Raw genomic sequence first — 61958 nt, 5'->3', positions numbered from 1 at the left:
TTTGTCCTCAGAGTGCTATGGTTCCTGATGCACACTGGCATTCCATCCACTCCATCTGGCTTTTACATGGATTTGAACTCAGGTCCTCATGCTTGCATGTCAAACACTTTACATACCAAGCCATCTCCCCAGTCCCTTTGTCTTGTCTTGATAATAGCAGCCAGAGTGTCTAATTCATCTCAATATACTTAATTACGTACTAATAATCAAGACATGAGACTAAGCAAGTATTTGAAATGGCTTAGAAACCAGCTTGTTGCTATGTAGAAAACATGCCCAAGTAATGCTTTTGTATTTTGAAATAATAGGAATAATAAATGTTTGCTGTAGAATATTACAGATACAAACCAGCTCATCTCCAGCTCCCCTGTGGCTTTGGATTCTGCTTCTGGACCCAGTCTTGCTGTGAGGAGTCCGTTTGTACTTCCAAACCCATCTCACCTCCTGTGGAGCCCACTGATGATAGCTCCTACACGGCCTCCCATGATCAGCTCATGTCACCATCAGGTGACAGCCTAGTCTTTCACCTCCTAATGGCCTAGGTCCCTGGAGCACACTTCTTGTCTTCTTGAAGAACAGATCTTGTCCTGATCTCTTGGGGGTATAGTTTCTTCCAGCACCCACTCCTTAAGAAGCATCGGGAAAAACAGGCTTCCTTTACCACGACCACCCTGTCAGAGAGATGTCAAGGTCAGAGTCTGCTTTTCAGGTCTGACCCATCTACTGCACCAGGGGTTTCTTGAAGGAGGCCTTGCTGAATTTTCACAGTTCCAAGTTCATGTCCTACTGACAATTCTCCTTCCTCATTTGCATAGACCTTGTCACCAGGGAGGGATGTGCGCCTATAAGGAGCTTCCTCTCACAATGCAACTATCCCTAGAGAGCCACACCCTTGACTCTGTAGAGTTACTGTATTCAAGCTCACACTCTCCAGGGACCAGCTCTGATGAGGCAGAAGGGAAACCTCTTGTAAAGCACAGATTCTTAAACTGTAGGTCATGACCTCATATGGGGTCATGAAAGTAGACATGAGATCATGTAAGATGTGGCTAGCAAAAAGGTTTCTAAATATCCGGTGACCAAACATTAAATCACACTCCAACAGGAGTCCATGGGGAACTAGATGGAAGGTGAGTGCAACCTCCTTGGCCACACCCTGTTTCAGAGTTTCTGTGGGTATTGTATTGACAATAGATCATCATCATCATTAGAACAACCTGGAAAAAAGTCACTGTGATATGCCCCTTTGAACAGGGCTTAGGCTCAAAGCGTGTCTGCTGAGAGCCCCTCACTGTGCCAGGAGTCCTTAGTGTCTGCCTCTGCCTCCCTCTATCTCTATCTCTGTGTCTCCATCATCTCTTTCCCTTGGGTGAGTCTTTGTGAGTCTGTCTTCCCTCCATGAATCTGCCTTCGTGTCTCTATTTTTGTCTCTATCCTGTTTCCTCTTTCTGTGTGTCTCTGTCTCTGGGACTCTCTTTCTCCCTTTATAGCATTTTTAGGAGCTGGAGAGATGGCTCAGCAGTTAAGAGCACTTGCTGCTCTTCCAGAGGTCCCGACTTTGATTCCCAGCAACCATATGGCAGCTCAGAGTGGTCTATATCTCCAGTTCCAGGGGATAGGATAACCTCTTCTGGCCTCTGTGGGCACCGAGCCCACAGGGTACACAGACATGCACATACAAACAGACAAAACATTCATATATATTATATATGTTTATTTGAGGGGGAGAGAGGGTCACACATGTCTTGGATCACAAGAGGAAATCAAAGTACCGGAGACTGTGTTGGTTCTCTCCTTCTACTGTGTAGGGTCAGGGAAACGAACTGAGGTCATCAGGCTTGGAGGGCAATAGCCTATAGCTTCTGAGTCACCTTGCCAACCCTGTCTCTGACTCTTTGTTTCCCTCTCCCTTCTCTCTGTCTCTGCTCCTGCTCTTCCATCCCTCCCCATACACAGGCTCAGCGTCTCCTTTCCTGGCTGCTGACCAGAACATCACTCAGAGGCTGCATGCTGTCCAAAGGGGAGGAAGTTCTTTACCAGGCTCCCTGTTGCCAGGACAACTGTTTCCTTGCTAGCCAAAACATTCACTTAGCACTCTCCCTTGCATGGATTTGCTGGTCAGATTTTTTTCCTGCAGTGACATCTAGTGTCCAAACACTATAGAAAAAAAATTCAATGACTTCATGGCTGGCCTAGAGGACACTGTCACAGCAGGTGTGTGCAACCCCAACTATGAGCTCACTGTTCCATTTATAGACCCTGCACAGCCCCTCTGAGCCCTTAGGGACCCCATCAGCTATGCTTAAAGGTGTTCAGTGTCAGCTTCAGACACTTGCTTCCCATCACCACTCTTGTAACGGCCCTACTCCCAAATCCTTGATGGTTGCTTCTTCATTGTCTGTGCTTACAGGACTCTGTCACTTGTCCCAGGTGAGAGGTCGCCTCTTCCTGACATCAGCAGTAATCCTAACCTCCTCTTGCCTGTCACACATTCTTATAGGGGTGATGCTGATGGATCCAAAGGTGCCCTTGAGGGCGCTGCACAAACTCTATTTCCTCTATTTCTGTGTTTCTACATGTCTCCTTTCTCTCTCTCTCTCTCGCTGCACAAACTCTATTTCCTCTATTTCTGTGTTTCTACATGTCTCCTTTCTCTCTCTCTCTCTCTCTCTCTCTCTCTCTCTCTCCCCCTCCCCGTGGTGTGTGTGTGTGTGTGTGTGTGTGTGTGTGTGTGTGTGTGTGTGTGTGTGCATGTTTGTGTATGTACTGGACTGGTGATATTAGGGTAGTAAATGTGTTTCCTCCCTTGGGAAGAAGCTTTGCCGTGGGAAGCCTCCCACAGCTGAGTCTGATTGGCTTAGGACACCCAGGCATCAGGCAGGGACACGGAGCACCCAGAGTGTGAGCTTCATGTCCTGCAGAAGCTGAGGGAGGCTTGTTCCTCATGAGGCTTCCCAGGGAGCTCTGCCGAACACACAGGACCGTGGACTCAATTTTGGCTATTGCTAAATTTGCAAATTGCACTAAATGAGACTCAAATTGTTTGCTTGCTGTAACCCAGAGCTGGATTTGGATGTTAAAGCAGCAGCCAGGCATCTCTGGGCTCTTGAATCAGAAGTTTAACTAGAAGTGGTCATGACACGCACAGCCACTTTAGGATGGACTCAGCAGCTCCTCCTCAGTCAGGGAATGCTTATCATGACCTCACACGTGCTCAGCCCCATGATTAGGGATACCGGCATTGTTTCTTCTTGCAAATGGCAGAGGAGTCGCTGTACCCCAGAGACTTGAAAACAGATTGTCTGTACATTGGAATCCTTGGTTCACTGGTGGGACACACTCAGTGCATGCATTTCCGTGAGCCATTCATTCTGGAACACTCCAGAGGACTCCGGAACCTGAGGCTCCCCAGGAGCTGAGCAGAATTAAAGTATGGGTTTGGGGCATCATGAAGAGAATTTGATACTCAGTCCCCTCAGTACAAGGAAATAGAGGACCTGCCTGATGTGAAGTTCCACCTGCCTAAACCCCTGGCTTTGGCTCACCACAGAGAGCCCAGTCAGGGGTGTCTGACATGCTACAGTGCACACGGACTTGTTCTATTTTTAGGAATTTTCCCACAATGCTTTCTTTATAAACACAACCACTGTTAAATACTATTACGTATACACTCAGAAATAAAGTCTGTAAAAACAAAAAAGAGTAATAAATACCAAACCACACCACTTCCTGCTGGTTCTTCTATTTCCAATGCTCTCTAGGCTGTTTCCACCCACGGTGCCTGTGGAGTCCTCTCACTGTGGACACTGGCTTTCCCTCAGAGCCCTCCCCTCAACAAGATTACAGTGACTTCTTGGAAGTCGGGTAGGAGCCATAGAGACAGAGACGGGCAGATGTTGATCAGAAACACTCCAGCGCACACACACACACAAGATGTTGATTCATTTACATTTGTTTGCCAGCAAACTGGTTTTGACTGCACAAAAGGAAATGGGAAAGACAAATGAAATAGCTGGCTGCTGCAACCCAGGCAGGCAAGAAGATGCAGAAGACAGAAGCAGCAGCAGTGTGTGCAGCAGCGCGTGGGAGCGCACACACACACACACACACACACACACACACACACACACACACACGCATGCACACATGCAAGCACACACTCACACAGGCACACACTTTACTTTCGATGGGGACTGCTCTTAAGTGGCTGCTGGCACAGGCTACCTCTTCTGTTTTTTTTTCACATGCACCCACAAGCAACTAGCTCCACACCTGCCATTCCTGGCCACAGAGAATAGGCATAGGGACAGCTGATGAGAAGTAGTCATCACAGAAGGTTCTTCCTTCCCCAAATTCTCAACCCATCTGCAAGGAGCTGGGACTGGAAGATGCTCCACCTGGCACTAGGGATTTAGGTTTGCAGTATCAAAAGCCCAGAAGGTGGCAGGAGCTTCTTCAGGATGGAGATACATCCCCGTCTGCCCCAGGGAAGGTGAGACTTGGGTCTGGAGACAAGCCTGAACACTGAGCAAGAGCCAATTTTAGCAGCTAATGGCAGCAAGTTATTCTGGAAAGAAAGTAGCAGCAGACGCTCTCTTTGGGAGTGAAAGCAGGCCAGGCTTTGAGCTTGTGGTATGAATCCAACCCTGAGTTCTCACATCTCAGCAGACCAGGGTAGAGACACCAGCAGGCCTTCTTCACACGGAGTCTGTAGGATGCACTCAAATGAAGGCTGTGAGCTACTTCTGACTTCTAGGGCCTGCAGGTCCCCACTCATGGGCCCTGTCTTCCAAGCCAGCCCTGACTCCTAACTCTAACCCCGAGTCTTTTTTGCACCTTTAGTCTCCCCTGTATTTTCTTTCTTAACTGCCCTGTTCTTACACTAAGCCCATCTGGATTGCCCAGAATAATTTCCTATCCGGAATCTTAAGCATCTCTTTGGCCATGCAAAGTAGCACATTGGCAGGCTATGGGGATTGGAGCCTGAATGTCTTGGGTTGGGGGGCGGGAGTCATTGCTTAGCCCACCCCCAATTCCAGATAAGGCCCTCTGAATGCAATGGGCAATTGAGGGGGGAGAGACTAAGTGGAGTTAGCGGCTGGTAGCCAGCAATGGAACTTATTTCAGCCCTCACAGGCTTCACCCATGATGAATACCATGTGAAGAATGAGGGGTGTTAAGAAAAACCTTCCCCATGATGGTGCCTGGGAAGGTTCTGTTTGGAAAGGGAAGCTCTTCAGAAATATAATTTTTCCAGCTTGGAAATTATGCATAAATTTAGCTGCAAATTAAAAAATTTTCAACAGCAGCATTCCAGTCTTAGCTATTATTCATTAACATAGCAAAGTTAGCCACGCAAGAGGGCAAATAAACAAACATAAGCAATTAAACATTAGGCTCATTATTCTTTCAAACTCGGGCGTGAATGGGTTCATGTGCTTCACCCCCATGTACAGTTACAAGCACAGGCAGAGCCGGCACGGGAAATACTAGAAGATTCGAACAGAAAATGGGCACACACTGAAAGGAAAAGTTATTGGCTCGGGACCCCCAAGGCCAAGTTCTTGGCACAAAAGAGATTATTTGCCCCAGAGGGACAGAGGACAGGGAATAAGAGACAAAGACAGGAGATCTATCTTCTCCTGGGAGGACAAGGGAGAAGGGGACGGGAACAAGGGAGAGGGGCAGGGATATTTGTCCCAGGAGGACAGAGAAGCTGCGTCTGGATAGAGGAGGGGCCGAGGTGGCACTTAGGAAAATGGCAACTTATGAAGGCTTAAGGGGAAACCCTGTGCTGGGATGAGGTGTTCAATCTTAATTGGGCATGTTAATTAGTGAGCCAAAGGGGCCTTTGATTGCTGGACTTCAACACTGGCATAGCTTGACCCTGGTAGTCAGCCTCAGGAGGTGGACGCGCCAAATAAGGGAATAGACCTTAGGGACTGGCTATAGGAATGCCATCTAATGGTTTTTAGAGGGAATTGGGGAGAAGGGCAAGAATTGGGGAGCAGAGCCACACGCTTGAGGGGGCTAATGTCCTTTCACATAAGTGTTAAGGTGGAGGTTCCACCCAAGCCCCCCCCCAGCTCTCTCCAAACCTTGCTGCATCTCAGAAAGCCCACCAAATGACAGCCCCTCCCGTAGAGATGCTCAAGACCACTCCCACGGAGTATTTAAACTGCCCCCCAGAGAACAGACTCGTGATTTTTCCTGTCTCCCTTTCCTGTCTCCTGTCTGGGGGGAGGGGTGCTGGAAGGCCATCTAGGAGAGTTGTATCCATTAAACGTGGGCTTTTTGTAATTCGGTTTCATTTGGTCTGATTTGGATTGCTGTATCAGTGGAGAGGCTTATCGGGGTATAGAAACACTGAGGGTGCTAAGGAGACGGCTCAGGGGAGAAACATGCTTGCTGTGCAGTGTGGAGACCTGACAGAGTTCGAATCCCTAGCACCCATGTAAAAAAGTCAGGTATAGTTGCATACACCTGTAACCCAAATACTGGGGAGTAGGGACAGGCAGTTCTGAGAACTCTCTGGACAGCCAGGCTAGCCAAAGCAGAAAGCCTCCAGTTTAGTGAGAGACCCTGCGTCAAGACAATGAGGCAGAGAGTGCCAGAGGAAAATGCCCAGTGTTCTACTCTGTATTTGTGATTCCAGGGAGGATAAGAGTCTATCGTGCCAGGCAATCATGGTGGCTGGCAGCAGGAACAGGAAGCTGAGAGCTCACATCTTGAACCTCAAGCATGAAACAGAGAGAGTGAACTAAAAGTTGGCAAGGGTTTTGTAGGGAGACACTGTAGCCCCGCCTCCTAGTAGCTCGGACAGGTGTGCCGGGACATGCCAGGACATGCCAGGACATGCCCGTGAGGGCGTGGTGAGGGGAATTCTAAGGTACTGGGCCCCTACCTCTGTCCCAGGGCATTAGGAAGTTGGGAGTCTCTAGGGTTCATGACACTCACGGGTGAGTTGCAGGACTCTAATGCCCTCCCTGAGGATAGAGGGGCAGCAAGTGATGGGTGGCAGCAAGTGATGGGTGGCAGAAGAGACTTTTCTGTGGAGCTGCCTACAACTTGTGCAGGGAGCTCCTGTGATGCAGCTCTCGTGTGTTTCCACCTGTGCTGGGGTGGCCTTTTCAGTCGAGCAGCTGTGTCTGAAACCCCCATAATCCTGTGAGCGACTCCAATAAATTCACTGGTCTACCAGGTGAGGGTCTTCTGTCTGTCTTCAGTGCCCTATCTGGGGTGACCAGACCTTTTCCCATGTCTCTCCAGAAGTCACACAACAGTCCCCAACACAAACATGCCCGCATATCTCCACTGAGAACTCTGACCACCCATCCTGAGACTCTTACCCCTTTATTGACCTACCTCAGGCTTCCACCAAACAGAAAGAGAAAGCAAGATGGCACAGAAGAGGAAGAATCATTCTGTTAGAATCACCATGAAAGCAATAAGGAGCTCTTTTTACTTGGGGCTATTGAAGAAGTAGACAATAGATGAGGAAATATTGTTGGGTGTATGGAATCTCATTTCCAAAGCACGCAGCACCCCCCCCCCCCCCGAGCCCGTGGTATTCAGGTCCCCACCATGTTTGCAGGAGTTGGTTGCAGCCCTCACTTCTTTCCCTGGAACAGAAAAGCAAAGGGTGCATCCTCTCTAGCCGCTATGCCTGGCAAACAATGGTGTCCTTCAGCTGTATTTGGTTCTATTCCGAGCCAGTTGATGACCTCATTAAGGCATCTGAGTCTTCCTTGACATAAAAGATTAATGGCAAAGCCCACAAGGAGCAGTATTGTCTTGCCAGCTTTGTTCAAACTGGTGGTTCAAACCCGGTCCTTCACAACATTGCCCCAGAGGTAACAAAGACCCCTTGTGAGGTGACATGCCTTCCTTTCCTAAGAGAGGCTCCACACCAGGACTGCGAGCTTGCCCTGTCAATGTCCCTGGTTGTGCTAGCTCCAGGTTCCTCCTCACTAGCCCCAGGGCCACATGTGGTAAAGCCAAGGGGAGACAAACACATCTGAGCCCTGGCAGAGGATATGCAATGTGTCAAATCCTAGGAGGTTTGCTGAGAGAGCCAAAGCTGCTGGATCTTGGATCAGCGATGACTGGCCACCGAGCAGCACTCTGTCATGGGCCTCCTGGTCTCTGCTCTAAGTGGAAGGAGAAGAGTCCATGTGGGATGATGCAGAGATGTCACACTCCAAGACTGGTTCTAATCAGTCAGTTATGTTTCCTGGAACAGCCCCCTCTCCCCATCCTATGGAGTCCATGGGTCTTGAGGCTGTCATCAGCAATTGTTTGAAGTCTGGAGAGCTGAGGGCCTCTGTGGTAGCTTCTCCATATGACAGCTAGCCAGATTCTCTGAGTGAGCAATGACTTCTACAGGCCATCAGACTCTCTGGCCCTCGATCTGCATCCATGTTCATCTTGTTAAGCTAATTCAGGAGGGCATGGTGCCTCTTGGGGATAAATTTGGCAATGAAGAAGTCTCTTTGTTGTGAAACTCAGGTTTTCACACCCCAGGCTGTCCAACAGAATACTCTAGACTCTAGATTCTAGAGTGATGGGAAAACTCTGAAGCATTAATCTAATTAATCATAATCAATAAAAAACCAGGAGTCAGATATTAGGGTAAAAGCCTGGAAGACCAGAGAACTGGGAGCAACTGTCAGTTGTTTCTTACCTGTCTCCTTTCTCTGGCCAAAAAGGGCTGAGATCCTCTCTCCACCCAGTCTTATCACTTCCTGTCTCTCTGTCTACAGTCCTCCAAACCTCTATGGTTAACTAGTGGCTAGCTCTGCCCTCTGACTCCAAGCAAGCTTTATTTGTCAGAACACAAACAAAATAGCACACCACAAAACTCTGTATCTCATACTCAGTAGCCACCAGCCCCATGAGGCCCTAGAACACAGGAAATGTGACCATTAAAATAGAAAAACTGAAATTTAATTTTTCTTTAATTTTGATTGGTTTAAAAATGAACTATCCCATTAGTGGTTTTCTCTGAAGTTTAACTGGAACTTGCCACAGGGCCCAGTAATCCTATTCCTGGTATTTATCCATGAGAAATTGGGATGTTGAGACACAGAGAAATGTTCTTGGCAACTTTATTCCAACAGCCAGCAAAGGAACATCACAGCATCGTGTGTCTACTGGAGTACACAGAAAAAAGGTTGGTCTAGCCACAGAGCCCATGAACATTTCCCAGAGGAGAAAAAAAAAATGTGCTGGGGATACCCACAGCATCGTACTGAGAATGGAGCTCAGCCTCATAACTGTAAACTTCCATTTTTCTAGAAAATACAAAATGGCAGTGATAGAAAGTGGATCAATAGTTGGTAAAAGTAGACTGTGGAGACAGCTAACTCAAAAATACCAGGGGCTATCAGAACAGTGGAATAATCTTCTTCTTCTTCTTCTTCTTCTTCTTCTTCTTCTTCTTCTTCTTCTTCTTCTTCTTCTTCTTCTCCTTCTCCTTCTCCTCCTCCTCCTCCTCCTCCTCCTCCTCCTCCTCCTCCTCCCCCTCCTCCTCCTCCTCCTCCTCCTCCTTTCCTTCCTCTTCCTTCTTCATCTTCTTTTAGATAGCCTCTTGTAGCCCAGGCTGACCTTGATCTTTCTGCCTCCACCTTCCAGATGCTGGAATTAGAGGTTCTAGTCACCACACCCATTGAAATACTCTGGGTACAGAAGGTGTTGATGGGCATGGGACTGAGGGCTGCTGTCACAAAGATCTGTAGACTGCACACTCAAAGTCAGGGATGCTCATTCTATGTTAAGTTATAGTCTTATAAAGAAGGTACAGAAGCTTTCTTTCCATGGCTTTGTACAGGAACAGTATATGATCTATTAGATTCTGACTTCTTTCTTTACCAACTTGGGTGACACAGGAAACAATAATAGCTATGTTATAAGAGGCACCACCACCCTGACTGGAGAACTGAGCCTCCAGGCTGGTGGGTCCATGATTTTAAAGACTACAGACTGTTTTCCAACCAACAACTCAATACTTAGAGTTGTAGCTCTGTATCTTTCGATGATGTCCAAGTAGAGACCAAACATCAGCTGCTTCCATTTTTAATTCCTGCCCACACAGACCCTACACTGGGCACAGATGAAAGCTCTATGGGAATTAGTCAGCCTCTAACTAGCCACGGAGCAGAGCTGGTGCCATCTTAGTTGAATGTATCAAGGTTCCCAGCAACATCCTGAGGTCAGACATCTCTCATTAACTGGAGAAGCCTCACTTTGAGAGGGAGCACCGAGTCTCTACACAGCCAGGAAAGTATACTATTAGGGGGAGGGACAATGAGAACATGGGATGTTGACTTTGTGATGGCTGGAGCCCCAGCACTTCCGTCAGAAGTCTATGGCTCCACTCTCCCAGTTCAGGTCACCAGGCCTGTGTGGCATTTCACATCACCAAATGTGAGTCCCACTCTCAGACACTATCAGATAGAATCCAATGGGAGAAGGAGAAGTCTTCATGTCTGCAGTTATTTCCTCCTCTGAAGCCTTTTCCTGACAAGAAGGGTATCTGATGGGGAATGTCCTTCTGTGTAGATGTTTATCTTATTGGTTGTTGAATAAAGCACTGTTGGCCAATAGGAGAACAAGATAGGTGGGACTAGAAGTCAAGGAGAATTCTGGGAAATGTAGGAAAGAGAAGTCTGGTGATCCAGGCAGGAAGTGACATAGCAGGCAGATTCAGAATTTAAGCAAGGATAAGCAGGAAGTCGTTCTCTTGCTCTCTTTCTCTCTTCTCTACGGAGCTGCCATGTGATCCCAGGAAAAGGACACCAGTGGAAGGCATCCTCAATGAGTCTTATAAAATATATAGATTTATGATAATTAAGACTGAGCTAGCATATAAGAAATCCTAGTCAATTGGCCAGCAGCACTGTAAACTAATATAAGACTCTGTGTGTTATTTCAGGCTCCCACGTGGCAGTGGGCAGAACTTGGGTGGCTGGCAGAAAGATTTATCATCACAGGTATCCATGTCAAAGTTACCCCAGCCAGCATGAAGGACTGTTGTAGAATATTAGTTTAAAATCTTTATGCTGTGGAACATTTGTTTAATGATGCAAAGATGTGTTGCATTCTTTTATGTTGAATTTGTTTGACCTATGAAGCTGTGTAACTTTGCCTGTCTAAACATGCAATTGGTCTATTAAAGAGCTGAACAGCCAATAACAAGGCATGAGAAAGGATAATGAAGCTGACAGGCAGAGAGAATAAATGGGAGGAGAAATCTGGGAAGAGGCTGAAGACTGGAGAAAAGGAGGAGGGAGCCGCACAGCAAGCCAGGGCCTAAGAAGAAAATAAAGGCATATAGAATAGAGAAAGATAAGCGCCCAGAGGCAAAAGGTAGACAGAATAATCTAACTTAAGAAAACTTGACTACAAATAAGCCAAGCTAAGGCTGGGCACTCATAAGAAAGAATAAGACTCCATGCGATTTATTTAAGAGCTGGGTGACGGGCCCCCAAAGAGTAAAGAGAAGAAACCTACAGCAAATGAACTCATGGAACCAAGGGCTGCTGAAATGTGTGGAAAGTCACAGAATCAAACACACGCATTTGAGGCTGTTCCTTCCCACTAAAATATAGTATAGGGTTTTGTGAGAACCAAAGTAAGTCCCAGAGGCTATTGTTTATGTTTTGCTCCCCTAAACAAGTTTGTTTGACCCATCGGGTGTGCTTGATCACGTGTGTGTTAGCAGGAGGTACGTGAGCAGGAAATACACCAGGATGTATGCTTGGGAAATGCAGTGAATCGTAGGTTTTGCTTTTTTAAGCTGCTGCAAAATGTGGTTTGTGGCCTTCTCCTAGGAACCCAGAGATGGACCTGTATTTAATCAAAGCTTGTTTCAAATGTGGCTTTAAATTGTGGTAATGGTCTTATTCTTGACTGGTGGGATTAACATTTGGCTTTCACTTTTCTTTTAGTCACTCTTTGCTTATAAATCTCCAGAGCAAACAGAATAGAAGATAAGACAATATTTTTTTTAAGGTGTGCAAGCTGAAGAGTAACTGGACAGATACGCAGATGCATGTGAACCAGCCAAAAAGGCAACAGACTCATGAATGCAAGAAAAATAGAGTGTCTTTGGAATTTGATCAGACAGCCAGGGGGCCACTGAAACCCACTATGTAGCCAGGCCAACCCCAGACTTGCAATCCTCCTGCCTCGGCTTCTTAACTGCTGGATTATAGGCATGTGCTACCACACCTAGCTTTTACATTCAGTCTTACTTTATGTTTCAGTTTTAGTCATCCTATTTTAAGTTTTAAAACAGCTTCAAATCATCTCTAAAGATCTGCACACAGCCCAAATAAAAACAACAAACCAGTTTACCGCCAATGAATAAGTGTAGCACAGTCCCATGTGATAAATTTCCCTAATAACCGGCAGACGTGAGCTACATACTGAATTTGCAATTTTAAGCATAAATTGGAACAAATTGTAATAATTTAGAAGGCAGAGAGAAGAGCAGCTAAACTTTTATTTTTAAAAATTGTTTTTCAACAAGCATGATAAAAAGCCAAACTCTAGTCACTTCAGAGACCCATCAACCCACGGTGGCAATGTAATTATCAAGAAAGTATCTATAAGCGGGATGTGGTGGCACATGCCTTTAATCCCAGAATTCGGGAGGCAGAGGCAGGCCAATCACTGAGTTTGAGGCCAGCCTGGTCTACAGAGTGAGTTCCAGGACAAGCTGGGATACACAGAGAAACCTGTCTCCTAAAGAAAACATCTATTAAATTCTGAGAGAGTAGAACTTTCACTGGACCTCACAGCCTGGGGTCATATGAGGCTCAAGACTAACATCCTGCTGTGTATTCAGTATGTTTAAGTCATAACAACAAACCTTACCTGCCTTGCATTTCCCAAGTAGTCAGCTCTTACAACAACCTACCTTAATGCGTAGCTTTAACCTTAAAATGTGACCCATGAATAATGCATGTCTATGTATGTTATGGTAACAAATGCTGAAAACAGCAAATACAGAGCAGCCTTACATAATAAGTACCTACCATAAATGCTGGAAGCATAAAATGCTTGTTTTTTGATAAGTGAATTTTGCTTTTCTTAGTGCTTCTGGGTCAGTTGGAATCAGTCAAGTTCAATCCTTTGTAAAGCTCTGCTAAAGATGTCTGTAAAGTGTCCCCCTTCTTTCCTCATGTGCTATGTTCTGTGGCATTCAACAAAAGAGAGGGCAAAGCCCTTTGTAGAGACAGACAGATTCACATGCCAGCATTCAGGCAGACATGGATTCAGACTCATATAATTGTCAGATGAAATACAGATAGGACAGAAACTATAAGCTACAGAGAGATGGAAGACATATGCATTATTCTTGGTTAAGGATTGACGTGAGAGGGGCTAGCTTACTCTGGCTGGTGCCACCAGTGGGGAAGTGGTCCTGGGTTGTATAAGAAAAGAGACTGAACAAATGGTGAAGAGCAAGTCAGCAGTAATCAGTGCTCCTCTGTGGTCACTGCTTCATTTCCTGCTTCTAAGTTCCTGCCATGACTTCCCTCAGTGATGAAGAGTGATGAGATATGTAAGCCAAATAATTCCTTTGCTTCCTATGTTGGTTAGTTTTTGTCAACTTGATACAGTTCCAGACATAACTTGGAAGGGGAATGTCGGTTGAAGAGCTGCCCTTATCACCTTGGTCTGTGGGTGTGTCCACGGGGGTATTTTATTGTTTGATGATTGATGTGGGGGTGCCCAGCCCACTAGAGACATGGTCAGGTGATCATTGCTTGTATACAAAGCAAACTGAGCAAGCCAGGAAGCAGCCATACTCCATGTTCTCTTCTTCAGTTCCTGCTTCACTTGTGGACGATGCTCCTTAGTCAGATTCAGGCCTCAGAGGAAGATAGCAAATAACATCCTTCTTATAGCAAAAAGGGACCCAGTCTCTTGAGACACAGGATGTGCTGAGAGCAGGTGGTGACCTGTGGCCCCATAATATAGTATACTGTCACCCTAGTCTTCCCTTATCTTCCAATGAACTGGACTACACACATAATTGCTCCATGGAAAACTATTGTCTTGGAGGGGAAGGAGATAAAATTGAAGAATACGGCTTGTGTGGGCTCTGAGGGAAGTGAAGGAGACTGTGACGGTCCCTGGTGTTTTGTTCAGGACTTCCTGGGGGCACGAATGTGCTTTGAGTAATTCATGACTTTAATATAGAAAGTGGTTACTAAGCCTCATTTTTAGGCCTAAAAAAAAAAAAAAAAAAAAAACAGCTTTATTACCAATAACCAATCACCAACCAGATATACAAACTTTACATATTAGGAAGTAGATGAGCTGTGAATTATCATAACCCCACACACACACACACACACACAGAGCCCTGGCTAAGCAAGAATCCAGGAAGCAGTTAGAGGTGTAGCTTTTACAGAACAATCTTGACAATATCATGGACATTCACACTCAGACACACATACACACACTATTCATTCACACACACACACACTCACACTCTTACACACGCTCATATACTCACACACACACTATACATTTATACATGTACATTCACACACTAGCACATACATAAACTCATATGCAGTTATACACACTCACTCACATGTACACTCATACACACATGTACACACACACACACACACACTCTCTCTCTCTCTCTCTCTCTCTCTCTCTCTCTCTCTCTCTCTCACCAAACAACCCTTGAACATTAATCGGGCTTCTCCAGAGAAACAGAGTGGATAGAACGACTACTCCTATAGAGTAACAGAAAGCGAACAGTGGCCTGGTTCTGCTAAAATCTGTATCTCATGTTTGAATGTGTTCTAAAGAGAGAGAGGAGGGACTTCTGGACAGGCCCACACTTCAGCTTGCATCAGGACCAAGTACAAGTGCTTCAATGCAGACAGCGTGTGAGTTATCACTGCTTTTGGCTTTCAAGTCTCCTTTTTCCCAGAGTAGCTCATTTCCTTTTATTAAAAAAAAAATCCTTTTTGATCACAAGACTGAAACAAACTTACCACAAAAACTCATCAAACAGACACAGACTGCAAGAAGATATCATTATCTTGAATCTTTCCCCTGACCCTGGGCCACTGTGGACACCACAGATTCCTCCCACCAGGCTGTTCTGTGAACACACATATTCAAGCCTGTGTAGTAGAGTGTCTCTTCTTGAAATGTTTAAGATGATTGACTGAATGGTTATTAAAAATACTAAAAATGAGAAAACACTTTTAAAAACTACATAAACATATAAAACACATTTTGATGTAAACCCTGTATTAAATTAAAATATGTGTGTTTCAATATGGTGTCCTGCCTAGAATTCTGAGTCATTTTCCCCTAGTACCTGAACCAGATGTGGGATGTGGGATGCAGGATGCAGGATAGGGGATGCAGGGTGTGGGATGCAGGATGAAAAATGTGAGATGCAGGGTGTGGGATGCAGGGTGTGGGATGCAGGGTGTGGGATGCAGGGTGTGGGATGCAGGGTGTGGGATGCAGGGTGTGGGATGCAGGGTGTGGGATGCAGGGTGTGGGATGCAGGGTGTGGGATGCAGGGTGTGGGATGCAGGATGAAAAATGTGAGATGCAGGGTGTGGGATGCAGGGTATGGGATGCAGGGTGTGGGATGCAGGGTGTGGGATGCAGGATGAAGGATGTGAGATGCAGGGTGTGGGATGCAGGATGAAGGATGTGAGATGCAGGGTGTGGGATGCAGGATGAAGGATGTGAGATGCAGGGTGTGGGATGAAGGATGTGAGATGCAGGGTGTGGGATGCAGGGTGTGGGGTGCAGGATGCAGTTTTCCCGAGACATTGTCTCATTTTCTGTAAAGCCAGACAAGGCCTTAAGGCCACCTCTAAATACCTACATGCAGAATCTTCTCTGTTGCATGCTTTCCTTCCCATTTGTTTAGTGACCTTGCAACCCTTCATCAATAACCATTCTGGGCCTCTGAAGAGCCAATCTCTAAGCCTCGGCCATCTGCATATGGTCATACACACCGTCCCAGATTCATGTGTAACATCAGCCTGCACTGTGAGCTGGCTTTAGATACAGCTTTGGGTGTGACATGAGGGTGTTTCAAGAGGATACAAGGAGGGCTGGAGAGATGGCTCAGAGGTTGAGAGCACTGACTGCTCTTCCAGAGGTCCTGAGTTCAATTCCCAGCAACCACATGGTAGCTCACAACCATCCGTTATAAGATCTGGTGCCCTCTTCTGGTGTGCAAGCATGCATGCAGATAACTGTATACATAATAAATAAATAAAATCTTAAAAAAAAAAAAAAAGAGGATCCAAGGAAGTGGAGAGACCCATCCTGAATGGGCTGAGGTCCTCAACTGAATAAGTGCATTCTGCTTCCTGACTGAACACAGTGTCACCTGCCACTTCATGCTCCTGCTGCCACAAGAGTCACTGTTGTCATTATACCTTCACCAACACTGGACCCTCGAACCATGAGCCAAAATATACACCCTTCCTTAAGTTGCCTTTATCAGGTGTCTGTCACAGCATGAAGGTCACTAACCACTACACTACCCCCCCTTGCTTTACACTCTCATTTGTCACTATGTCCTGATGTGATTCCCACCCAGGTCCACGTGAACACGGTGAAGGATGTTCCTCCTGGTACTAGAGTAGCTAGAGGTACCAAGCACCCGTCACAAGAGGCACAGGTAAGCAAAGGATGACAACAGCCTGACTGATGCCTGCCTGAGAGAGGAGAAGTGCCCTGGCATCCACAGTGTCATAGAGAGATCTCCAATGAATCGATGCAAAGTCATATAATATGAGGCAAATAAAGCACACAGTTTATGTGGATTGCACCTGCCCACACAAACCCTCACAAACATATTTTCTAAGGATACATCAAGCCTTGTATAGAGCTCCATCTAAGGACAGAAGGGTCACGTGATGGACATGGGACAGGGAAGTAACAGGATGGATGCCAACAGCCCAGGGGGAGTCACCTGGGAATCTTGGCCACAGTGCCTCCCCAGGCCAGGAAAAGGCTAACTCAGACTTCAGCACCCAAAGTCCAAAGCAAAACAGTATCAACGTTATTTCTAGTGTATGACACCTGTATTTTTAATGAAGAATGGATCTTCATTTTCTAAACAAAACAGATCTTACATTCTGACTTTCCTCTCCTACCCTCCTGTTGGCTAACAGCTTTTCGATTTTGACTGCTTTATGGGCTCTCGGGCAGCCACACTTAAACACGGAGCCTGCCCCTTTCACACACCACTGCTGGTGATTTTACAAGGTTAGTGTTTTAATTTTGCCATGTTTGGCTGGTGGCAGGGAGGAAGAACATTTAAATTCCTCGATGGCTAGCATTTTGTGATTCAAACTGGCTATGAATTCCAGCTTGCCTGAACTAGGTTTGTAGTATCTGGACTGTATGAGCCTTGCTTACTGAACAGAAGTTTTCTGCTTTATAAGAGATGCAAACAGAGTTGGAAAGCAAAGGATCAGGGTGTCATCTGAGTGGACCAGCTATAAGGCCTGGCTGTAATTTTACAGCTTTGTAATTGACGTCTAGTGAATCCTCATGGCTACTGCAAAGAGAGCACTATACAGGGTCAGCCCTTCCGGAGTCCCCATGCTCCCTCCCCCAGTCAACACCTCCTCCTCCTCAGCGCAATCACTCCTGTGGTATCTAAGCATCAAAGATACATTTGGCGCTTTTCAACCAAGAAGTGACTGACTTCTGCCACTCATCACATAGTTGGTGGAGTCATCTGTGTTGTGTGTATGTCACAAAATGCTCATTTGTGTCTCTGCGGTACATTTCACCACACGAATGGCTTCACCACACGAATGGCACCATTTAGATAGCCATCATTCTACTCCTGTAGGACATTAGCATTGTTTGGGGTTTGGGAATTTATGTCTGACCAGGATGCTTTGAACCATCAATCACCTCTGGAGTGTGGCTTTCCTGTGCACGAAGCAGCAGGTGTGGGACATGTACAGTGTTAACAGAGCTCAGGTGTTTACTCAAACTTCCTTACACCTACCTTCCTGGTGTGTGCAAATTTGCTCCTCCAAGCCTCATCAAATTAGTTGAATTAGTTTTTCAATTTTAGCTAATTTAGAATAAGTCTAAGAACTCAGGGCTGGCAAGACGGCTGGTGAGTGGGTAAAGGCACCTGCCAAGAAGCCCAGTGACCTGAATTTCTACCCCAGGACGTAGATGGTGGAAGGGGAGAAATGACTCATGCAGGTCTCCTCTGATGGCTACACACATGCCCACATGCACACTCCTGAAAACATAAATAAATTAATAGATATTTTTTTCATGGGAAGACTTAGCAAGAAGGTAGACCATGGTCTTGTTCCTATAATTTGCATTTCCTTTATTGACTACTGATATTAATGTTTTCTTAGGTACTTTTGGAAAATTTGTGGTCACATTTCTGACCCATCTTTTTTCTGTTTACCTCAGATACTAACCTTTGGTTGATCACATGCTTTACAGACAGATGTTGCTGATGCAGAGATTTTCATCTCTTGGAGTTATATTCGGAGGTGGAGAGATAATGTCAGTTACCAGTTTATATGTAATCCATCAGCTGCATTGCTTGTGTTGAGTGCCACTTTTACTTGTTTGGGAAATCGGTCTTCACACCAAAGTCATGGAGATCCCTGCCCATCTTCAGTGTTTTTTTGTGTGTACCCACTTTTCAGCTTTCATGTGTGTGAAATTCCTTACTGTGTCTTTATTTTTAGTGTGTATAGAACTATGAGCTACTGATACTCAGCCCATTGAAGATGCCATTTCAGTGTTACTTGGTCCCATAGTTCATGTCATGAGGTCAGTGGCCTTGCCCAGTCTTGCTTCTTTGAAAGGAATGTGGCTTCCCTGGGCCTACTTAAAAAGATTTTTTTTCATTTCTTTTCATCTTTGGTTTGGTGAAGTTTGACTATGATGTGTTTCTTTGGTCATGCTATTTGGGATTTACTTAGAATCTTGAATCATCTGTAAGTTGATAGTTCTACTTTGTTAAATATATATATATATATATATATATATATATATATATATCCTTAACCATTATCTTTTATTTTTTATTTCTATGTTTTTGTATTGGGGGGAGGGAGTAGAAAAGAAAGCAGCCCCTATACTGGGCCCTATTCAGTGGCAGCTTCTTGTTCCATAGGTTGAGGAAGACTTTGGGGAAATAAAAGTTGTTTGGGAAAATCCAGGTGTGGTTGCTTTGCTTGCTGTGATGGGTGGGAGAGATGAAGTGAAGTGTGAAGCCCCTCACACCCTCCATCTCGTCTCGACTATGTCCTGGAACCCTGGTGTGGAGAGAGCGCTACTTTCATTCCTGCTTCTTGGGATTGTTGACTGCCACATAGTGATAGAGAACCACAAGCAAGAAAAGCGACACGCCCAGCATGTTGGCGAAGATGGGGAGCTGCCCATCCGTGATCATCCTGGCCAGCTCCACTCGGCTCTGACACCACCGCTGTACAAGCTGCAGGTCGCCATTATCTTTTAAAATGTTGTTTGTTTTATTCCCTCTCCTGTCACAGACACTAATTATATTTATCTTACTGTTCTGTCAGCATCATGCTTTCCCTTCTTTGCTTCATTTGGCCACTTTGTTGTTGGCTTTGTCTTTACATTTATTTTTATTTTATACATGTGACTGTCTCCCTGCACCTATGTCTGTGTGCCATGTGCAAGCCAGGTGCCCCAGGTGCCAGTAGAGGCCAGTAGAGAGCATCAGATAGCCAGAAAACAGAGTGACAGATGGTTGTGAGCCACAGAGCGGGTGCAGGGAACTGAACCTGGGTCCTCCAAGAGAGCAGGCACGTGCTCTTAACCACTGAGCCACCCCTCCAGCCCCAGATCTATCGTGCTGGCAGATCCAGTCAATCGATTCACTGCAGATTTTATATTTTAACTTGATTCTTAAACACCCAATTCTGTGAAAATGCCTCATTTTCCTTTTGATGTTTCCATATTATCTCTTGTTTTCTTTAGCATGTCCATCATTTTTTCATGGCTCCTTTTTGGTATCCACGGCACCTACATTTTTTTTCTCTTGGCTATTGGTGCTCTTGGTCCTATCTGTTTTTAGCATGTTTTACCACTAATTTTTATTTTTATCATTTTGGATGGCTGCTGTGGGACCTCTGATAACGGTTTTCCTACTTGCCACTTGTTTGGGTTTTTGTTGCAGTTGGCCAGGCAATGCATTGTTCCCTTTGACACTATCAGTGGCTGGCTCTCACATCCTCTACCTGGTGTCTATTCTCCAGGTGAAGCCTTTTTAAGAGGACGCAGCAAGAGGCCTGGAGTTGCTGTGAAGAACGTTCTGTGTGTTTCTCCTCTCTCATGCATGCCCAGTAATGTGCACACTAGGTGCTGCCTGCTGATTCAGACTGTTGCTTTGTGAGTTTCATTTCATCTTTTATGTGGTTTCTCCTAATAAGTCAGTCCAAGTTAAAGCATTCATTATACCTGGACCTAGATATCTGATTAATCACATTTACAGAGATTTACATGCCACAAAATGCTGATGTCTGACTTATATTACATCAACACTCAGATGCTAGATCACAAAGTTTTGGGGAGTACAGTGCCCACCGCACAGCCCAAGCATGCTGTAGGCTGTGCCACCCATGTTTGTGTGGGCACACCCTGTCACCTTACCACAATGCTGAAATCGCCTTGTGACCCATTTCTCAGAACATATCACCATCCCATGTCTGTTTAGACTTAATTTGCAGCCTTTTAAAGGAATAGATAGCATATTTTTAGAGATGTAAATATCCAAGTGTTGGGATCAGAGGTCTGGAGGGGCCAGTTTATGTTTAAATAACATGACACAGATATAGATATCTGGCATAGGCCAAGATGGCTAACACAGAATTGGGGGTGGCTGACATTAGATGTCTAGGGAACCCAGAAGTAAACAGTGATGTAATCTGTTACATAACTAACCCAGACAGAATGCCACTTTTGTGGGATTCTGTATAAATCCGGCCTTGAAGTCAGAGGCCTTTGCTGGGCCTTCCCTAGCCTGCCTGTTTGTCTGTCATTATCACATACCTGTGTGCCTTTCTTTGTGCAGCCCGTGAGCTAGTCTGCATATGTGCCTACATCCATCTGCCTGCAACTAACTGTGTGTCTATGTGTGTGCTTGCCAAGAGCTGCTTACCTACACGGGTCTGTGTGGTGAGCTTTGACTAGAATGAATAAAATACATCTCATCAGCCTATGACTCCTCCTAGTCTCCTGCAGCCTCCTGCTCTCCTGGCACCAGAGCTTGGCCCTCACACCACTGCTGCCATATTTGTGTGTGTGTGTGTGTGTGTGTGTGTGTGTGTGTGTGAGAGAGAGAGAGAGAGAGAGAGAGAGAGAGAGAGAGAGAGAGAGAGAGAGAGAGTGGGGGGGAGAGAGAGATGAGGTTTCTTTGTATAACAGTCCTGGCTGTCCTGGAACTCACTTAGTAGACCAGGCTTGTCTCAAACTCACAGAGGTCCTCCTGCCTCTGCCTCCCGGGTACTGGGATTAAAGGCATGTGCCACTACCACCCAGCTGTCATAAATGTTTTTATTTCATCAATAGTTGAGTCACCTGGAGAAGTCTACAGTAGTGGCTGCTTCCTGGACTCATGGCTTTCAGCAGTCTGCTACTTGGAAGTTTCTCTGTGTGTCCACCATCATCTGCCTCACTCCTGCATTTACTAACCTTTGGTGTTAGCTCTATGTCCTCTCATAAGCTGTGGTTCACTTGATTTTATATTTTAATAGAAAATATATTTATATATGGTTTTCAGTTTGGGTGTTGGTGTCCTGATATTTCCTCTCTGACCATCTTTTTCTTTTTTGGCTTTTTGAGACAGGGTTTCTCTGTGTAGCTTTGGAGCCTCTCCTGGCACTTGTTCTGGAGACCAGGCTGGCCTCGAACTCACAGAGATCTGCCTGCCTCTGCCTCCCGAGTGCTGGGATTAAAGGCTTGCGCCACCAACGCCCGGCTCCTCTGTGACCTTCTATCTGCTCTAGGAAGCCATTATTCATTTCCATGCAGACAGCTGTTGCCAAGCATACCGCCTCTTTCTTAGTGCGTAGCTCCCAGTCGCTCAATGACTCGGTATGCGAATAGCCCCTGCTTTTCACTTGACTGGTGCATTCTCATAATGGCTGCCTCATTAGCTACATTCATCGTCGTCATCGGATGTGAGACACATTGGGGGGCTTTTGGTCACCTGTAAAACAAATAAATCCAGCAAAATGACACAATCGTTAAGAGTACAAAAGATTAGGACCCACAAGATGACTCACTGAGGAAGGATGCTTGGCAGTGACCCTGACAATCTGAGTTCAATCCCCAGGGCCCACATAGTGGAAATGACAACTGACTGGTTAAATGGTGGGTTGCCAACTCCATACCCACAGGCTTGCACATGAATGCTCAGGTATACACATGGACACACACACACACACACACACACACACACACACACACACAAGCACACTCACAATATGAAATAAATAAGTGTAATAAAATATTTTAAAACAGAGTATGAAATTTTTAAACTGAAAACATGCTGCATTAGCTTTTTGTTTTACTCAGGATCTTTCTGTGTAACCCAGGCTGGCCATGAACCAGCCATCATCCTGCCTGCCTCAGGCTCCTGAGGCTTCATGCCTGGCTCGATTCTTTTCCTAGTGAAGACATTTAACCAGGATGTGGCTGAATCTGTAGGTTTTAGCTGGGGCTGGGATTACATCACACAGAGGTGCTTTAACCCAGGCTGGTCAGCTCAGCTGGCCTGGAGTATCTGAGACTGAGTTCTGGAGGTGCAATCTGATGCAATCCTAGGAAGCGAGACACCTTTGAAAACCATGCCTTTTTGTTTGAATGAGAGTATAAGTTGCAGGACCTCAGCAAAGTCACAAGAGAAAGAGGAGAGAGAGAGAGAGAGAGAGAGAGAGAGAGAGAGAGAGAGAGAGACCTTTCAGACACAGGCCCAACAGGGAGGAAGTTACTGTTCTGTGGTAAAAAGCCTGCAAATAAGGAGGTTTGAATTTCTTTTTTGTGACTTTGCATTTATTTCTTTACCTATTGTGTGTGTTTATGTGAGCATGCGTATGCACATGTGGGAGTCAAAATGGGATAGACTGCAGGCCATCAGGCTGCCAACAAATGCAGAATCCTCTTCCTAATGTGCCCTCTTCAGCCAAGTGATTCTCCTTCCTACTTCCTCACCCCTGTTGCCAGGGCCTCCAGGGAAGGATTCCAATCTGTGTAGCCTGTTCATTTCCACCAGGGGGAAGTATAGTGTTACGAATACAGAAACCTCATCTAACAAGCAGGGAATGGACTAGACAGGCCCGGCATTGCCTAGCTTCTTTGCAAGGGAATGCAGGGAGGGAGGGGACTCTAAGACTGTGATTCTCCCAGCTGGCTTTCTTCATCTCTGAAGCTTTGAAGAACAGAGCATGCTGCAGAGGGCACCGGCCAACCCTCAGAAAATGACCTCACCCTGTAATTTTGGAAAAGCAAGATATACATTGATGTTGGGGAATGTACTGTGTATGTTTATCTTATTGATTGTTAAATAAAATACTGTTTGGCCAATGAAACAGGAAGTTAGACAGGACTAGGAGTCAAAGAGGATTCTGGGAAATGTAGTAGAGAAGTGCTGATCCAGGCAGGAAATGACATAGCAAGGAGACTCATGTTTAAGCGAAGGAGAAACAGGAAGGGCCCTCTTTTCCCCTCTGCTCCTGCTCCAGCGGCACGATGTGATCCACCGGCAAGGAGGGACGCCAATAAGGCGTCTGATAAGATGAGTCTTATAAAATATATAGATTTATGATAAATAAGACTGAGCTAACAGATGAGAATCCTAGTCATTGGCCAAGCAGCATTGTACCTAATACAAGTTTCTGTGTATTCATTTGGGCCCTAACTCAGGCGGGCGGTTGGCGTAAAGCACACATGTGGCAGCCATCCTTTTATTGCCTCATCCCGAGATGAGTGGCATTTTCAGCTGGAGTCAGTGAAAACTTATCTTCATTGATGCTTACCGTCTAGGGGGAAGGATTCGACAGTCATAGTCACTGTGGATCTGGGTCCTTCTGTGAAGCAATTCAGTGTTTACTAAGCGTCTTTTAATGGAAGGAAAGGACACAACCACACGTGAATCATGCCTGCTGCCTAGGAAGCCTTAACAACGAGATGCCGGGCCAACGAATGTTAAAAAACAGATCAACCAGAGGACACAGGAGAAAACAAAGTATGGGGGGCAGGGCATATTCATGGGGTCTCCTGGGTTGATGCCGGTGACAAAGGAAGACAGAAACTGGATAGGGGAGCTGGAAGCAGAGGTCGGATGAGCAGTAGCTTCAAGGGGAGGGCAGCAGAACACAAAGGAAGCAAGTACCAGGATGGAGCACAGACTGAGGAGCACTGCCCTGGAGGAGCGGAGGAAGAGGATGCTGGAGAGGTCTGTCCATATGGTGGAGGAGTCCAGCCAAGGATGCAGAAAGTAGTCCGATGTGCATGGCCATCAACACTGGCATTAGCCAGGGATCAAGGCCCCCAACTGAGTGCATGAAGCATCCCCACAACCTGGAGGATCAGCAGCTCTCTTCAAAGCAGCTGGTTTCTATATTGATCACATCAAAAAGGACTGCTACAACCCTGAGAGGATGTTTAACCAAGCACTTGGGCACAAGTCAAGCCAAGCTGTTACGCAAAATTAGCCTCTACATCAAGCATGTCACTTTATGACGTGTGTGTGTGTGTGTGTGTGTGTGTGTGTGTGTGCCTGCGCGTGTGCTCACGCGCACTCACGCGCACGCAGGCAGTATGCATATATGTGTGTATACATATGGAGGCCAGGCATCAGCATTGAGTGTTGTCCCTCATTTTATTGAAACAGGGTCTCTCACTGGGCCTGAAACTCACCAATTCAATTAGACTTGTGGGCCAGTGAACCCCAGGGTTCACTCCTCTCATCTCCAGCTCTCCAGTACTTGGATGACAAGGGCACGTTGACAAAGCATTTTTTTTTTTTACGTGGGTCCTAGGAATCCCGGTGATTATATGGCAAGCATTTTAGCATCCCCAGCACTGCTTTGCGATGTCTTTAATTCAATGTGCCCCATACCCGCTGTCTGAATGTTCACATTTTCACACATAGGAGAAAAAAAGGAGTTTGAAAAGCGCCAGGGTGGGTGGGTGGGCTCAGGGTAAGCGTTTCTCAGCCACAGGCTCCAGATCTATTTTAAGAGACTGGAAAGCATCATTAGCATTTTTATCTTGCATGCCATCAGTACTGCCTCCTCTAGGGAATAAAGTGCATCTTCATTTTATTAATGTCACAGATCTATGCAGGCGACAGAAGTGAAATGCATCTTCACCTCAGCAGGCCTTCCTGGGAAGAATCTGGGATCATGGACTGCATGGCCTGGTGATATAGGCAGTCCTTCCTTGGCGTCACTCTTGTGGGCTGCACTTCTCCCCTGGAAATCTGAGGACCCCACTCCACTGGACAGCCCCATGCTTACACTGACTACAGTGCAGGAAGGAATGCTTTGTGGAGCAACTGGAAGATACCAGAGACATGGTTTAATAGCCAACCATCTACTGACCAGGCTAGCTATGTCCCAGTGTCTCATCAGCAGGAAGGGGTCATTGCCAGTAGTGTGGATCCTCTGTCATTCTCAAGAACCATGATTGGGACTTGAATGTGAAACCCGGGAGGGCCCAGGCTCATGTGTTTGAACACTTGGTCCCCAGCAGGTGGCGCTGTGGAAAGCTGTGGAGCCTTTAGGAAGTGGAATTTTCTAGAGGAAGTGAGTCGCTGGAGGTGGAGCTTCAGCCCTACTTCCTGTCTGCTGTCTATTTCCGGACACAGACAGTATGACCAACTATCTCCACCTCCTGATGCCACCCGTGCCTTCCCCGCCATGATGGACAGTGTCTCTTCAAACTGTGAGTCAAATAAACCCTTTCTTCTTTAGTTGCTTCTTGTCAGGTACTTGGTCAAAGCAATAAGAAAAAAATAATATGGTAACTTAGTGAGGGTTTCTATTGCAGTAATGAAACACCATAATCAAAAAGCAAGTTGGGGAGGAGAGGGTTTATTCAGCTTACGTGTCAGCATTGCTGTCCATCACTGAAGGAAGTCAGGGCAGGAACCTGAAGGCTGATGCAGAGGCCACGGAGGGGAGCTGTTTACTGGCTGGATTCCCACGGCTTGTTCAGCCCCTTCAGGACCAGAAGCCCAGGAATGGCACCACCCACCACGGTTGATCGCTAATTGAGAAAACGCCTTACAGTTGGATCTCATGGAGGCATTTCCCCAGCTTAGGCTCCTTCCTCTCTGATGACTCTAGCTTGTGTCAAGTTTACATACAAAACCACCCAGTACATATGGTGATTCTAAATTTAAATTAAACCAGCCCAAATTACTGTGCGGAGCTCTCCCCAAGATGACTTCTAGATCCTTGAGAAAAGCCATTTTCTGTGGACCTTCAGATCTGTGGCCCTCTTGCCTGTCTCAAGCTGGGCTCCGTCCTACGGTTCCGTCCTGGGGAGTAAGATGGTGCCCCTTCTCATCTGGTACTTTACCCTAGCACCACTGCTGAACCTCCTAGAATCCTCACTGGGGGGCTGGAGACGTGGCTCAAGTGGGAATGTTCTGCAGCCCCTCGGCGTATCAGCCCAAGGCTTATAAAGTCAAAAACCACAAAGTCAGACCCTGATTTTAACATATCTGCCCTGCAGTTGTCTTAGTCATTGAGCAGAGTCAGCAAGTTTGATTACAAAAGCAGAAATAGCAGTTCGTTTTATAACCTAATATCTTGCAAGACCAGCAAATTTTATAAGATCAGTTCATTTAAGAATAGTTCTCAATGTCTGGGGAAAACACAGGAAGTGGGCTGGCTCCTAGGGTATATAGTCAGGGGCTTGTGTGTTAGAGGTATTTTTTTTTCTTTTTTCTTTTTGGTCTCTCAAGCATAGTATGTCTAAACTTTAAATGTAATGTTAACCATCATAGTAGACTGCTTTCTGCCCAGACATAAGGACCTGAGTTCAGATCTGTAGCACCCATGTAAGAAACTCAATGTGTCCATGAACACCTGGTACCCTGGCACTGGGCTGGGGGTTTGGGGGGGCAGAGACAAGATGATCCCCCGAGGGTGCTGGCTAGCAAGGTCCAGATTCATTGAGAGACCCTGTCTCAGAAATAAAAGGTAGAGAACAATGGAAGAAGACACTTGACATCAACGTGTACATGCACCCACGTGTGTGCACATATATGCATGAACACACACACACACAAACACACTCACACACACACACAGAGAGAGAGAGAGAGAGAGAGAGAGAGAGAGAGAGAATAAAATACATATTTAAACAAATCATTTGATGAAGGAGCCAACATGTGGAAACCAGCAAGTATTTATTTTTTACTTGTTATAAAATAAATATCAAATGTATTATGCTGTCTTAATCACTTTTTGCTATTGTCTGCTACAGAATGGCTAAAGAGGCTGCAACAGAGTTCAAGGGAGGCTGTCTGAGAGGCAGACACAAGAGGCTGATAGGGTGGAAAAGAGGATGTCTGGAGAAGAGGGCACTGGGTCAAACAGTGAACTTGCTGGATGTCTTGTTGGAGACACTCTGCAATGTGAGTCACAGGGACACAAGCTTCATCCAAGTCTCAGGTTTTATGTGAGGTGGAGAGGTAAGCAATGGAGTCTTGGAAGCCATAGAGAAAGGGCAGGACCAGATCCAGACAAACTAACGATGGATGGACAGACAATGTATTTGAGTTAGCCTCTGGAAGAGTCAGATGTCTTCTGCCTCTTGGTCCCTTACCACACCCACCGGATATCAGACGACAGGTCAGTGGGGCCATGGCCACGACAGTGTTGTGTGTCCTTTTTTTCATGAGGCCAGGTGAGGGAGTGCATCTTTCCTGGTCTGGTGCATTGTTACTCTTGCAGAGGACCTAGGTTCAGCTCCTTGCACCCCCCCCCCCCCGTGATGACTCACAACCATCTGTACATCCAGTTCCACCAATCCAATTCCCTCTCTGGTGCCTCCAAGGGCAGCAGGTGTGCATGAGTTGCACACACATACGTGCAGGCAAAACACTCAAACACAAAAGAAAAAGAAATAATTTTTAATGGTGTCAAAAGCTGCATATGCCAGGCATAATGAATGGCACACACCTTTAATCTTAGCACTAGGGAGGCAGAGGAAGGTGGATTTCTGTGAGCTCCAGGCCAGTCTAGTGTACATGAGAACCTATCTTAAGAAAACAAAACAAGCTGGGTAGTGGCACACATCTTTAGTACCAGTACTTAGGATGCAGAGGCAAGCAGACCTCTGTGAGTTCAAGGCCAGCTGGGTTTACAAAGTGAGTTCCAGGACAGCCAAGAAAACAAAACAAACCAACAAAAAACTCCTGCATGTAAAATGAGACTTTTCAGGAAGGCATACCACCCTAAAAAAACACCCTTTTGCACACTATGGGGTAGCTTAGGGCAAAGCACACTGAACCCATAGCAGAGCCAAAATTTTACAGAAAAGATTAAAGAAAAGCCAGGAAATATTCGTTGATTTAAGTTGTCAACATCGTGGGAAAGCTCTTTCTGGGAGGCAAGTTTATCCTGTGACTGGCACCAGGGGCAAAACCTTTCCCTTCCCCCAGCATTGCAATTCCTGGGGAGATTTAATTCTTTGGGTGCCTTTGTTTCCATAGTCTGATAGAGGAGGGAAGGTTACAATGGGATTCTGGGGAAATTTTAGTTCTTTGGGGCAGTTTGTCTACATAGCTTGAGGAGGTCACAGGGCAGTTGCAGTCTCCTCATTTTAGCTGGGGCCTGGGTGGGAGTTTCCTGGAAGCTGCCTTAGGGATTCTTAAACTTAACCTAGGCTCCTCCATCAAGTCCACTTCCTCTTCTCCAGGCCTCACTTTCTTAGCTGTGTCTGCAGTGCCAAGCTGGCCATCTTTGTCCTTCCCGTACCCAAGTCAGAGAGTTCCCTGTAGAGCCAGTCCCCATCAACATTTTAATAGTCTGCACGTTTCCCAAAACCCTTCTACAAACTGGAATGGCATCTAGGGCCAGTTTAAACAAGTCTATTTATAAAACTCAATAGTAACAGTTCCCTAATGTCCACGGGGCCTGAGGCAATTCCACAAAGGATGACAGAGACATTGTGTGTGTGTGTGTGTGTGTGTGTGTAGATAGATATGACACAATCATTTGAAAAAGTAAAGATAGTTTTTAAAAACCAATAAATCTTTTAAATCACTTTTAAATGTCCTCATAACACTCCAGACAGAAACATATGAAAAGCTGTTGTTAAATGACTTCGAGTTGACAAAGAGCAGAAGGAATCTGTGCAGACTTGATCATGCCTTCACCCGCACGCCCCTTCCCCAGGCTGGCCAATGAGGCACTAAGTGACAGTGTAATTGTAACTCAGGCTCCTACTAGCCTTAATGTTTGTCTTCACTTTAACGGAAACATCGCCTCTGTTGCTCCCATCACTCCTGTGCTACAGTCCTGTCTGTGGATGGTAACCACTTCTTGAGTCATTGAGGTTCCCAGGTTGCTTTGCATAAGAATTCATCTTCAAGAAACCTCAATCAGCTAATACAGAAATTAAAATGGTCAATGCAAGTCTTGAATTGTACCAGAAATCCACACATTTAAATACTGCATGAAGTTTCCATAAAAGAGATTAGCATAAAATATACAAAAATGTTTCAATTTTACCACTGAAACTATTGCTGCTTGGATGCTATTCACTGTTCCTTGAAGTTACATGGAGTTGTATGATGACACTCACATTGATGCCACTACTTAGGGGACTGAGGCAGGAAGATTTCCAGTCAGCCTGACCTAAACAGTGAGTTTGAGGCCAGTGTGGGCTGTATTGCAAGATCCTGTCTCAAAAATCAAATCAGAACCAGACAACAGTATCACGATTTTCTAGAGGAGTGACAGAATCGGCTGCTTGGCTTTGCACATGTTCTCATGGGTCCCCTAGATCCATGTGCACTATTTTAAAGTAATACAACAGGCACCGAGGTGGCTCAGCTGGTGGATTCACTTGCTGGGAAGCCTGAGCCTGATACTCAGGATCCACATGATAGAAGGAGAAACCAACACCTCAGAGTTGTTCTCTGACCTCCACACAACAACTGTGGCGTGGATATACCCCTGCCAACAAAAATGAAGTATAAAGCAAACAAACAAACAAAAACTCAAAAACAAAACAAAAAAAACAAAAACAAAAATTCTTTACAGTGGCACAAACAGCTTAACATGGAAAAGTGCTTTTCAGACACCAGAGACAGCGCCGCATGCGGCCTGTTGCCTTCAGGGATTTTTCTGGACCTCACTAATGGGAAATAGGTGCTGAGCTCTAGAGGGGTTTAATAAAGACTATTTTGAATCGTTTTCTTTCCCAGTGCTCCCAACATGTGCAACTGAACAGCCTGCAAACTTTATCAGCTCTGGGGTGACGCCTCCAGTCTCAAGGACACAGCTCTGTGGAGGAGCCTTTGATTGGAACCTGGAACCGGGGCAGCGGTTTAGTGTTAGGGCCACTCTGTGCCAAGTCCATGTGGGCTTTGCCGCGTTTCGTGGGAGGTGGTGTTTATAAAGATTTTGATATTCTAAATCTTGCTCAAGGGCAGGCTCCTTTTGTCTACAACAAATACGAATCCAACTGGCGACATTGCTGAGAACTAGATGTTTGGGAAGTTCTTCCTAGATGGGAGTGGAGTTTTCTGGAGGTCCTGTCCTTAAGACATAAACACACAGATATGGCACTTCTGGGCCAGCAGGGGGCGCTCACTTTCCATCCAAGCTGGCTGACCGCAGAACTATGAGCCACTTACATGCTCACTCACCCAGCGTGTGTGTGTGTGTGTGTGTGTGTGTGTGTGTGTGTGTGTGTGTGTGTGTGTGTGTGTGTGTGTGTGTGTGTGTGTGTGAGAGAGAGAGAGAGAGAGAGAGAGAGAGAGAGAGATTCACTGACCAAATATTGTCTCAAATCTAAGTCACACTGCAGCCCTGAGCCACTGCCTGGCACCCTGCTGAGCAACACAGCAAGAACACTGGGCACTTGCTTAACTCCAGTCCCCAAAGCCTGGGCAGCTCCAGGAAGGGCTGCTGGAGATGAAGCTGGAGAATCCTAGTGAGTTCCGGGGGCCCACAGTGGACTCTCCCTGAGGTTTCTCCTGGACATACAGGAGAAAAGCATTTTCAAACTTCCATTTGGAGCTGGAGAGGTAGCTCAGCAGTTAAGAGCACCTGTTGTTGTTCTCACTATTATTATCTCATATATTACATCCCAACCACAGTTTCCCCTCCCTTTCCTGCCCTGATTCTCTCCCCACATCTCCCCTCTCCCCCAGGTCTGTGCCCCCTTTATTTCCCCTCAGAAAAGAGCAGGCCTCCCGGGGACATCAACCAAACATGGCATAATATTCTACAATGAAACCAGGCACATACCATCACATCAAGGCTGAACGAGACAACCCAGTAGGAGGGAAAGGGTCCTATAAGTAGGGAAAAGAGTCAGCAAACACCCTGCTCCAATTGTTAGGTGTTGTGGAATATTATTTTAACTGGGCAAAGATGTGTTACATCTGTTTATGCTGTGGAATGTTACTTTGACTGTGTAAAGGTGTGTTTCTTTTGTTTATACTGCATTTGTTTAATTATATAAAGATTTGCTACCTCTGTTTCACCTTGCCTGCCAAAGGCACCTGATTGATGTAATAACGAGCTGAACGGCCAATAGCTAGGCAGGAAAAAGAATTGGTGGGGCTGGCAGGCAGAGAATAAATAGGAGAAATCTAGGCTCAAGAAAAGGAAGAATGAGAGAAGAGAGATGCCCAGGGCCAGAAGCCAGACAATCACCAATCAGCCAGACATAGAAACAGCAAGAAAGTAAGAAAAAAAGTAAAAAGCCCTGGAGCAAAACAGGTTATTTAAGTTAAAAGAGCTAGCCAGAAATGTGCTCAGCTAGGCTGAGCATTCAAAACTAAGACTGAATCTCCGTGTCATGATTTGGGAGCTTCCCCAAAAGAAAAAAGCCTGGTACAATTAGGAGTACCACAAGAACACCAAGCTACTCAGCCATAGATTTTTGCAGAGAACCTAGATCAGACCCTTACAGGCTCCCTGATACCTTCGAGCCCCTATGAGTCCTGGTCAATTGATTCTGTGGGTCATGTTCTCTTGGTGTCCCTGAGTCCTCTGGTTCCTTCAATCCTCCCCCCCCCCCCCCACCACCAACAGGACTCTCCGAAGGAGCACCTGTTTTTACAAAGGACTCCAGTTCAATTCCCAGTACCCACATGGTGGCTTGCAATCATCTATAACTCCAGTTCCAGGAAATCTGACACCCTCTTAGGCCTCAGTGGACCCTGCACACATGTGGTACACAGACATTATATATGGGCAAAACACATGCATAAAATTAACTAAATAAATATGGTTTCTAATCCTCCATATTGCAGATGGTACTGTTCAGTGTAATGTGCTTGCCTAGGATGTCCAAAACTCTGGGTTTGATCTTTAGCACTAGAGAGAGAGAAAAAAGAAAACCTTCATTCTCTCTCTCTCTCTCTCTCTCTCTCTCTCTCTCTCTCTCTCTCTCTCTCTCTCTCTCATTTTTAGGACAGGGTTTCTCTGTGTAGCCCTCACCATCCTGGAACTTGTTCTGTAGACCAGACTGGCCTCAAACTCACAAAGACCCACCTGTCTCTGCCTCCCGAAAGCTGGGATAAAAGTCATGTTGTCACCACTGTCCAGCTTGAAAACCTCCATTTTAATTGGAAAAGGGGACAGTTGAGAGCTAGATGCTATATTTGGTGTTTGGAGTCCAGGTCAAAGTTTATCTATTCTAGAAGGATGATCCAAGGAACTGCTAGGATAAGATGGTCCTGGAGTCACGTAAAAGAGCCTGGGTCATGAGCCTGGGGGTTCCCCCAGAATCACCCCTCAGTCAAACGTAGCACTGTGAGGCCATGACAAGGGACCTGACACCTGAGACCACTGTTGGGTGATTAAAGGTGGGCAGTGGTTGAAGCCACGTCCTGTGAGCGACGAATGAGTTAGAAGTGAGATTTCATCACACAACTGAGAGGAGCACACAACTGAAATCCTAGGAAGTCTTTAGTTCTAGAGTTTTCCATTTAGTACTTTTGAATGTCAGCCAACCATGGTTCACTGAAACCTCAGAAAGAAAAACTTCAGGTGTGTGGGAGGCTGTTGCACCATCACCATAGTTGACAAGTGAGGACCCCAAGTTAAAAGACTTGGTTATGTTGTCCAGCTGACATTAGAGCTCAGATCCAAACCCATCCTGCTAACGAAGCCATACACTGAACGCTGTAGGCAATGACCAGGAAATGGGCAATTGCCACCATGAGCCAACAAGGACAAAGGCCTCAGTTTCTGGGGGTAAAAGGCTGGATTTGGAGCTGACGGCATAGTCTCTATCAGCCCTCCCTAAAACAAACTACAGTCTGAATTGGAAACATCTGCTCTGCTGATTTGGCTGATTCATTCAACTTGTGGCCTTTCCCAGAAGCACCATGGGAATTCTTTAGTCTCTGTGGTCCTGCAGTTTGAGCTGCACATACTCGTGGAGCGATGGCCTGGTCATGTGACCACCCACAAGTTTGTTTTAATGTCAGTATTTTAGGTGAGGCTACCAGGTTGTGCAGGTATCAAGTGTGAACTTTAGGCTTCCCTTGTTCAGCCCCAGGACACATGACAACAAACATCACAAATATGGGGTTGAAAAGCATCACTTTCCCTCTCATAGTATCCTGGAAGCCAAGCACAGCAGCTTTGTGGGTGTCAAGGAGGAACCCCATTCCCTTAAGTGTGTTTCCTGTTGGCTGCTCATGCTCCTTCCCCCTTTCCCAGGGTTCCCTCCAGCAGCAGTGGGTGAGTTTCTCCCATGTTCTGTGCCCCGCTACACTTTTATCTTCAGTGTCTCAGGACTGTAGCTAGAAAGGCTCTCTGCCTTTAAGGGCTCATGTGACCATGTTAGGCTCATCCATGTAATCGAGGCTCTCCTCCCTATTTTAAATTCTGTCATCTCAACTCCATTCACAAAACTCCTTTTGCCATGAGACATCACATATTCACAGGTCTTGGGGACCGTGGTGGGGACATCAGTGGGGAGGTATTCTGCCTACAGAGGGTTAGGGGAAGAGTTTACGGATCCTGGTGACAGATGATAACATAATGAATCTGTTATTTCTAAACGCATCAAGACCTGTAAAATCTCCCCGTTCTCCTGAGAGTCTTCCTCTAAATAGATCCCAACTATGTGAGGAGAGGCGTGGTAGGAATGTGTTTGAGGGGAGAGAGTGTAGGGTGGGGCCGTAACTGATTTCCGCTGTCTTCTCTTTTGGATCGGACTTACTCGGTGGCAAGTTTCTTTTGCTTAAAGCACTGTTTGACAAATGTCACCTTCTCCATGGAGACCACCCGTTTCTCATCATCACCAGCTGCCCCTCCTCCAACCGCCCACTCCCACTGCTATTTGGAGTTGAAAGCTGTTCACTTTCATAAAATCCTCACCCTTGAGGTGTGTGTGGGTGCTGCTTAATTCTCTCATTGGATACTGATTTTATTTAGAAATCACTTAAAGGAGTCGTTAAAAATGAAAATTCCTGGGCAGTTTCTGGGAAACTGGAAATGTTGCTTAGATATCTGGGTGTCGTGGCAGCAGATACCTCTCTCTACTCTCAACATTTGGGAGGTGGAGGCAGAAGGATCAAGCGTTATCCTTAGTGGGGTCAAGGCCAGCCTGAGTAGCTGAGTGAGATTTTGTCTCAAAAAGCAAACAAAACAGCAACCAATGAAAACAACAGAAAGAAAGAGAAGAAAGAAACATTGCCTAGAAGAGGGTCTAGCTCCTTATTCCCAACAAGCTATGGGGCCCAAATGCAGATCTTAGCATCTTCAGTGTCCAGAGGCCTCTGATGAGATACTGGATTTGAAACGTCGCCACCCCATGGTAGGAGAAGGAACTGCACCTCTGGTGTCACTGGACTGAGTTCCTGAGAGCTTAGCTCCTGTGCTCACATTTCTTGTGTACAGTGCATGCTATTCAGGGCACTGGGGCTCCCAAATATGTATCCTTCAAAATTTGGTTAAAAGAAGGAAAAGTTAGGAAGACTCTCAGAGGTCTAGTAGTAGAAGTATCGTTCATGGATGAGCAATGCCCCTGGGCAAGCAAGCAGTCATTAACACAGGAAGAGGGAACAGGAAAGAGACATACATTGGGTCCCATAGTTTGAGTAGCTGATCGAGGCACCCAGGCTGACACCTCTGCAGAGCCTCCATTGTCTGGGGCTGATTGGCAGGTGAGCCACCCTTCTGGTTGCCACTTGAACCCTGGGGCCTCATCACCTCCCGACTGTGAAGCCCTAGTCCCCATCTGCTTCCTTGGGAGTGTGGGTCATATTCACTCTTCCTTTTCCCTCAGTAACTGCCGGCTTCATCCAGCCCCACCCCTGAACAAAAGCCCTGATCCCCAGAGGCCCAGCCTCAGTGGGACCAGTTGAATCTTTTATCTTCAGTTTTGGAAAGTCAGGTCCTGAGTCCTATTGTATGTGACATCCTTTCCAGCTACTTAAAATGTCTGGATTAGATCTCCTGTTTTATCAGTCTGCTGCAAACAGTGAAGCCTGGCCAGAGGCAAACTCTTTGCCACAGGCACTTCCTGCCCAGAGAAATTGTTCTGGAAATTTCCTGAATGAAGCACCCAGTCTCCAAAAGAGGACCTGGTTTTTAAGAGTCTTCTAGGAGATGCAAATTCAGGCGGCAATGTCTCCAAGAACAGAATGGACCCCTTGACTTTTCCCTGCTTGGAAGTCAGATGAAGTCTCCCTTATGACTGCAGATCTTTCTCCTAGGCCCACTCTTAGTTCCTACAGAACTTTCTTTAGGCCCAGGCATGTGGCCGGCCATCTGGTGACACCATGGGGCTGTGGATCTTCAAGGTCACCTAGACACTACATCTTACAAAATTAGCATCATCTGGGAATGGTGCTCTTTGCTTCGCCCCTCAACCATCAAGAGGAAGGCATTCCACACAGGCCTCTGCTGTGACAGGATGCTCTGGGACCCCTCAGAGCCTGCTGATGCACAGTCATTTTCTTTTAAGATTTATTTTATGAGTGTGATTTAAAAAAAAAAAAATTGTGTCTGCTTGCACGTATGTTCCTCCTTGGTACTCTCGGAGACCAGAAGAGGAAGTCAGATCCCTTGGAACTGGTGGCTTTGAGCTGCCATATGGGTGCTGGGATTAAACCTGGATCGTCTGAAAGAACGGCCAGTTCTCCTAACCACTAAGCCATCTCTCCAGCCCTGTATGCATGTATATATTTGTGTGCATGTGTAAGTGGACATGTGTGTACAGTGCCGGCAGGGGCCAGAAGAGGGCACCAGATCCCTCAGAGCTGGGCTTAGGGTTGGTTGTGAGCCACCATTGTAAGCACCTGGAAACCAGCTGGGGTCCTCTCTAAGAGCAAGTGCTCTTAACCAGGGAGCCATCTCTCCAACCTCTCCATTTGCTTTCAGCAGCAGTAGTGTGTGTGTGTGTGTGTGTGTGTGTGTGTGTGTGTGTGTGTGTGTGTGTGTGTGTGTGTGTTGCAGTCTTTACATAATTTCTGATTTATTTTTTCCCCCTTTTTGGTGGAGAATCCATAAAGACATTGGCTTTAGCGGTCCCCTAGCTCTCAGCGATCTCTCATCCAGACAGGATGCAGTCTCCTCTTTGAACCTGGCTTTGCCAAGCAGAGTTACCCTCCTTCAGGAATGGCATGCATGCTTGGAATGTGATTTTATCTTATCGGCCTCCTCCCCAGCTGCCAAGGTCCTAGCCAGGCTCCATGGAGGGTTCCAGAAACTTTTTCTCTTTAAAGCCACTTGCCAGGAGCCTGCCCACTGCTCTTCTAGTTTCAACCTGTTGCTTCTGGGTCCCTCCTCTCCCAATGACCTCTGGCCTCCTGCAATGCTGAATGCCTTGCGGGCGGGAGTGGGGGCTATGGGGGAGAGGATAAAAATCAAAGTGATTCTAGAAACTTCATTGTGTACTTTGATGTTTTGAAAATTCCGTGGTGGAAGAATATGGAGTTCAGCTTTTAATTAATGAAAGCCCACCCCGGGGGACCAAACTATGGGATTAAGTCAATAATAAGTTCCAAATCCAGGAAGCAGATGTTCTGAGGTGCGTTTATTTATTCAGCATGGACACGTGTGGTGCCGTGATCTGGCTGCCTAAGTGCTCTTACAAGACCGGAAATCCTTCCCAAGGAATTTTATACACGAGAAGCCCCTTTCCTGCCTCCTAGTTTCCAAGACTATGCTTTGAAACTTAACACCTGGCTGGCTCGGTTCCCTCTGCAACTCAAGGTCTCCATCATCTGACCTTGAGCCCATGACCTACTTGTTAGGGGAGCCTCCCTGACAGTAGGGAAGGTGATAAATTACCCCACATATATTTGCCTTACAGACTATTGTGTTGTCTTTAAGAAGAACGGTGCTTTATTCTAAGAAAATGACCGAGCACTGCGGTACCGTTCCACCGTGAACTAGCCCCAGGTAAATTATTTTATCTGTGTAATAAATAATGATTTTAGAAAGCTTAAGGGATTGGGAGGGAGTCCCAGGGCTCAATTCACAGTGTGCTTTTTGCTTTTTGGAGATCTGGATTTACAAAATGAAACTGATTCTCCAGCTGCCTCAGGGGCCAATGCTTTGGTTAATTTAATTTTCTGGATACATAAAGCTAATCCAGAGGTTTGTTTCAGCTCTTGCAGTTGAAAAATCTTTGTTCAATGTGACAGCTGGAAATGCAGACTACTCCCTTTCTGAGATAGAATGTGTGGGTAGTCCTGGCACTAACGTTTCAATCAAGAGAGATCGAAGGACTTGTGTGATGGAGGCATTCTAGGGGGTCGTGTAGCCCACAATGGACCCCTTAAACTGCCTTTTACACTAAGGTAGGTGCTGGCTTCTTGCAGAAAGTGATCAGTTCTCTGGTTATGGCAGGGATGTCACCTGACCCCACAAAGCTAGAGAACTGGAGACTTTCTTCTAAATATTGGGGACTACACACAAGACGTTAATTTCTCCCATGGGCTGGGATCATAACATGTAAACCTGGGATCTGGCATTGGCCACTTCTTATTCCATTTTATATATTTATTTATACTTTGTATTCTTTTCAGTATTAGGGAGTGAACCTAGGGCATGAAGAATCTGAGGCAAGCTCCTTATTGCTGAGCTAGGTCCCCACCTCTCTGTCTTAGTTAGGTTTCCTATTTCTGTGACCAAAAGCAGCATGGAAAAGGTTTACTCCAGCTCACAGTTTGTAGTTCATCCAGGGAAATGGGGCAGTATCTCAAAGCAGGAACCTGGAAGCAGGAGCTGAAGCAGAGGCCATGGAAGAATGCTGCTTACTGGCTTGCTCCTGGTGGCTTGCTCAACCTGCTTATAGAACTCAGGACCACCTGCCCTGGGACTGGCACCACCCACAGTGAGCTGGGCCCTCCCACTTCAGTTGTCAATCATAAAATACATCACAGGCTTGCCAATAGGCTAATGTGGTAGGGGCATTTCTTAGTGTCTCTTCCCTCTTCCAAAATGACTCTAGCTTGTGTCATGTTGACATAACACTAGCTAACACACTTTTTTTTCCTTTTTTTTTTAAATCTTAAGATGAGGCCTTCAGAAGCTGTCCAGGCAGGCCTTTAACTCACTTAAACCTGGGCTGGTTTTGAATTTAATAATCCCCTCCTATCTCAACTTCCCAGTTGCTGGGGTGACAGGGCTGCATCATCAGGCTGGCTGGCAGCCAATTCCATACACCAGATAGATGGTGGAACAGAAGGAGTCTGTCTGGAAGGAGTCTCAAGAAAAAGGAATTCAAAATGGAGGCACTTTGGTTCGGGCAATTCAACAGGTGTCTGGAGGCCATTGGGCACACCCACCCAGAAGCAAGCTCACCCTGGAAGTACTGCTGACATCCCCTAGCCCCCTCCCACAGCACTCCCACCCACCAAGTGAGCCAGAGGCTAAGCTATCCCCAAGCTCTTCTTAACAGCTTAACTTTAAATTCCTGACTAATGGATGATGTCATTGCCAGCCCCTTGAGGCTCAAAGCTAAACACAGAGCATGTTTTTCTAGGCAGCTGGAGCCTGTGTTTTCCTAGACTGCAACCCTAATTAGCCCCAAACAAATGCAATGCTCTTTGTGTTCCAGTGGGCTGAATTTTCCCTTTTCTGAATCTGCTTTGGGTGTCAAGTCTAACAAGACAACTTGGACCAGCCCTCTCCTCTCCTTCCTTCATCTGAAAGATTTCTGTTTTAGATTCAAGTCTGTGATGCAGTGTGAGGCATGGCTCTGAGTCCATTTGATTTGACTTCTTTGTTTATTTTTTTATTTTTTTTTTTTTTTTGTCCATAGCTGCTCAAGGTTGCTTTGTGCTGACTTTTGATAGTCAATCCCGCCTGCTCTGTGATTCATTTCATTTTTGTATTTTGCTTCCCTGGGAGCCTCAGGCTAGCCTGAGGGTTTGACTGAACAGAGAGAAAGCATTTTTTGGATCATGTAACTCAGTACAGCATTCCCACTGAACTTCCTGCCTAGCTTCACTCGCAGGGTTGAGAGAATAAATTGAAGGTATGTTTGAGAAAGCAGTTTACAGTTGCAAGTCCACAGAGCAGATGTGCAAGCTATGTTTGCATGTGTCGCGTGTTGGACAGTTTGGGACAAGTCCGACATCCAGAGAGTATAGCCTTTGCAACTGTAGCATATTTTCTGTTGAGGTGTTTTCTGGCACAGGCTGCTCCCCCCACAAAAATACTGATCTGGCTAGTCATGTATCCCTTATCAGCCAATATTTTATTTATGTTCAAAGGGGCAAGTAACAAAGTAAAAATAAGGATATTAAATTTTATTTTTTCTTTATTTTTATTTTGAGACACGGAGTCTCACTATGCGTCCTGGCTGGCATGGAACTCACTATATAGATTTGATTGGCCTTGATTTAAGAGAAATCCACGTGCCTCTGCCTCCCAAATGCTCAGATTAAAGGCGTGCACCACCATGCCCAGGTAGTAAATTTCTTTATGATACATTATTAGTAATCGTATGATCTGTGTGACTATGCAAGTATATCTAACTATCTGGGGTCACACAAAAATTTCCTGGGTTGAGAGTGGTTTGGGAAGGGTGATGAGTAGAAACAGAAGCCTGATGAAGCTTGCTGTGGGTTGTTTAACAATGCATAATTACTGTGGATCCCAGGAGCTCTGGCAAGTCTTGAACCAGAAGTAATGTACACCAGATCGCTCTGACTTTCTCCAGGACACTTGCACAGTCACAGTGTGCTCTCCAGAACTCACAAGCCTCCTAGTTCATGTGTGCTCAGTACCATTCCAAAAGACCAGCAGCAGCCATGTCCAAACGGCACAAGTAACAGAATCCAGCAATTAAGGAAGTTGCTGCAGAGGTCCTGAGGTCACATATGACCCCCTCCTCCAGGGCCAGCAGGGACGAGATAGGGGGATGGGGAGACATCAAGTAACTCTCTTGGGAAGTCTGCTTGGGCTCCAGAGATAGGTGCCGGGCGCCCCTGGGCCTGGAGGACACTTACTGTGAACATATGAGAGTTCATATCATCAATGGTGACAATGTTAGTATTAATAAAGGTGGGCTTCCTGCCTCCCCCTCCCCCTGCCCCCCACCATGAGCAATCAAAAGTTCAGAAGTGGCTCCCAACAGCTTTCCATCCTCACTGAATAGTAGCTGCCCTGCCACGATGAAGCATGACAGTTTGAGGTCTCTCCTTCTTTTTGTTAATTGGTACCATTTCATAAAGACAGCCTGCCTCTCCATCCTCTTTCTAAGGTATTATTTTAGATCTGTGCATACATTCAAATTGTGCCACATTTAGCCGGCAGGAGCACTCTCTTGTCAGCCATTCTTGCATGCTTCTACATTGTCTTTGGGCACATCCTTATTCTGAGATTGGAAGACACTCGAGCTGACTTTGTCCCATCTCTCACGGTGGTCTGGACCTGTCACTTCTCTCTTGGTAGAGACTGGTGTTTAGAACTCAAACTCGGGGTTCTCATTACTGTCTGGTGCCACTAGGGAGACAAGAAATACATTTTTTAAAGTCATGTATCTACCTGGTGAAGCCTTTACCTTCAATCCAGTGTCTGTTGGGTCACCCTCAGATCCCCACAGCCCTGTAAGTTCACTTCTCCTTTCCCATACAGACATTTCCCAACACCTATACATGTACGCAGTCATCCATTCTTACAACTGGCAAACTATTTTTGTAAGGGCCACCCCACTGCTGCTTCTGAAAAGAAAGACATCAAGCAATACTCAGCGTGTCTTTGCAGCTCCCTTGTCTTAAGATGTCTCTCTCTGGGAAGAGTCCAGAGAAAACCCCCAAAGCCCAATGAATTGCAGTATGCCTGTGGGGTGATATCAATATGATAGACGGCTTCCTCCCCCCGCATCTGCTTCTGATCAAAAGCTAATAAATAACAAATAAATCAAAGTGGAAGAGAGTGTCTTTGCAGAAAGCACTTGGGGACTATCTCCCAGGGCATTAGAATGGAGATTTTAACTTCAGTTGAAGAGATGGATGTGATGAAAACTGGGCCAGACTTCCAGAGGGTGAGTTCTCGGACTTTTCTCCACAGTTCTTCTAAGCAATCTTAAATAAGGGTGGGGATGAACCCTGAGGTAGGTTCTGGGCAAACTGGGAAAATAAAAATGTTGTTTGGTGACGAGCTGGTGGAGCACCTTGTGAGTTCAATAGATCAAAATTCAAAGCGGGTGCTGAATGTCCAGCCTGATTGGGTTATGTGTTGAGGGCTACAGCCTTGCTTCCCAGATGCTGAGGCTTTGGGGAAGTGAAGAATGCTGAGGCTGTGTGTGTGTGTGTGTGTGTGTGTGTGTGTGTGTGTGTGTGTAAGAGACAGGGAGAGGGACAGGGGCAGGGAAGGGAAGAGAGATCATGGATATGCACATCTGTGAAGGCCAGATGACAACCTCAGGTGTGGTTCCTCGGGTGCTGTGTGTGTGTGTGTGTGTGTGTGTGTGTGTGTTGTGTATGGCACTGATGCACATGTGTGCACATGAATGGCCTTAGGCTGATATTCTGAGTCTCCCTCGGTCGCTCTCCAGCTTATTCATTGAGACAAGTCTCTGAAATGATCCCAGAGGTTGACTCTCCCATCCAATGTAGCTAGCCAAATTCTCCAGGGATCCCTGACTTAAACAAGTTCTGGAATTACAAGTGGTCACCAAGCCTACTGGGTATTTACATGGGGTAGGGGTCAGGTCCTCACACTATGAGACAAGTACCTTATTCACGGAGTCATTTCCCAGGCCCTGCTTTCTTGTTCTTCTTCAGACAGTCTCCTATTGGCCGAGAGTTCACCAAGGAGCCGAGGTCAGTTGGCCAATGAGCCCCTGGGGTCTGCCCGATGACATAATGCCAAACTTTGGTCATGATAGATAGTGGTGTGTGTGTGTGTGTGTGTGTGTGTGTGTTATGAGTGCAGGTACCCTCAGAAGTCAGGAGATGGCATTAGATCACACTTGAGCAGAAGTTATAGGTGGTGTGAGCCATCCAATGTGGGTGATGAGATTCAAGTTTGGGTCCTCTCATAGATTGATGGAAATGAAGAGTTGGCTTTGGTCAAAGGAACTGGGTCACCAGGATATGCATTAGGGATGAGCCTTACCCTGACCCCTTTCTGTCACTCCCTGTCTCCAGCCCACCACAAGGTGAGTTGCTTTGCTCTACCATGGACCCTTGGACATGGAGCTCCGCCTCACCATGGTGGGTCTAGAAGCAACAGAGCAAGAGACCATGAATTGAAACCTTTGAGACCATGAATCAAAATGAATACTTCTCCTCTTAAGTTGTTCTCAGATATTTTATCATCACGATGGAAAGTACTATACCCCTGGTATGTTTTCTGTTGCTATAACAAAGTCCCCAAGGCTAGGTTCATTACATAGAAAACGAGTTTATTTGGCTCACTGTTCTCAAGTTCCAAGAGCACAGTGACAGCATCTGGTTGACTACAGCAGGGTCATAGCAGATGGCCTCACAGCAGATGGTCTCGTGGTTGTGGGAATGCGTTTGGAAAAGGGATTCAGGGCAGGTGCCAAACCTGATTATATCAACCCATTTCCTCCAGAACTAATCCAGTCCAACAGACAGACTTAATCCATTCACGAAGCTTGAAAAGCCATGACCTAATTACCTTTCACTGGTCCCCATGTCTTTAATGTCTCACCACTGTAGCCCACACACAGGAACAAGCCTGAAGCACCTAGCCTCTCAGGGACATACATCCAAGTGATGCCGAAGCCAATGTCCACTGGGTGTTCAGACTTACCGAGCATTTTAAACTGGTTACTGCACAACTGTGCCTATTGAGGGTGGCTGGCAGAAGCTTCCAGGCTTTGGCAATTTCTCTCTGGGATGACTGTCATTATCCCATGAGGACTCTGCAGCTGTGTTTGGTTGACAAACTATTGTGACCAAAGTTTGGCAGCCGTATTTTCCCTAAATGTAATAACACAGGAGATCAATTAACATTCATGCAAATCCCACTATTGTAAAAAGATTTTATTTTAGTGTGTGTGTGTGTGTGTGTGTGTGTGTGTGTGTGTGTGTGTACATGAGTGCTAGTGTCCTTGGAGGTCAGAAGCATAGGATCCCTTGGAGCTGGAGTTACAGGTGGTCATGAGTCACCTGACACAGTGCTAGAACCCAAACTCAGGTCCTCTGTTGGAACAAGACATGCTCTTAACTGCTGATGAGCCATCTCTCCAGACCCAGGTTCCATCATTTTCAAACACTGTAAGAGTTCTTTAACTGAGATCCTAGCAATGCTATTTCTCCCTGAGAGGTGACTGTGGGGAAAGCTGAATGGGCAACAGAATTAAAACATCCCAACTAAAGTGTCTCCAGCTCTGCAAGCAGCCAACTGCCTGTGTCCTGTGAATTCAGCCTGTTGACCCCGAACCCCCCTGCTTCTCGAACCTACCTAGCTACTATTCATCATCTTGTGTTTCCTTGGGAACCATTGATAAGATTTCAAAACACTTCAAAACAATATAACTGTTCTCTGGAGATGTTTCCATGGTTGCGGGGGAAACACGGTTCTCTTTTTGGCTGCAGGAAGGGAAAGAGTGGAGACTCCCACACCACAAACAAAACTGTATCTCCAAGACCAGCTCACCTCAGGGTGTGTAGACCCTCAGGGAGGTCCAGTCCTGTAAGGTGGAGTCCAGCCTCTGCCTTCTTGTTGCTTACTATACAGGGCCAGAGGCTGTGAAATCATTTTCACTTCCTCCAATATGACTAGAGACTGAAACTCTAGGGAGACATGTGCCCTCGAACTGTGTAGCTCTTGGGTCTCTGTCTCTGCCTCACTTCTCTGTTTCAGTCCCTATCGTGTCTCTCTCTCTCTCTCTCTCTCTCTCTCTCTCTCTCTCTCTCTCTCTCTCTCTCTCTCTCCCTACCCTAGTCTGTATCTTGTAATTATCCAAGATCAAGGAGAAAATGAGCAAAGCTTTGAAGAATGGCAGACCCAGGACTTTGGATCTGGCTCCCCAAATCCCTCTGTCTCAGTTAGGATAACTATTGCTGTGATGAAACACCATGACCAAAAAAAAAAAAAAAAAGCAAGTTGGGAAGAAAGGTATCTATTTGGCTTACACTTCTGCATTGTAGTCCATCATTGAAGGAAGTCAGGACAGGAAGTAACACAGGGCAGCTGATGCAGAGGCTAGGGAGTTCTGCTTGCTAGTTTGTCCCCTATGGCTTGATCATCCTGCTTTCTTATATAACCCAGGACCACCAGCCCAGGGATGGCATTGCCCACAACCGGCTGGGTCTGCCCACATCAATCACTGATTATAAAAACGCTCCACAGGTTTCCCTACAGCCCGATCTTGTGGAGGCATTTTCTTATTGAGGTTCCTTCCTCTCAGATAACTTTAGCTTGTCTCAAGTTGACATAAAACTAGCCAGCACACCCTCCAAATGAAAAGATGTACCCTGTATGCATATGGACAGTGGCTGGCGTGAGATTTTTTTGAGTCAGGCTGATCTAGTTGAGCCTCGTCTTAACGTTTTTCAGGGAAGGTGTAGCACAGCCTTGGCTCCTGCGTGGCTCTTGCCCGGGACTAAGGTAGAACCTTTCAGACTGTTTACTGAATGCCCTGCTTGCTTGGTGAGGTCTTCTGCCTGGCTGGGCAGATTTTGTGTTCTAGCAACTGTCCAACATACTGACTGCACAGTTCTTCCCTCCCCAGGTAGATCTGGGCTGTCCAGCACAGTGACAGTGTGGTCCAAGTACCAGTGGGTCCACAAAGCCCTTCACTTTGACAAAGCTGGGCCATAAAGCTGCAGGTAAGCATGTCAGACTCCTGCATTCCATGCTAGGGTCCGAGATGGTTTATTTTTAATAAAATATGATGGCAGTTTTGTTCCTTTGGGCAGCTCTAGGCATTGCTGTTGCTTCTGCTTTAAGGGACATTAATAAGGTAAACAGAGGACTGAAGTGACAACTCCGAAGTTAAGTCCGCAGGCAGTTAAGAGCACTGACTGCTCTTCCAGGCTCAGGTGCCGCACGGTAGCCCACAGCCATCTCTAACTCCAGTTCAGTTCCAGGGGCTCAGACGCCCTCTTCTGGCCTCTGCAGATACTGCACACATGTGGTGCCTAGACATGCATGCAGGCAAAACATCCATACACATGACAATTCAAAATGATGAAAGAAGAGAATAGGCAGCAGAGGGCCAATGGAAGAAGAAACTCTGTCCAGTCAGCACAGGCTGTGGCCAGCTCTTTGCATTAGAACAGTTTGAGACCCTGTTTGGGGGGGCGGGGCATTGATCCTTTCCTTGGGGCCAGGAAACACAGATATTTACATTATGATTATAATGGTAGCAAAATTACAGTTATGATGTAGCAATGAAAATTATTTTAAGGTTGGGGGTCACCACAACATGAGGAACTAACTGTATTAAAGCGGTGCAGTATCAGGAAGGTTGAGAACCACTGCATTAAAATATAAGCCCTCAGTGTAGACAGCCCAGCCTTGTGTTCTGCCCATCCTCTCTGTCCTTCTGTCCTTCTGCCCATCTTCTGTCTCCTCTCCTGTCCTTCCTTCAACTTCCCTTCCTTTCTCTTCACCCTGCCCAAGGCCATGTTTAGTGTGCCCACCCCTGCCTCTTGGACTGGCCACCAGGAATGTGATGAGTAGCAGAACCAGACAGAGCCCCACCCAGAGTCTCCTGGGGAGACAATTTAAGGTGACAGTCCTTGTGAAAAGGCAAACATCAGGACGTGAGGTGTTGTGGAATAATCTTTTTGTACACTGTGAAGATATATCTTTGACAAGGCTCCTTCTGATTGGCTTAGTAAAAAGGTAAATGGCTATTAGCTAGGCTGGAGCTATAGGAGGGACAGCCAGACACAAAGGACACTGGGAAGAAGAAAGACAGGGTTTCCAGGAGACACATAGGAACAAGACATGCTGGAGGACAGGTAAAGCCATGAGAGACGTGGCTATACATAGATTAATAGAAATGGGTTCATCTAAGTTTAAGAGCTACTTAGCAACAGGCCTAAGCTCTGGCCAAGCTTTTAAAATTAATAAGTCTCTGTGCCATTACTGGGGAGCTGGTGGTCCCGAAGAAAAGGTCCAACTACAGTGAGGTCACTCCCCATGTAGCTAGGATGGTTCTACAAGCAGAGTTGACCAAGGCCAAGGCCAGTGAGGTACCTAAGGTGCTGTAGGAGAAGTCACCCACTCGAAGGGTAGGAGTAGATAGATGTAAAGAGATGGATGAGCTGTCTCCATGGAGGTGACTGCCTCCTTCTGCCAGAGAAAGGCTTCTGGGCTTTACCTTCTCAGCTCTCAAATGTGACCCTTGTGGCTTCACCAGGTCCCCAACGAGGCCCTGCCTTGGACAGACATGCCTTTGATTCCTGTGTTATTTGATAACAGATTCAGGCCACTTCTTACTGAGTGGCTGGAGTCCTCCAGGCACCATACGGGATCTTAGGCCAACATCCACAGAGGTGCTAGGACCCCTTACACAGCCCATCTAACTTTTGATGCAGGCCCCACCACACTTTTTCACAAGTCATTGGTAGAAAGCCTAGCATATTCTAGAGACTTACACTACATGAAATATACCTCCTTTAAGATCAGTTAGAGTTGTGAAAAACAAAGACGATTTATGTGAAAGAGACCTGGATTCCAATTCACCCTCTGAGCCTTAATGAAAGGGCTGACAAGCCCCAGAATTACAGCTCTTCAGAAGTGCACAGCTATTCCCTGGGGTGTATAGAAAGCATAGATCAAAGGTACTTTGGATGATTTAAAAAATACTATCTTGTGCTGTCATGAAAGGGATGCTGAGCCTGAACTATTAATAATTTCTAATGAAAACTTGAGCCAGGAGTTGTGTATTTTTGAGTTTCTTTTCTCATAAACAGAGGGAATTTTACTTTTTCTTAGACTGTATTTTTCCAAAGCTGAACTCAATAATTTTTTTCCCCATACATTCTACCCAAGCCTAGATGATCTCCGACATGCATAGGACAGCCATTATATCATAATAAGGGGGCATTTGAAGGCTGCAGTTTCCAGCTATATTCTTTAAGATCAACGATTTTCCAATTAAGATTCCGTAGTTAATGTAAAGAACATGGAAGGGAGCTGGGGAGAATGCTTTTAAGTTTATGTTTTAAATAGTTCAGCACATGATTGTAATCCCAGCCCTCAAGAGGCTGAGGCTGAAGGATGGCTGTGAGCTCAAAGATACCTGGGGGCTATAAAAATAGAAAATCAAATTCGGTTGAAATGTCTATTAGTTAATGGGTTCTTGGCCTTTGGAAGATTGACACATTAGAGAAATTTCCCTGGAAAATATCCCTAAACCCTTCTTCAGGGAGTGGCCCAGCTGAGAAGTTCACTGGCAGTTTGACGGGTGCTTCAGGACTGTGGGCTGCTGTGTCTGAAGTACCATAACCTCAAGAGGCTGGCTGCTGTCACAAAGAGGGGGGCCTGCAATGGGACTTGAGAACATCACAGGGACAGGAAATCGCCTGCCTCAGGGACCTTCCTGCATGTCCTAGACACCTATCTAGTCACTTGAAGATTTTCCCTCTGGCTGCTCCTGCTGCCCTTCTGCTGCCCTACTGCTGGTGAGGGGACTTCCTCCCTGCTTGAGTACCTAGTTAGGAGGCAACCCAACATTCGTTCTCAGACCCTGAGAGTTCCCAGCAAAAGACTGGAAGAAAGACCTCCCGGCTCTCCAAACCATGAAGAGCATAACCAGGGCGAGGTCTGCCTGGGGCCGGGCTGATGGAGCTGTTTGTTGATGTCAAAAGCAGAAAAAGACAGGCTGTGCCCAAAACTGGGACTTTGGCTGTGCCTGCAAATAAATTGAGAACATTTGGTTATTTTATATGCTCTTTTCTTGTGTATTGGGTTTTTTTTTTTTCTTTAATACATTTGGTGCTGGCAAGATGAAAGGTAAAGTCACTTGTGACCAAACCTGACAACCTGAGTTTGATCCCTGGAACCCACATGCTGAAAGGAGAGAAGAGACTCATGGAAATTGTCCTATGATCTCCATATGTGTGACGTGGCATAAGCTTGCTAAAACAATAAATAAATTTAAAATACAAAGTCGGTATAAAAGTCCTCTTTTCCCCATATGTGTACTAGGCAGGGCGGGGCTTGCCTATAAGATGCAGCACTCAGGGAAGCTGGGCAGGAGGATTGCTTAAGCCCAGAAGATGGAGACCAGGCTGGGAACACAGTGACATGCCATCTCAAATATATGGATGAGCAAAGAAACAAGTTAATAGCCATGGAGTAAAATAAAAGTAAAGGGAAACACATTTTGCTTTCATCGGGAGTCCTTCAGGGTTCCCCAGATACTTCTCTCACGTTTGAGTTAACTGGCCAGGACTAGTCAAAAGTCATACCTCGTTCTAAACAGTCCTGAAACTGTGAGTTCTGACCCCTGGTCACACTTGGAGGCCAATTCTCAGGCCTAGCTCATCTTCTGCTTCCCAAACATGTGAACTCTCTCTCTCTCTCCTGGTTGGCCGGGGAAGCCGATTTGTCCTGCTGTCCTCCCTGGGCCTCCCCTTCCATACATGTAGAATCCCTGGTGGTTTCTACTCTTGCCTGGGAGATGCCCTGCCACATAGCCCTGCCAGCTGAGATGCCACAGGGCCTTGGCAGAGCCTCTGTGGCAGAGCCCTTGCTTCCTTGGAAAGGCCAGATGGGGCTCTGGTGCCCAGCCACCTCCACCATGGAAGGAGCCATACCCTGTGGGTGAATAAGCATAAGAGGAGAAACAGGAGGCTGGTCCATTAATCCAGACCACTCACACACAGAGACAACCAGTTAGCTGAGAAAAATGAGTCCTTCCATTCACACAGCTGCTCTGGGTACCAATGCCATACCTGCAGCTGGTAGAGGGTGCTCTCCACTGGCCAAGGACACAGATGTATTGCTGGCAAATCAGGAGTGCAGGTGGCCTCAGCCGTCATGCACCCTCAATACTTCCAGCTGCTCTAACTTGAGCTTGCAAGCTCCCCTCTAGCTAGCAGTGCAACCAGGGAGACCGTAGCCTTTCTCCCAACATCTCTTCCTCGTTTCCCTAGCCCTCGGCTAGCAGCTAAGGTTTTGTGGATGGTGAATCTGTTTGAGTCTCTAAAAAGCTGTGAGTATCCTCAGAAGACAGAGATCAATTTAACATAAAACGTATGCACCATGTGTGGTTTCTCAGACCCCCTGAAGGCCATGCGTGGGCCCCGGATGGAGGAATAAAGATCTTGTTCCAGGCACACACACTCAATTTTGATTATCTGTGGGAAGCTGCCCACTTGGTTGATTAACAGCATGCAAATTAGATACTTTGATTTTTAATTTTGCAAATTGCGGTATTCGTTCTATTTCTTGGGTACTTACAGCCAATTTCAAATTGCTGTCATTTCATAAATTACTATCTGTCATATCTGTAGGATTAAGAAAATAGCATTGACTCAGAGTAAGAAACTAAAGAGCACAAAGGAGGTACAGTTGAAGCCGGCTCCACTCAAGATGCTAGTCTTCCACCAGGCCAAGTATCTCAGGGGTCTGGGGCCCCTATGTGTTCCTTTTAGTGTAAGCACGAGTCCTATCCTTGCCGTTGGATTTGTTCCTCTGCTGTGTCTTGGAGAACTTACCCTATTCCCTTTCCCTTGTCCTGGCCAAATTGTTCTGTTGCATAAATGTGCTACAGTCAATTTTCTTACCCAGCTATGGGTAGATGGCACACTCCCCCAAGTCCTAGGAAGTCCCCTCAGCTCAGGCAGCCTCATTGCTGTCACCTTGTCAGCCACTAGAGAGTGTGGATACACAATAACTCTGCCCCACCAAAGGAAATTAAAGCCAGGAGCCTGGAGAGATGACTGAGAGGTTAAGAGTGCTTGCTGCTCTTACGGCACGTTGATGCTTGAGTCTCACCACCCATATATATGAAGGCTCACAGCTGTCTGCAACTCCAGGGGATCCGACCCCCTCTTCTGACCGCCTTCGGCACCAGGCACACATTTGGTGCAGACATGCATACAGGCAAAACATGAAATTTTTAAAAAGTTAAAGATGCGGGGCAGTGGTGTCGCATGCCTTTAATCCCTGCACCCAGAGGCAGGCAGATCTCTGTGAGTTCCAGGCCAGCCTGGCCTACAGAGCGAGTGCCAGGACAGACTCCAAAGCTACACCTGTCTCAGAAATCAACAAACAAACAACAACAACAAAAAGTTAAAGCCAAAAAGCCTATGGTAAGGCCTTCTTGATGATGGGTCAGTAAGTAAAGGTACTTACTGTGTATGTCTGGCAACCTGGGTTTGATTCCCAGGAGCCCACACAATAGTGGTGCATGCATGCGTACACACACACATACACCCAATAATAAATAAAAACCTAAAAACCCTTCTCTGTTTATCCCTTTGGACATAAAGCAGTCCAAAGCTGGATATTGCCATTTGCCGTTTACCTTGCCATTAGCTTTGCATGAAGTACTTTTTTGTTTGGTTTTGTGACTGTGCCTGTGTGTGTGTGCATGTGTATGTGGGTTTCTGTGTGTGTACGTGTGCATGTGTGTGTCTGTATATGTGTATTTCTGTGTGTGCGCATGTGTCTGTGTGTTTGTGTGTGTGTGTGTGCGCGCGCACATTCTCTCTCTCTCTCTCTCTCTCTCTCTCTCTCTCTCTCTGTGTGTGTGTGTGTGTGTGTGTGTGTGTGTGTGTGTGTGTGTGCATGTGTGTACCTGCGTGTCTGTGTCTTGAGGCTGGTGTCAGGTGCTTTCTTCTGTCCCTTTCAGTTGAACCCAGGGCTCGCTGTTTCAGCCAGTCCTGCTAGCCAGCTTGCTCCAGCCATTCCCCACCTCCCCATCCTTTGAATTTAGCCGACAGCTAGGCAGCCATGCCCTCCTATGAGTGGCAAGCACTTTGTTCAGTGGGCAATCTCTTTATGCCAGGGGCTCCCACCACCTGGCCATGCTGGGTGTGGTGGTTTGAAGAAGAATGGCCCCTGAGGCTCATGTATTTGAATGTTAGTTACCAGGGACTAGAAGTATTTGAAGGGATTAAAAGGATTAGGAGGTGTGGCCTTGCTGGAGGAAACTGATCTGGGATAGGCTTTGAGGTTTCAAATGCCTAAGCCAGGCCCAGCATATCTCTCTCTCTCTCTCTCTCTCTCTCTCTCTCTCTCTCTCTCTCTCTCTCTCCTCTGCCTGCAGCTCAGGATGTAGAATTCTCAGCGTCTTCTCAAGCACTGAGTCTACATGTGAGCCACCATTCTTTCTGCCATGATGACAATGGACTAAGCCTCTGAAACTGTAAGCAAGCTCCTAATTAAATGCTTTCTTTTATAAGAGCTGCCGTGGTCCCAGACTGATAGCTGGGAAACCAGCATAGGACTGATCCAGACCCCCTGAACGTGGGTGTCAGTGAGGAGGCCTCTGAAATCTATGGGGCCTCTGGTAGTAGATCAGTATTTATCCCTAGCATACGAATGGACTTTGGGAGCCCACTCCACATAGAGGGATACTCTCTCAGCCTAGACACAAGGGGGTGGGCCTAGGCCCTGCTCCAAATGATATGACAGACTTTGAAGATCCCCCATGGAAGGCCTCACACTCTCTGGGGAGCAGAAAGGGGACGGGATGGGGGATAGTAGGGGGTAGGGGAGGAGGAGAGGGAGCGGGAATTGGAATTGACATGTAAAAACGATTGTTTCTAATTTAAATAAAAGATAGAAAAAATTAAAAAATAAATAAAGAGTTGCCGTGGTCATGGTGTCTCTTCACAGCTATAGAACAGTGACTAAGACACTGAGAAGCTTGGGAGACAGGCTATCCACATTTGAACTTCAGTGCCTTATTTTCTAGCTGTGCAAGCTTGGGAAAATTGCTTAGCCTCTCTGTTTCCCTTCTTAATTATGAAACATGGACAATAGTTGTACCTACCACATAGGACATTGCTGGGATTCTATAAGCTAACGTCACGGAAATGCCATGATGAGGTTTTTTATTGTCTGGGTGACTGTGAATAAAACTCAGAGCGGGATGGGGGAAGATGTAGGAGAAAATGCAGGCATGACCTGGCAGCCAACCTACTTGGCACACTACACATCTAAATAAGAAGCGTGGCACACCATGTTCCTGAAGTCCGAACATTGAACTCGGAAGCAGCGTGAGTAGCTGGTAGCTGACTGGTTGAGCAGTCTGTACTCTCTGTAATAATCTGGGTAGACCTGGCCCTGCCCATTGGGAACCTGGCACAGTGCCTCTGCACACGGCAAGCTCTGTATGCAGGTGTGGAGGTCTCTTCAGCTGGGCAGTGGTGGTGCTCCCCTTTAATCCCAGCACTTTGTAGGCAGAGGCAGGCAGATCTCTGTGAGTTCGAGGCCAGCCTGGTCTACAAAGTGAGTGCCAGGACAGCCTCCAAAGCTACGGGGAAACTGTCTTGAAAAGCCAAAACAGAGAGAGAGAGAGAGAGAGAGAGAGAGAGAGAGAGAGAGAGAGAGAGATTCTGCCCACTTCCTTTCTCTTTTCTCTGAGGAGGCAGCTTTCTGTCTCTCTGTCTCTGTCTAACTCTCTCTTTTCCCTTCCCTTAGTCCCTTGCCTTTCCCAATAAACTTTCCACATAAGTCACGTCTGGAGGTCTCTGTCTGAATCTCTCACTTGCCGTGGGAACCAACACAGTCCCCCCTTCATGCCACATTGTTCTACTCTCCACATAACCTCTAATGTGCTTCCTCCACAGAGACCCTGATGGTGTGAGCACTCACTGCCCCATCCAAGGAGATGTGCTAAGCAATCACAGTCGATAGGCACCCACCATGTAAGTGGTTGTTCACACGTAATAAAACAGATGCTGGTCCTAAAACCATGTCTGGAGTGAATTGTTCATCTCCTTGCTCTTTACAGGGCATTGCTGTCCTGTCAGGGGACGTCCTTGTGAAGCAAGTGTGTTGCCCATAGTAGGGGGCCAGCTTGTCTTGATGCATTCTGTAGCGATGCATAGACGAGTTTCTTCCTGAAACCGAAGGCCTGCTGAGCCTGCCCCGCTGTGGGAATTCCTTCCACAAAGTCCCAGCTGCAGACTGGTCCACATCGAAAATCTAGACCTGAACAGCTGCTCACACTGGGAGTCTACTGAGAGGCCACTGTTGCCGAAAATAGCCTGTCAGTCCTGTGTTCACACCCGGAGGTGGCCTCTCTCCTCCCCTGGCCTGGCTGAGAGCTCACTGTGTTACTGGGAGTCACCAACGAAGGTGATAAAGGCCCTGTTGCCAAGAATTGGGGCCATTTCTCCCTTGAGCGGGGGGGGGGGGGGGACAGCCCTGAGTCACAGTTATGCAGTTTTTAATCAGAGAAAACAATGTCCTGGGTTGGGTAGTGGCTATAAGTGGGACTGGGGACTGGGATGCAATCTGCAATGGCTGTGGTTGAAATGGGAATTACCACAGAGCTCATTCCCCACTCCCACCTAGAAATGCGCTCTCTAGCCTGCATTCCCACCTAGCACCTTAGTACTGAGCTAAAGCCAAACCTGTCCTCACACCTCCATGTTCCTAAGAATGTGACCCAAAGCTTGCTAAGTGCAGATCCTTCCACCTGCACTCCATCCCCAAATCCATCCCCAAATCCATCCCCAAATCCATCGTCATTGCTTTTTCTTATGCACCTCCTAGTGGGTCTAGTGGGGATCCATGATCTACATTGCTCCATTAAAAAAGAAAGATAATGGTCTTTATTGAAGTCCCTTTGTCTTCTCCAGGTTACCAGGCTGGTGCCCCAATCTGACTCCTTCCACAGCTTCGAGAAAATACCATAATTACATTTTATGTTTAACCAGAGATTTCTTGTCATCTGAATGTCTTGCAAAATAAGACCAGATATTGTAAGTGGTTTGTTGGCTTTTGAGACAGGGTCTCTGGATGTAGCCCTGGCTGTCCTAGAACTCCTACCACACTAGCCTTGAACTGACAGATTCTCCCCCCCCCCCCCCCCCCCCGCGCCTCTGCCTTCCAGAGCGCTGGTATTAAACACTAGTGTTGCCATGTCTGGCCTTTTGTAAGCATTTAAATAATGCAAAGAGAGGTAGTATATGCTGATGACATCTTGAAAACAATTCCATCAATAACTACAGGAAAAGGCTGCCTGTTTGAAGTACCATATGAGTGCAAGGCAAAGCTCACTACTGGGAGGGGGGGGGTGCAGAACTACTGACCTCCTCAAAGTCCGCCAGTAATATTTCAAGCAGAATTCTGGTATACACTACACGTGTGACAAAACCGAGACCTTTTGTATCTGAAATATTCATTCTCCATTAACAGGCTCCTCTAAATGCTAAGGGGACATCTCCGCCGGAAACCCTCAAGTTCTCAGTAATCTATGCGTTCTCTAGATTTTCTTGAAACACAATGAAACCCGAAGAACAACTGCCTGCACACACATGGCCTCTGGTCTCCACTGTCCCTAAGGCTTCATGGTCATGGTCACCATCATGCCTCATTTGGCACCAGAGAAAAACAGCTATGATTAATGTACCGGCTAGTTTTATGTCAGCCTAACTAACACAAGCTAGAGTGGTTTTTGGAAGAAGGAAACTGAAGTGATAAAATGCTTATTCCAGATGGGCTGGTGGGAATTCACTTGATTGATGATTGCTGTGGCAGGGTCCAGCCCACTGTGGGCAGTGTCTTAAAAATCAGGCTGAACAAGCTGCGAGGAGCAATCTAGTATACTGCAACCCCCCCCCCAACCATGGCCTGTGCATCAGCTCACGCCTTTGGGTTCCTCCACTGCTTGAGTTCCTTTTTTGACTTTGGAATTGGAGACCTTTTTAAAAATGTGAAATAGTCATCAACAGGATCCTCTAAGTGCTAAGGGGACACCTGTGCTGAAGACCCCCCCTCTCTCAAGCTCAGGTCCTCCGTAAACTACTCATTCTCTTCATTTTCTTGAAAAACAATGAACCCAAAGAGCAGCTGCCTGCACATATGTGGTCTTTAATCTCCATTGTTTCTGCCCTGGTTTCCCTCAGTGGTGAACTGTTACCTGGATGTGTAAACAGAATAAACACTTTCCTCCCCAATTTGCCCTTGGTCATGGTGTTTCATCACAGCAATAGGAACCCTATCTAAAACAACTAACAAGGAAAGAAGTAACAAAAAGCCTGGCTCAGTTCTGCAAAAGATGCTAGAGGCAAAACACATTTACTCATGTTTTGATAGCATATAGCTTGCATGTACCATAGCGACGCTAGCCATCAGACCATCTCTATGTATTTCGTACAAATCTAGTATTTGAAAAACGATAGTGTCTCCCACGTCCTGAGAATGGTACACAAATCCCCAGGTCTGTGTGAATTATTTTTAACTAGGTCAAGTACTCCGGAGTCTCTGGCACACATTCATCACCTCTTCTGCTCTCGATTTCTCAACTCATCTGTCACATGGAGGATGTGATAATTAGGGTTATATATGGGTGCTGTGGAAATGCCTCAGAGAAGGGTGGTCCAATCTTAAAAATCGTAATGTTTTTAATGCATGCTTACATGCTAAGGAATTCACTGTACAAAGAACCTAACTTCACAAAACACTTGATTCTGTGCACAGGGATTCATGGGTTAGACGTCAATGTCACAAGTTGCTATGCTGACTTCTCAGTGTGGACTTCACCACAAATTCATCCTAAATCTGTTTTCTTCCAACTAGGCTAGGAATCAAACAGGAAAGAGACTAAATTCCCCTGCTCTTTTTTTCTCATAGACAAGAAGGCAGGCAACCATGCTGTATCCCCACCCCACCCCACCTCATCTCCTGATTGTTTGGATGTGAGGGGGCTACACTCAGAGAGGGTTTGGCCACTCAGAGCTGACCTAAGTCTTGGGGGGCTCCCCACTGTAACCACGTCTGCTGTTCACACCCTGGGTGTGAGCTGTTTTTGCACTAGGAGTGCAGAAAATACGTGGGTGTGTGAAAACTAAAGCAAGCACTTGCTATCCCAATGTGCAAACTTCAGCTGCACCAAGCATATGCAATATTACAGTGGAAAGACCAGGGAACTAAGACCAGCAGACACAGAAGTTTCTAGAAACTTTCTAGTTATCCCCCCACCACACAAAACTTACACCTGTTTAACAAAACAAAAAGCAACACCAGGTGCACCCAAAAGTCTCTGGCCATGAATACCTAGCCTCACTTTCTTCAGAGCAGTTGCCTGCCATGGCTGAAAATCATCCAAGAGCTGACCGTGTGTGTTTAGATGTTCTGGCTGTCCTACTTACAGTGTGGGTCACACCAAGTCTCTGTGAAACAGAGGCAGAAGGCTGTGGAAAACAAAGGAAGGGACTTTAACCTGGAAAGGGCACCAGGGAAGATGCCCTCAGAGGAGACTGACCACCAGGGTTGAACCAGAAGCCAACAATCCACAGGTCGCCCAAGTGCAAGGGCTGACTCACATTGGAGCTCCTGAAAGGACATCCCCCCATCCAATGTTAAATAGCCAGGAAATGTGTATAACTGTCCTTGTGAGGAAGGTACTTCTGCAGCAACCCAGCCAAGCACTGGGGAAAACTGCAAATTGCCACAGTCTTGTGTGACACCTTATCCCAGTCGGGAAGCCAGACACTTCTGCCAATTCACTTACCTGCTCCTACAATTGCTTGCTTCTAAATCAGAGCTCCACACAGTGGAAGCTGGTCAGGAGTATTATTTAGCTGCAAGGGAAGCTGAGAATCTGTTTTGAGGGTTCCAGATGTAACAAGAGTGTTTTCAAGATGCAAGGCACACAGCAGGCATGATCCAGACCATGGAGAGCCCATGCATAGCTCAGGGAGCCATGAAGAACCAGCTGTGCTCCACATCCCTGATGTCAACTGGCACTGTCCACCAATGTCAGTCCCCAGGTAAAAGGCATGTCATCACCAAAAACAATCTTGGAATTAAGACCAATTTGTCAAAATGTGTTTCAGTGAAAATTACGGTGTGATGTCAGAACTATCATCTTCCTGCGCAGGAGGAAGTCACACTGTGCTCTCAGTAACCTGCATGGTGGCGCTCTGTACCCTCAGCTCCTCTGCTGGAGACAAGGGAGCAAAAAGAGGCAGGCTAAGCAGAGGAACACAGGCTAATTTTCAGGACCATTCTGTTAGAGAATGAGCTGAGGGGACAACGCTAGGGTGACAGCCACAGGGAAGACGTGGTAACTGAGAAGGAACAGAAAGAACAGCAGTTGATTTTGAAGCCTGAAAGCCACTGTGATAGAAGTGAGAAGAGAGTCCTGCATTCTACTTCCTACTCAGGCTTTCTTTCAGGTCTAAAGTCTCTCAGCTTCGTCTTCAGTCTTTCAAAGTGGAGACGAAGTTCCAGATATATGACACACCTCATATTAATGTCTTAGTCAGAGTTCCTCCCCAGCCGCTGCCTCTGGCCTTACTGCCCCAGCTTTCCAGGAAACGCTGTATTGATGCTGGGTTTCCCGGTCCTGGGAGCTTGCTATTCTTTCAGAGGCCCCACAGCAGCCTGTCTAGTGGAGCGATGATGGGGTGGATTCTCCTCCGATTCCCACATCCTCCGAGGCTCTCCTATTTATGAGCTGCTCTGCCCAAACCAGGTTCTCCTCTCATAGCCCCATGGCTGTGTCTCCCTGTGAGCAGAGCTGAGCATCTGCGTCTGAGGTGGGAGGCCATTCACCCCTCCCAGGTGTTCATCTGGCTCATTCTTTGGGGAACAGATTTGACAAAATATCAAAGACTTCCTCACAATTCTGGAGACTGAAAGTTGGAGGTTAAGGTGAAGGTCTGGTCTTCCAGCATTGTGGCCCGCAGAGGAGATCAACGGTGTGTCCTCACGGGATGAGAGAGAGGGAAATGAGTGAGTTGAATTCTATGTGAGGGGCTCCCATGATCCAATCACTCCTTAAAGGTGAGATTCATGCTATTCCATTGGCCATTGTAGTTCACAACTAATTTTTTTAATTTATTATTTTTAATCAGGGTGTGTGTGAGAGAGAGGGGGGAGGGCAGAAGAGAGAGAGAAGTGACCATAGAGTGCAGAAGAGGAAACCAGATCCTCTGGAACTGAACTGCAGGTGTTTGTGACCTGTCTGATATGGATGCTGGGAACTGAACTTGAGTCCCTTGCAAAAGCAATATGCACTCTCAACCATAAAGCCATATCTTCAGTCTCATACCTGAATTAAAAATTAAAAAATTATTTTTTGTTATGGGGTTTTTTATTATGTAGCCCACACCAGCCTCAGGTTCATAGTTCTCCTGCCTCAGCTTTCTGAACAACAAAATCATGGGCATGCATGGATTGCAGCACTTGGCTTAGCGTTTGAAAATGTGAGCAATGTATTAAAGCCATAGCATATCACACCCAGCTTTCACTTTGCCCAAATTTGTTTTTCTGCATATGTTTAATGTGCATTCATGTATGTGTTTGTGTGTGAGTTCCGACATGTGACTGCTCCAGGGTGGAAGGTAAAGGACTCCCTCAGGTGGCTCTGCCTTTCACTTGTTTGAGATGGGGTCTCTTTGGAGTTTTTGTCAGGTGACTTTTGTGTAGTTACCTCTCAGTAGGTGCAGGATCTGATGACTGATGCTCAGATCCAGGTCTCTTCTGCAGAGTAATCCTAGTTGCTCAAGAAACCAGCTAGGAGGATCACAAACACAAGGCCAGCCTTGGTAATTTAGTGAGACCTGTCATAACACAAACAAATCTAAAGGCCTAAGGAGAGGCCAATGAGTTGCCTCAGTGGGTAAAGGCATTTGCTGTCAAAACTGATGTCCTAAGTTAGATTCCCTGGACCCACATGGCAGAAAGAAAGCCCACATCCAGCAAGTTGTGTTCTGATGTCCACACTTTGAGCCACAACACACTGGTGAGGGTTGCTGTTGCAGTGAAGAGACACCATGGCCATGGCAACTTTTAAAGAAAACGTTTAATTGGGGTGACTCACTTAGTTTCAGAGGTTCAGTCCATTATCATCATGACAGGAAGCATGAAGCGTGAAGGCAGACATGGTGCTGGAGCTGAGAGTGCTACATCTTTGCAGGCAACAGAAGTCAACTGACTGTCACACTGAGAGAAACTTGAGCCAAAGAGACCTCAAAGCCTGCCCCCATAGTGACATGCTTCCTCCAAAAAGGCCATCTCTCTTAATAGTGCCACTCCTTTGGGGGCCATTTGCTTTCAAACCACCACCACCACCACCACCACCACCACCACCACCACCACCACCACCACCACCACACACACACACACCCACACACACACACACACACACACACTCACACACACACACCAAAAACCTGGAAGGACTTGGAGAATTTTCTCCATAACATGGTTTTCGTGAAAGCTGGGTGTGATGGTGCAAATCCTAACACCTGGATGGTAGAGGCAAGAAGCTCAGGTGAGCCCAGGTATTGCTTGACTACATAGTGAGTTTGAGGCCAGCCTGGGGGTACATGAGAGCTTGTCTCAAAAGACAAATGTTTGAGGTAGGCACTTAAGTGCATTCAACCATTATGCAGTGTAGACATTTATCAAAACTACATGGTATTCTATTTCTTTTTAATTTTTAAAATTACATTTATCTAATTTGTCATGTGTGCCTGTGTGTGTGGGTGGGGGGTATCTAGAGCCAACTGTAATCACTGTCCCTCACACAGCTCCAAGGCTACCCCCTCTATTCTTGCCCTGGGTTGGGGTCTCTATCTTCAGCATTGGCTTCTTTCTGACTCGACCCTGGATATTAATCTGGTATATTGCTGGCTCCCTGCCAGCTTGAGGGCTCCTTGTGGGATAGTTTACCCCTTGGGTCTAGAGCAGTACCTAGCAAATGGCAAAAGTTACTCAGTGGATGTCACCAAAGCACCTCTCCCTTTTAGAGCCCCCACCCCTGAGCCTTATGTCTCCTCCCTGGGCTCTCCCATAGCTCCCACTCAGCAGACGCACCAGGATGCACCTCCATGGGAGCGGGGCCTCTTCTCTTTCTCTGACAGCATGCCAACCCCCTTGAACTTCGCTCCTGTGAAAGACCTTCCCCAAAAGAATTGGCTGTCCCCTGCTGGGATGCCCTTGAATCCCAGTGTTGGTGACAGGCACTGTTCAACACGCACGGGCTCCATCTGCCCTCAGCACACAGGGCCATATATGATGCCCTCTCAGAAGTCTGTGGTTGCCTTCTGAGATGAAAAACACACTCAACACTGCTCACAAACACACATGTATGTATGTACACACACACATAAGGATGTACAGATGTTTTTAAGACAAACCAATTAAAATGGAAAATTAAGAAAAATGACTTTAGATACTTAAAATGTCACCTCATACACCAATTAATTTCTTTAGGTACCTTCTCTCCCATTAGGCAGAATATTAAATTAGAGAATCAAAAAATTAAAGACACCACCCTTCCTAGCCTGGAGCAAAAAAATACTAACATAAGAAATTTTAAAATAATGTGAATAGCTGGATAGCTAATGTGTGGGAGACTGGCTTCTTTAGAATGAGTGGTGGTTTTTTTCATGAGGGGGGAAAATTACATTTTTATTTTCATTATCTTCTGCATTTCCATCAAGAGTTTATATATAGGCAAGGGACTATTGTTTTAGACATTCCAGAGAATCCTCAGACTTTTATGTCTGTGGATATTTTTGTAGATGCCTAAATGCTCATCAGTGCATTGAGAGTCGGGTGAGACGAGACCTCCATTACTTCGTGTCTGATAGGACAAAGCCTCCATCAGTGTGTTCTCCAATGTGGATGAGACCTTCCATTACTGTTTTGAATGTCTGGTTAGTGAGGCCTTCATCAGAGTGTTGAGTGTCTGCTTGGATAAGACCGCCCATTGTGCGCTCGCGGTTGGGTCTGGTGCTGAGACTTCCATCTCTGTGGTTAGTGTCTGGTGCAGATGCATGCTCTCGCTAGGTGGTGCTATTTAATGGATAAAGACGAATGCTTAAACTCTTCAATCATAATCTTTGGTACTTATGTGTGAAGAATACCTTTCTTTGTTCTCCCGGGCTTTATTTTATGCATTTATATAATTCCGAGGTGTCTCTTGGCTTCATCAAATCGTCAGGGGTTCCATGGCACAAAGAGCTAATTGAGTTCCTTTCAAGCTCGGTTTACAAAACATCAAATTTTGTGACACCATCGGGTACCAACTGAAATGTTTCCTTTGTGCAACTGTTCTTGGTCTTGTGATGTACTTTGCAAGGTTCTTTGACCTCTTTGGATTTGAGACAACTTTGA

The 61958-nt window shown here is 46.3% G+C and overlaps 1 protein-coding gene and 1 long non-coding RNA gene across 5 annotated transcripts; one reads left to right on the top strand and one right to left on the bottom strand.

Moving 5' to 3' along the window:
- Positions 1-19206: 19206 nt before the first annotated feature.
- LOC100753988 (dolichyl-diphosphooligosaccharide--protein glycosyltransferase subunit 4-like) lies at positions 19207-19459 on the bottom strand. Its single transcript, XM_027396086.2, has one exon. It carries the CDS (start codon positions 19457-19459, stop codon positions 19346-19348), a length of 114 nt encoding a protein of 37 aa, XP_027251887.1. The 3' UTR covers positions 19207-19345.
- Positions 19460-25862: 6403 nt separating this feature from the next.
- LOC103163131 lies at positions 25863-55783 on the top strand. 4 transcript variants are annotated; one of them, XR_004768729.1, is made up of 6 exons: positions 25863-25983; positions 27535-27685; positions 53447-53524; positions 53611-53957; positions 54464-54586; positions 55023-55783. It is a non-coding gene; the product is annotated as an uncharacterized LOC103163131 (long non-coding RNA). The 4 variants fall into 4 exon arrangements; XR_004768728.1 differs by lacking the exons at positions 53447-53524; positions 53611-53957; positions 54464-54586; positions 55023-55783 and adding an exon at positions 30485-30700 and having other exon boundaries at positions 25865-25983; XR_004768730.1 differs by lacking the exons at positions 53447-53524; positions 53611-53957; positions 54464-54586; positions 55023-55783 and adding an exon at positions 30485-30700 and having other exon boundaries at positions 25865-25983; positions 27535-27742.
- The last annotated feature ends 6175 nt before the right edge of the window (positions 55784-61958 follow it).

This window comes from Cricetulus griseus, chromosome 2 (assembly GCF_003668045.3).
Source record: "Cricetulus griseus strain 17A/GY chromosome 2, alternate assembly CriGri-PICRH-1.0, whole genome shotgun sequence".
NCBI lineage: Eukaryota > Metazoa > Chordata > Mammalia > Rodentia > Cricetidae > Cricetulus > Cricetulus griseus.
This window is presented reverse-complemented; position numbering and strand designations above follow the sequence as displayed.

Coding starts and splice junctions, on each gene's coding strand:
- LOC100753988 (XM_027396086.2), bottom strand. CDS start 19,459: ATGATCACGGATGGGCAGCTCCCCATCTTCGCCAACATGCTGGGCGTG.